This window comes from Cibotium barometz, chromosome 40, assembly GCF_041138505.1.
Source record: "Cibotium barometz isolate CiBa-2024 chromosome 40, ASM4113850v1, whole genome shotgun sequence".
NCBI lineage: Eukaryota > Viridiplantae > Streptophyta > Polypodiopsida > Cyatheales > Cibotiaceae > Cibotium > Cibotium barometz.
The window spans coordinates 34,650,908-34,722,996 of NC_141085.1; positions in this window are offsets into that span (position 1 = coordinate 34,650,908).

Consider the following 72,089-nt stretch of genomic DNA (forward strand, 5'->3'; position numbering starts at 1 on the left):
CCTACATCATGGACATGCTATGATTATTTATAGCCATCCTCTCTCAGACTTGCACTTCCAACAAACCTATGCTACCATCATGTGAATAGATTCCATGTGGATGTCAGGTGCATACAACCATGTATCATCATCATGAACATCACCAGCCATAGCTTATTTTCATCACTCTGTATATGTAACTCACTCATGAGTGCAGACTTTACCATGCCTTTTGTGAATACTTTTGAAATTTCCATATCGACTTTATCATATGGATTCATTTTTTCGATGTTCTTGCATGCTCTGATTTGACACTTCCATTGATCACCTCTAGCAATGACCAATTTATCCATTGATTTAGCTGTTTCACATGCTCATGTTGTGAGGAGAATTTGGGTGATGCATGCAAGAGGGATCAGAGCCCCAACAAAAATCCCATAGAAGGTGTAAATATGAGAAAGAGTAGCTATAGGTAGCCTTTAGATCCTTATGGTCTGGTGTTTCAGTAGAATGGCATCTTGTAGAAGATCTAAAAGTAGAAGAAGCTTTATCAAAGATTATTGATCTATTTATCTTCAAGTTTGGTTCACAACTTAATACATTTCTCCTCTAATTGCTCCTCTAATTGTTTGTCCTCAAACTTATTACATTGCTCCTCTAATTGTTTGTCCTCAAACTTGAGATTGTCACAAGCCTGCAACATCTTCGTAACGATCTCCGTGTGTTTATAGAACTGCTCCGTGAGGAGGATTTTTTGCTTTCGTAGTTCATTGCGGCGAATTCAAGTTGCTCTGTGCTCATTTCATCCAGGTTAATCATTTGGGCTGGTGGGGGTGGTTGTGTGGCAGGAGCCGCGGTTTAACCTTTGCATCCCTGTCCTTTTATTGGGTGGCCATCACATCAACCCCATATGTTTGCTTTGGAACAGCTTCCAAAATGTTCACATTGCCCAAGGGACCTTGAGCTTGATTCTGCACTGGCAATTGATTCCCATTTTCCCTATTTTTGTGGTCCTCAAGCCTATCCCCTTCTTATCTCTGAGTCACTAGGTAAATCCCACATGGTTCCCTCCTAGGCTAAAGGCATTCAGGTGCTATGTGACCTCTATCTCCAAAATTAAAGAATTTTACATGTTCCAATCTATTTCTTGGCTGACTCTCTACTTGCAGTCTTCTCACTTGATTTTGAATCCTCTGGACAACAAGGTTAAGATTGCCAACTTGCTCAGTAAGTCTTTGGATCTCCTGATGTTATCCATCCCGTGCTTTATTTGATTCCATCAACCTTGGAACTTCCACTAGAATTGCTCTTTTGAAATCTTGCACTCCTAACAAACCTATGCTACCATGTGAACATATTCCATGTGGATGTCAGGTGCATACAACCATGTATCATCATCATGAACATCACCAGCCATAGCTTATTTTCATCACTCTGTATATGTAACTCACTCATGACTGCAGACTTTACCATGCCTTTTGTGAATACTTTTGAAATTTCCATATCGACTTTATCATATGGATTCATTTTTTCGATGTTCTTGCATGCTCTGATTTGACACTTCCATTGATCACCTCTAGCAATGACCAACTTATCCATTGATTTAGCTGTTTCACACGCTCATGTTGTGAGGAGAATTTGGGTGATGCATGCAAGAGGGATCAGAGCCCCAACAAAAATCCCATAGAAGGTGTAAATATGAGAAAGAGTAGCTAGGTAGCCTTTACATCCTTATGGTCTGGTGTTTTAGTAGAATGGCATCTTGTAGAAGATCTAAAAACTTTAAAATGCATGTTTGGTGTGTCAAATGGTTCCAATGCAAAGTTTCGTTGTTTGTATTATATGCGATCAAGAAAAAAAAAACAAATAATAGAAATTAACATTGGAGTGAAGAGACATACATAGTGGCATCCCAAACCGTGATCAGCTTGTTTGTCATGGTACTATTAGATCCAAAGTGAGATCCTATTCCTAACATTCCCTTGACAAGAGTCCATTTTTGCACTTTGCATGTCATGGTGAGAATTATTGAGAAATTCGTGTTTCAGTATGTGTGTTTTGCTTACAAGATGTAACCTGCTTCACGTGCTCTAGCCACATGTAGTAAAGTAGAAGAAGCTTTATCAGAGATTATTGATCTATTTATCTTCAAGTTTGGTTCACAACTTATTACACTGCTCCTCTAATTGTTTGTCCTCAACTTGAGATTGTCACAGGCCTGCAACATCTTCGTAACGATCTCCGTGTGTTTGTAGAACTGCTCCGTGAGGAGGATTAATTTTTGCTTTCATTGCGGTACACATCGAATTCAAGTTGCTCTGTGCTCATTTCATCCAGGTTAATCATTTGGGCTGGTGGGGGTGGTTGTGTAGCAGGAGCCGCGGGTTGCTGCTCCACGGTGGGCACAGGCTGGCTTTGGGTTTGAGTGAGGGATTCTACGGAGCTTTGCATTTGTTTTGTCACTTGTCCTTCTTTTGTGAGCCAAGGGAGTTGGCCTTTTTCACCTGACTCTGTTGAGCTTCGGAGCCCGTTTTATCCGATGTTGAGGTGCGGGGCTTTGTGGGAGCACCGATTGAAGTACCCACACTCCGGACACGATGTGCGCGCCGAGTTGCTGCAGTTGGGTGTTGATGATCGTGTCAGGGGTGACTTTTGGTGTGGCTGTGGATGTGGATGTGGATGGGTTTTGCACAACAGATCCGAGTTGCGCGCAGCCTAACAAGGCCATGGCATGGAGCCGGAGGAGACCTTCGCGGCCATTTCGATCACGTTGCGTACCATAGTGTCATCAATTGTGACGAGCTTCTCCCACGGCATTTGAAACAGGAGGTGTAAGCCTACCCTTTTGACTTTGGCCTACATGTTAGCACTCTGAATGGAGGTGTGCTTGCAGAGCAGGGGCAATCGGTTTTATGGCCATGTTCTTGAGCTGGGAAGCAGAAGATGCAGGTGGAGAGCTCTTGGTAAGTTTGTTCTGTGTTACAGCTTTGGTATGCACTGCGGCGGGGTTTGTTCTTAGGGTGGATTTTGCATGCGAGGTTGGTGTGGGGTGTGTTTGAATTGTCATGATTGAGGGTAGAGGCCAGAAATGGTAATCGGGAGCTGATGTGGCTAGTTGGGCTTACATGATGGTGTTGTGAAGGATGACGTGTCTTCTTCCGCAGTGTTGAGAACTTGAAGGTAGTGTACCGATGCAGCCCCAGAATTTGAAGGTCATTTGATACATGACCATCAAATAAAACATCAAAACTAAAATAACCCCTTCAAGAAGGAAGGACAAGGTGTTTTTTAAAATTACGAAAAGAAGGGTGATATATAAATTTACCTTTCTATAGAAAATCATAGTATATAATATATATTTATGTTTATATTATATATATGAAATTTGAATAAACCAAATTCTAATTTAGCCAGCTGTTCGTTTTTGGCTTCTAGCTGGCACTAGGCATTGGCCCTTGGACACAAATTGGAACTTGGCGGTATATTTTGAAATTCCCCAAAGCGTTGGCGCCTTTCTTTTCAACTACAAAACGGTTATTTTGAGTTGGTTCGTGGCATTTTGCGCGTGCTGCCCATTCTCTCGAGTCTCCAAGTTTCAAACTTCTAAGGCTTGCAAGTTGCTCAACGACTCTCGAGTCTCCACCGTCTAGACTCCTCACTAGACTTCTAAGTCCCGACTCCGTCCACTTCTCAGCATCGAGTGGCAACTGGATCAATTGGCACTGGTAGCTAATAGTAGTACCGCTGTCTTGGAGTTCCAGTCGGGGTCCCAATTTCCACAACACCCTGAGTGCTCACTACTCACACCCATCCAGGGATTTCATTCACGTGATCACGTTAACCGCGAAGTGGTAATAACACTAGTTAATAACACTCTCACACACTTGTTAATATCATAGATATTCACACAACCGGGAGAAACTTGCTATCCCGGTTTTCCCGGCGGGCTACTAGCTTGGCCCGGCGGGCCACTGTTTAGCCCGGCGGGTTACTTATCTAGCCCGGCGGGCCCCGGGGCCTTTTTTTTTTGCGCCAAAAACTTGGCTGTTTTGGAGGGACCTATATAAAGGGTTTCCCCTCACTTCCAAATGTGCTTTACCAAAGCACTTGGGTGGCTCACCTCAGGCTAAAAGACACAAGAGGTGAGTATAAATATTCTGGATTTTTGTTTGAAGCTTGTTAATAATATTTTGTATTTTATAAGATTTTGATTGTAAATGGTTTATCGTATTTGTTACGTGGACTAGCAATGTCTCCTCTTGGGTGGTCTACTCGAGTGCCAATTGGTCTGGGTAGGAGCTTCCCTAGAGGAGGGTATAGGTGGTGAGATGTTCGGGACATCATCTCTATCTAGGGATGGATTGCCTCAAATGCATCTCACCAAACGTTTGGTTTCTTTAGGTCGACTAGCAATACCTCCTCTTGGGTGGTCTACTCGAGTGCCATTTGGTCTGGGTAGAAGCTTCTCTAGAGGAGGATATAGGTGGTGAGATGTTCGGGACATCATCTCTATTTAGGGATGGATTGTCTCAAATGCATCTCACCAAACGTTTGGTTTCTTTAGGTCGACTAGCAATACCTCCTCTTGGGTGGTCTACTCGAGTGCCATTTGGTCTGGGTAGGAGCTTCTCTAGAGGAGGATATAGGTGGTGAGATGTTCGGGACATCATCTCTATTTAGGGATGGATTGCCTCAAATGCATCTCACCAAACGTTCGGTTGCATTGGCAAGAAGTGGGTTTTAGACTTTATAATTGCATATTTTAGTTTTACTCAGGCTGTTTTGGATCTCAAATCTTGCATGATTGTTGTTTAGGTGTTACAATGGTTGCTTCTAATTGCGGCACATCAACCCAACGAAGCAACAGACCATTAGAAACTAGTGGAGTTTCCTTGCAACGAGATATGACAGCACAAACTTTGAATGTTGCGTCTCAAAGTGGCAAGAGGAGGAGCGGAGGAAAATCACCGGGACCTGAATGGCAATTTGCTTCCAATCTTTCTAGATTTGTCGAATGGAAGTGTAATTTTTGTGGCTTGGTAAAATCTGGGGGTGCTCCCAGAATAAGGGAGCATTTGCTTGGCACTAGCACAAAAAATCCCGGAGGTAAATGCAAGGGTGCAGGAGCTGATGATGCTGCAAAGCGCCTTAGAGCTTTGATAAGTAAACAAGCATCACAAAACAAGAGGCCCAATCTCTGTGCAAGAAATCACCAATCGCTGAATTTGGCAGCATCAAGTGGAGGGATCTCCAACCAAGGAGTGACTCCAACACATACTACTTGCCAAAATGACACCCAAGGTCCAGATGTCTCAATACCGATGGATGCATCTCCTGAGTTTCAGGTGGGTATGTCTCGTACCAGACAAACTAATCTAGTTGACAGCTTTTGTGCCACTGCTTTAGAGGATGCTCAACTTGCTTTAGCGAAAGCGATCTTCTTTACTGGTTCTTCATTGTCTATGGTCACGAAAGATTCATGGAAGATGGCTTGGAAGAAGATTGGAGAATATGGACCTGGGTTTTGTCCACCAACTTATCACCACATGCGAAATCAATTACTTGACAAGTGCTATGACAACACACGGGAAAGCGTTCAAAGACTCATAATTGACACCACAAATCAGTCTGGATGCACAATTGTCAGTGATGGTTGGTCGAATGCCCAAAGACGTCCATTGATAAATGTAATGTTGGTATGTCCTCGTGGGGAATGCTTTATCAAAGCTGTTGATAGCTCCGGGGAAATTAAAGCTGGTCAATTTATCGCCGATATCATTGGTGATGCTATCGACCAAGTTGGGTCTGAAAATGTGCTTCAAGTGATTATGGATAATGCAGCTAATTGTCGAGCAGCAGGTCGTATGTTGGAATTTCGATTTTCCAATATCTATACATTTGGTTGTAACACTCATAGCCTTAACTTGGTGTTACAAGATTGGTACAAAAATGCTGATACAGAGTGGTTCAAGGAGATTATCGATAGTGCAAGTAAGATTGTCAAATTTTTGCTCAAACGGCAACGTGTTTTAGATATGTATCGTCAACGCATGGAAACTATGCTAAAGTTGCCTTGTGAAACCAGATTTTGCACTAATTTTTATATGCTTCAATCTCTCCTAAGAAATAGGAATGCAGTCATGGAAACCTTTGTGTGTGCTGGCTTCTCTGAGTGGGAGGCTGACCAGTCCGAAAAGGTTAAAGAAAAGGTGAGGTACATGCGATCTTTGATATCGGATCGTAGTTTATGGGAGGAAGCAGCAGATTGTTATCATGTTATGATGCCAGTTATGCTTGCTTTGCGCCAGTTGGATTCTAGATTGCCAAATATCGGGAAGGTTTGGATGGCGTGGTGGTCCATTCAAGAAAGCCTCGCAAACCCAGAGGAGCCCACTAAAACTGTTGTCAAGCATTGGAGTCCTCCATTCACCAGAGCAAGGAGAAATATCTTGGCCAAGTATGTAAGCGCTCGGTGGGTAGGAGCACATAGTCCATTGCATAGTGTTGCATATTGTCTTGACCCAGAATACTGGCATATGGACGTGAATGCCCTAGATGAGGAGGTAATCGATGATTTCTATGATGTTGTGGAGCGATTTTATGAAGATCCAGATGAGCAAGCAACAGCGGTAATTGAGCTAACCAAGTATAAATTGAAAGAAGGTAGATTTGCCTTGGAGTTTGTGCAAAAGCTTGCTAAGGAACAGCCTGCTTGGAAATGGTGGATGTTGAATGGGGGAAGTGTTCCAACTTTGCGACGCTTAGCTGTGAGAGTGCTTGCGCAATGTGCTTCAAATTCTAGTTCTGAACGTAATTGGAGCAGTTACAAGTATGTGCATTCTATTAGCAGAAATCGTTTATTGAGTGATAGAGCTGAGAAGTTGGTGTATATGTATTGTAATGATAAATTGGTGAAGTCAATTGAGTCAGATGATTACAACGAAGAGATGCCTAAGTGGACATATGACATTACTCAGGATGAGTATGATGCAGAAGAGAATGGAGATGTAGAGCCTAATGTCCCACATACGAGCGCTAACTTGTGCTTTATTGAAGAGATAGAAGAAAACTTGCAACCCGATTTTGGTGTTAGTAAAGCCACCCGCAGACGCTCCTCACGTTTGATGTAATCATGTTAGTTTTGACACACTCCAATGTAATCCGTCTTGCAACAACTGGATATCAAACATGTTGGTGAACATTTTAGAGAGAATGGTTTTTAGTCATGTCATGTTAAACTTAGAATACGAAATCATGTTAGTTTTGACACACTCCAATGTAATCCGTCTTGCAACAACTGGATATCAAACATGTTGGTGAACATTTTAGAGAGAATGGTTTTTAGTCATGTCATGTTAAACTTAGAATACAAAATCATGTTAGTTTTGACACACTCCAATGTAATCCGTCTTGCAACAACTGGATATCAAACATGGTGGTGATCAATTTAGAGAGTATGGTTTTTAGTCATGTCATGTTAAACTTAGAATACGAAATCATGTTAGTTTTGAGACACTCCAAAGTAATCCGTCTTGCAACAACTGGATATCAAACATGTTAGTGTCAATTTAGAGAGAATGGTTTTTAGTCATGTCATGTTAAACTTAGAATATGAAATCATGTTAGTTTTGACACACTCCAATGTAATCCGTCTTGCAACAACTGGATATCAAACATGTTGGTGATCAATTTAGAGAGTATGGGATTTAGTCATGTCATGTTAAACTTAGAATACGAAATCATGTTAGTTTTGAGACACTCCAAAGTAATCCGTCTTGCAACAACTGGATATCAAACATGTTAGTGTCAATTTAGAGAGTATGGTTTTTAGTCATGTCATGTTAAACTTAGAATACGAAATCATGTTAGTTTTGACACACTCCAAAGTAATCTGTGTGCATGTGTTTGTGTGTGTGCGAGAGAGAGAGAGAGAGAGAGAGAGAGAGATAGAGAGAGAGCATTGGAAATCTTTTGAACAAAGTTGCCGAATCTTGTTAAATTCCAGGGTTGCATTTAAGAGAGAGATAAGTTTAAATGCGGCTCTAACTCGTCCATGTGTCGTGCATTGGTCAACCGATCATAGTCGGCACCCAATTTAAAACATATATACAAATTTTTGTGAAATTCTTTGCCGCACAAAGCACACGTAGTACTGTTGACCATGTGTTGCAAAAGACAGGTCAAGTGGTACATGTGCCCACATGGGACAGTGTAGTGGCCAGACCATGAGTGAAAGAAACTATAACAAATAGGGCATGGTCCGCCACTTTCGTGCCCATGTAGAGGTGGTTGCTCCAAACTATTCGGGTGTTCAAATGCCGTCATAGGAGAGTTTGCATGGCCTTGCTCCTCCATTTGCGTTATGCGTCTCTTCAAGAGCTTGTTCTCTCTTAGTATATCTCTAGCGCTTGAACTTTCAGGTGCTTGCCCACGCTCTGGTGCTGCTTCCGTCTGTTGAGGGCCTTGGGTGCCTCTAATTTGGTTGATTTGAGTTTGAAGCTCATCAACCGTGTGATGAACTTCCATTGAGGCTCCAAGAATGGCCAGTTGCAACTCATCTCGAGGCATAGTGATTGACTCACTCCGAATGTCTTCCACATGTAGATGAGGAGGTCGAGAGCTAAAGTCTACAACTGAATTCTGCACAAATTGTGCATATAGCATTTTAGCAAACCAGAGGGGACAGTCACCGTGATGCATGGGTTGGGCCATGACATCCACAAAAATGCGCTCCGCATGCTCGATAATTAAAGGAACACTACATTGTGTTAGCTTCAAGCGCCCTTTTTTTATGGCATCATTGGAGACGTCAGGCCAGATGCTCTTGACCATCTCTTTGGACACATTCTTATTTACTTGGGCATACTGTAATCCATGGGCCAGTGCCCATTTGGAGGTGCGTCCGGCAATACATGCCGCATCATTCACAGTGCCAGTGCCCGAGATTTGCTTTAAGCGTTCAAATGCCTTCTTTGCGGCTTCATTATTATCAGCCATCTGAGAAAAAGTATGTATACACTTTAAGTTTATAGAATCAATGTTAATTTAGGAATAGCTTTAAAGTTATTTTCAGATGTTAGGTATAAGTTTATAAAATCAAAGTTTATTTACTGCAAACTTGTTATTTTCAAATACTCAGAGAGAGAGAGAGAGAGAGAGAGAGAGAGAGAGAGAGAGAGAGAGAGAGAATTGGGATCAAAATAATATTTAACAATTGGGACCAAAATAGTGTCAGTCGATTAAAGGCAGGTCATGGAATAGATAGCCAACCAAAACATATCATTTACAAGAGGCTTTAAAATAAGTGTGGTGTCATCTCAGATAGTGGACGTAAGCATGCAGCACGTGACACTTCCAAATTCTTCAATTGCTCCTCAAAATCTGCCATGGTCTTCCTATCTTCCTTTGATGGCGTCATATAGGCAGCCGTCCATTCCTTAATCAAATTTGTGTGGATGGCAGTTTTACCCACCCACGGCACTTTGGTCATTTCTGCAAACTCAGCACAAAATAATGTAAACTTTTCAATCACCCAAGCCAAGCAGAAGACATCTGATGCATTGCTCCATGGACAAGGGGACCTTACATCTGCGAGCTCAGGGGCTCTCTAGGGGCGTTGATCGTGCTCTGCTTTGTTGGCGATATTTGTGGGTTTGAACTCAATCCCATCCCTCAATGCAAGACCCCAGTCAATGATGCCTACCCGTGGCACCCCTTCTTTGGTGAAATCTATCATTATATTCCAGGGGTGGCAATCATTGTGGATGATCCCTTCAGCATGTGCAAAGGCCATGGTATTCACAAGGGCACAGATAAGCTCGGAAGCATGAAAAATCAAAGACTTGTATCGCTCCATTTCATGAGGAGCCACTTGTTTTTTCTTGTATCTGTTGCCTTTGCCTGCAGCAAGCATGGAACTGAGGGTTCCCTTAGGAGGCGGAACACACTCCATTATATCTCCAAGACTTCCCCCATTAAAGAGGGGGAAGAACAGTATCCATGGCTCCTTCCACTACAAGACAATGCTGCCATACACGCGTTTCATACACGCGATAAATTACGAACGCGTGTATGGTCGCGCTTGTATTTGAATAGAATCGGGCGCGTGTATTTTAGCATTTAAGTTCGCGTGTATATTTGCATTTATCAACGCGTGTATAAACGCGTTTATATACACGCATAAATACACGATAATATTTACGGGATAATACTCGCTATTATACACGGATAAATACACGCCACTGTACACGGATTAATACACGCATGGCAGAGAAAAACTGAAAAAAAACTGAATTCCTTAACAAAATTAAAAACTATTTTCCTTAAACCATCTCATAGTACATTACAGTATACATCATTACACAATCCCACTACATGCATTTACAACAATGAAATATATTCAAAAATAAATCATGCATATGAGATGATAGAAATGTCATCAATTTAGAACATACAGTGACGGATTGGTTAGGGTTCGATCTCATCTTCAATAAGATCCATCCTTGTCAAACGATCAACATCAATATCCATTTGATCAATTGGTAAGGCTACGATTAAATTTATTCCACTATCGATATTCTGTACTCCATTGATAATGGTATCGATGTCCTGATCATCCTCATCAACATCACCATCATCCTCAATGGTAGGGTCATTCTCATGATCATGAGAAATGGCATGCTCATCCTCATTATCACGATCATCTCTTATTTCTTGATCATCGATCACAACATCTTCAATGGCATGTTCGACGTCATCTTCATTGCGGCTTGTTACATCCTCCATATGCTCCATATCAGTGAATGTATTATACATCACTTTGGAACGTGGTGCAATAGGGATGACGTACCACCATTTGATGTCATGCACCATTGGTAGATAGATAACCTACTCAAATACACACAGTACAGTAATTAATTAGCATATCAAAAGTCAAGGGGTACGCGAGCTTAGATATATATGTACATGAAACACATTAGTAAAAAAATGCATACCTGCTCACATTGTTGTGGCAATACGAGCCTATCTTTCTTTGTTTGCCAGAACTTTGTAGAGTCAATAGTTACATATCCACTTGCATGGCGTTTTATCGTTGCATCAGGCCCTTTTTCCACCACGTTCATTTGCCATTTGACATCCAAAACATACACAAAGAAGCGACGAAAGTCAAGCCTAAATATGTCTTGGATTATGCCACAATAATCATCCATTTTTCCATTAGCTCCCTCAAAGCTACTAATGACACCGCAATCTTGTGTATTTCTCTTTTCATCAATTCTTTGTGTTCGAAAATGCTTGCCTTCACACCATATAACATTGAACATAGTGCACTGGACCAAAATAGAAGCAATATTAATATTGTGTAAGCAATGTGAATAAATATTAAAAGCAAATCACTTACAACTAATGCAAAACATTAGTTCTATGTACCTTTGACACGCATCCTCGTGCATACTCCCATTCTTCCGCCGTGATATGCAGCCCCTCGTCGCTCTCTGCTCTCTCCATTTCCTCATGCAACCAATCAACATGGATATCATTTGGAAGTGTTGCTAGATGCTTAGGGTACGCCTTCCGAGAGCCATGTTGCCTCCGAAAGAGAGCTCTTTCTGCTTGCCTTTTTGTCTTTGCATCCTCATATCTTGTAACCCATCTGCTCATCACATCACTATTAAGGATACAAGTGAAATTGAGATCATCAATCAATGTTCTGTCAATTACTTTACTCTGTCCTTTTCCTTGAGGCACAATAGAGGTCATCCTCAAGTCCTCTTCATTGCTCCATAGTCGTGGCAAAGAGCTGTCCACCTGACCAAGAAATTCTGAAATATATACAAGAGACTCTTGTATCAACCAACCCTCGGCCATGCTTCCTTCAGGCCTTGCACTTTGCCTCACAAAGTCTTTTAAGGTCTTCATGAAGCGCTCTAGGAAGAACATCCAGCGTGCATGCACAGTACCACATAAAGCAATTTCGTCCACTAAATGCACAATGAGATGTAGTTGACTTGTGAGAATGGTTCGCGGAAAAGTCTGCGGGAATTCTCCACATGCCATCATCTGATCGATGTGAGGAATGCCATGACATGAGCTCTGCTATGGATTTGCACTTGAACATGTGTTTGATGCGAGGAATTATAGGAAAGTGTCGCAAGACTTTACGAGGTACATCAAAACTCTTCATATCTGTTCTGTACCTTGCTTCACCACAAGTGGGACATGTCAGAGCCTCCTTATGCGTCCCACGAAAGAGAATGCAATCATTGACGCATGCATGTATTTTATCATAATCCAGTCCTCCAAGAGATGTCACATAGCGCCTCGCTATGTCTCTTGAGGTGGGTAGTCTATTTTCCTTTGGAAGCATGTTTGACAATAGCCTGCATCCAATATCATCAATTATAATTAGTCTTAAATCCTAAACCTTAAACCACTAATTCAAATTTATAAGTTAGAATGCTTACTTCAACAATGCGTCAAGACTTGCATTGCTCCATCCATAAACTGTTTGTATATTAAGTAGTTCAAGGGAAGCACGTAAAACTGAGAATGTGCACCCTTCAAACACCGGTGTCGATGAAGCTTTATAAAGATGCTCTTGTTCCATATCATCGTCGTCCATACCTTTGGGATCATCCTTAAAAAGATTCCGCACCATATCATCAAGCACCTCCTCTTCCACAACTTCGTGGGGTGCAAGGCTATTGTCGTCCCTTTCCCACTCATCTCTGACAATAGATCCCGAAGCTCCAGCATCATCTCGTCGACGCTTTACGTGCTCTCGTCGCGCGTAGGGTACCATGTTAGGGTGTGGTACTGCATCCTGCTTCAATTTATCAAATTATATGTTACAACTCTATTAATTTAATTTGGATACCATGAGTCATTTGAATACCATCAATTTACATCTACTCACCTCTAAACCTGTTTGATTCCATTCTCCATACATGGAGATGTGATTCAAGGTAATTCGACGTGCTTGTACAATGCATCCTTGACATCGATTGCACATACATTTGATCCGTTGTCCCAACCACACATCGCGATTACGATGACGCATTGTCTCATCTTCCCCAGAACTGCTTGAAGAGGTTGATGACATCCTGTGTACAAACCAGAAAACACAAACTCATTATATATTTTTAATGAAAGCACAATATCGCGTGTATTCACGCGGCTATCGCCTAAAACTTGCGTGTATAAACGCGGCTACTTCCTAAAAAACGCGTGTATTCACGCGGCTAATTTCTGCAAAACGCGTGTATAAACGCAGCTAAAATCCTATACACGCGAATATACCTGCGTTCGTAAACGCGAACATAAACGCGGCGGCATATTTAAACTAAAAATAGCCCGCCTTCCCCAAATATAGATTTTGAACTTAGAAATCAACAGTGCATGCGTTTTCGCCTGTTTTTGCCTCTTCCAATAGCAAGGAGGGAGCAGAGAAAGGAGCACACACACGGGAGAAGGAGGGAGCAGAGAAGGAGCAGAGAGGACTCACTTTTTCAGAGGTGAGTCACTTTGTCCTGTGCCTTGTCTCTTTTGTCAGATTTGTTTACTTTGCTCTTTGCTCTTTGGGTTTGTCTTTTTGCACACGATTGGGTTGCTGCATCCTGACAGGGGCGACAATGGCTGGTCCTTTTATAAGGACATTCTGTCTTTGTCGGGGGGTCGGTCTTTTCGAGAAATTTTTTTCGCAGGTCGCTTGTACAAACGCGTGTAGAAGCGCGTGTAACCTGTCTGCAGAGTTTTTTCACGCGCATATACACGCGTTTTTGGCCGGGTGTATACACGCGTTTTTTGACGGGTGTATACACGCGTTTCTGCAGACAGAAAACTGCGACGTTTCAGATTTCATGGTTTGCAGGCAATTGACTTGTGTAATGACAATGTGTGAGTCAAGAGACAGCCCATGATGTACATGATGATGTTTGTTGCAGGTTCTTTATGGATATTCCAGGTTCTTCATCCGATCCATTTGCGTACAGCAATTGGTTGATGGAGATGATGAATCACTTTGGGCGCCAACCTGGTCCGGTTGAGCTTATAGAGTATATGTATGCCCATCCCCCTCCTTCCCTGCCTGGTGTCTATACCCCTACCGCGAGTATCCAGGGCACTCCAGTGCCGTCTATTCCTCCGAGTCCGACGAGACGGCATGCAGCTTCTCCTCTTCCACGTCCACCGAGGAGACATACCTCGTCCCAGACACACTCACGTACACCCTCACAGCCACCATCACGTGCTCCCTCAGAGCCACCGTCACGTCAGGGCTCACAGCCACCGTCACGTAGACAATCCCCCAGTCGTGACTCCACCCGCAGCAGTAGGAAGAGTGGGAGTGGAGGATGCGGCGGGTGCTTTGGTGGGGGAGGTGGGGGAGGTGGGGGAGGTAGTAGGGCACGGGGTGAGAGAAGAGATAGAGGGAGAAGAGTTAGAGGAGACAGTTCGGAAGAGGAGGAGATGAGAGAGATGGAGAGAGTGGTTTGCTATGATGTGACGGATAGGGGCGGGATAGTGATGGATGCGAGGGGGAGGGAGGTAATGGAGTACATGCGTGGGGTAGTATCAAACTCATATAGAAATTGTTTTATTAAATTTAAAGATCAAAATAGCCGATTAGTTGGGGAGGTGATAGAGGCTGTACACAGTCGGTACCCCAATCCCCCACATGCTACATTCTCGGATGTATGGGGAAGGACGCGAATAAGGGAGATCTTAAGTAATAAAAGATCTCACCTTAAAAAACTCGCGTACGATGATCGGCTAAATGTAGCTGCGGGTGGCTATCCTGCCGAGAAACCTGCCACTGCGCACAAACGCGAGTGGAAGGAGGCAAAGAAACGAGCAGAGGGTGGCGTGAAGAGCAGGCAGCATGTGGAGGCACGACGGATCCAGATGGAGACCGTTGGATCTTCGCATTTCGGATCTGGCGGCGTCGAGTCATGGGAGGCAGAGTTCGTAAGTATCCTGTCACTTTATTTGATTGTTTACTTAATTCATTGATTCTATGAATTGTTTTAATCTTACAAATTGTGTTGATTATGATACAGCGACGGGTTACGGGGAGGAAGCCCACAACCCACGATACTGCGTATGCTCGCCGGCATAGCAGACGTGACACGTGGGCCATCTTCAGAGCCGAGGGACGTATTACGGACGCGCAGTTTGAGTTGGCCATGAGACCATACGGTCGATAGGTACTTGAAAATTCGTAACGAATGGTTTTGGTTTATTGAATTGCATATATATATACTTATATACTATATATTACTTGAACAGGCACAAGCTGCTGATGATCCACCGGCCGCCGCTGCAGAGGGTGGACGTGAGCACTACTCCTCGGACATTCCGACCGATGCGAGCTCATCTGAGCATGGGGGGAGCACCGAGTCATCATCTGGGTCTGAGTAGTACTCAGACTTGTAGTATCACATTCCATATTTAGGATGTGATTGTATATATTTTTTTGTAAACTCAAGCCATGGGCTACTTCGAGATATGGACTCCCTTGTATACATGTATGAAATTTTGATAGTAATATTGAATTGATTGATCGATAGTATTACATTCATGTCTGTCTTGAATCGTGTAATGACAATGTATGCATTCATGTCGTTCTTGTCTTAATCTCCCTCGTGCATATGTTCTTCGTGGATGGTCTAATGGGATGGTCTAATGCACCAAAAACCCTAAACCAGAGAGTGCTATTGGGTGCTGGAATGCTGGAACAGTATTCAGGCACCAAATAGCACTCTCTGGATTTTTTTTTTGCTCTCTGTTCGCGTGTATAAACGCGTCAAAACTGCTAAAACTTGCGTGTATCGACGCGGATACCCTGGAAATTACGCGTGTATTAACGCGTATAAACTGGCAATAACGCGTGTATGAGCGCATCTAAATTAAAGAAAGGCGTGTATACACGCAAGTACAAACGCGTCTGGGACATGGTAACTGAACAGGATGCGGCTATACACCCGTGTATAAGCGCGTCTAATACAATAAGAAGCGTGTATAGGGGCGTGTATTAACGCGTCTGTGTAAAAAAACGCAGCTATACACCCGTGTATATGCGCGTCTGAGAGGTACTTTAGACGCGATTTTACACGCATGTCTCTGGCCGCGATTATACACGCGCTGATACACGGGCCCGCTACTTTTCTTCACAAGTCATTTTTAGCGGCTAAGAGCGCGGGTGTGAGCCCAATCCCTTGTAGTGTTCCTTGTGTGCCCAATGGCGCGCACTATGCCCCTGTGGGTTAGGTCGATTGAAGCCTCCTGAGCAAAAGACTTCAATTGAGCCCTTCGACTACCAAGGAATTGCTTTGCACAATAAGAAATGCCTTCTGGAAACCAGGAGACACCTTGAATATGGCATTTATGTACAACGCCGTACGATCCAGAGCCCATCTTCTTTTCTGTGATGATGGCCTCTGCAGGCAACCCAATTGTCATGCTGCAGTTAGTATTATGCTTTGTGCGCTGCAAGTGGGTGCCTTTAGAGACCTCACGTGCACCAGATGATAAATCTTCTTGTTCATCAGCAGGCCGGTCCAGCTCTTTGCGAGCTCTCTTGCTCAGGATAGCTTGGGTGTCTATGGCCTTTGCACGCTTGGACCTCTCTTTCTCTACCTTCCATTTTGTGTGGAAGTGCTCCAGCTTGGATTCATTTGTTTCCGCTGGTATGTCGTCACCTAGGTCAACAGCGCATCTAGGCATGTTGCCCACAATGCTAGTAACAAAATGCTTGATGGCTGCTCCATCAGCACCCACATGGATATTTTTCACTGCGCGGACAACCTCACCTAATATTTGCTCAAATCGATTCCTATCAGACACAATACCCTCGATGTGATTAGGTGACAAGCAACTAATGAAGGTAACGAGTTTGATACGAATTGATTTCTTGATTTCAGGAGTAAGTGCAAGCGTCGCCATCAATCTGCACAATATAATTGACAAATAGTTGCAACATTTATAACCACAAAAAATGCTATTTGTAAGCTAACTAAGAGATTTCTACATCCAACACACTTATGACTCATGTCATGCAAACTAAATAATCACATTCATCGTCAAAAACAAACACAAAACACAAGTTTACGACTTAACTTGACGTCAGCAGACCTAATCGGTATACCGACCATCTGCAGATATCGCATTAAGATGAAAACTATGGCACAAGTTAAATGCTTTGACACATCGTCAGCAGACCTAGTCAGTATACCGACCATCTGCAGATGACTATCAAACCAAATAACAAAAACAAACTTCACCACATAGCTTGGTGTCAGCAGACCTAGTCAGTAAACCGACCATCTGCAGATACCGTACTAAGTAGCAAAGCATCACACATGTCAAATGCTACGAGCGCACATCAGCAGACCTAGCCAGTAAACCGGCCATCTGCAGCGGGCTCTCAAAGCATTTAACAAAAACAAAGCCGCATTGTAACTTGGTAACTGCAAACCTAGTCAGTAAACCGACCATTTGCAGATACCGTGCCACAACGAAAACTTCTACATAAGTTAAATATTAAGAGTGCACATCAGCAGACCTAGCCAATCGCTCGGCCATCTGCAGCGGGCCTCTTAACATTTAACGACACATGCACATGCATCACAAACAACGTTAAACTTAAGCGTATGCAAAAAATTAAATGACACCAACACTTTCAACTTAAAAATTACCTCAAATTGATCACACTAGCACCACTGACACCAAGTACAAGGAAGATTCTGTGAACAGTGACCCCCTGGACCACCCTTTTATACTACAATATAGCCCGCCGGGTCGGGAGGCGGGCCCGGCGGGCTTCTGCGCGCCCGGCGGGCCCGGCGGTCCAGACTTGTAGCCCGACGGGCCAATTGTGGGTTACCAGGTCATCCCACCCTCTAGGATTTGAGAACTGTGAATTTTGTGAACATTGAGATTTGTGAACAATAGCTGTGATCACAAGAAAAAAGGCTGTGATCACGTGAATATGAAATCCCTGCACCCATCCGTTCTAACTTGTATGTAGTATGCCAATGTAGTCCTTTGCTAGCGTCTTTTCACGAACCATCCAATGTACTCCACAATTTAAGTTCCAGGTCTCGTTTTACGTAACATCCCTCGAGCGACAAAGTTGCCCGATGCCCACTCGCTTGCCCTTGCTCTTAGCTTGCGCACATGTCTCCGACCGATGACCTCCGTCCGGCAAAGTTGCCCGGCGTTCACTCGCTTGCCCTTGCTCTTAGCTTGCGCACATGTCTCTGACCAGTCGGACTTTGCCGAACGGAGTGGTATCTCGCACATGATCTCCAAAAAGTCCGACCGGTGGCAAAGAACCCACCGGACATCGCCGGTCGGACATGCCACATTGACCTCGCACATGAAAGTCCGACCGACCAATGGACGGCCAACCGATCGCCCGATGCACCTATTCACATGCATAAAAAAAATTCTCGCGCCTAAGGGGAATCGAACCCCTAAGCAACCATGGTAGGCCGCTTTATGGCCAAGAGGCTCCCCTGCCCACCCTCCCATAGTTAGTAGAAGTCGAAAAGGAAAAAAAAGAACAAAAAAACAAAAACTTGCCGCATTTGTCTTCGCATCTCCCTCCTCAACCGCAAACGAATTGAACCCCTAGGCAGCCATGGTAGGCCTCTCTATGGCCAAGAGGCTCCCCTGCCAATTTTCCCATAGTTAATAGAAGTCGAAAAGGAAAAAAAACAACAAAAAAAACCAAAACCTATCGCATTTGTCTTCGCATCTCCCTCCTCAACCGATCGCCCAATACATGCATAAACAAAATTATCGAGCCTAAGGGGAATCGAACCCCTAAGCAGCCATGGTAGGCCACTCTATGGCCAAGCGGCTCCCCTGCCCACCCTCCCATAGTTAGTAGAAGTTGAAAAAGAAAAAAAAAACAAAAACCTACCGCATTTGTCTTCGTATCTCCCTCCTCAACCGCAAACGAAAGTGATGAAACAAGGCAGCACGTTGCTTTCTTCCAAGTAATCGTTGTCTCCCCATGCCAACCCTATTTCCACCACCACCATTTGGATGAGGATCGTCTTGTTCCTGCGGTTCTACCTCGCCACGCATCTGCACAAAATTATGTAACACACAACAAGCACCAACCACTTTTGGGGCAAAATCTAAAGCAACATTTAACTCTCTCAATATTCACCACCTGTTCTTTAAAATTCCACTTTTTCTTTAGTCTCCAATACAACCCATGATGTGCTCATGCGTTTCCAAATCCATTTTGAACACAGTCTTGCCCTTCTTTCGTCCAGGCACTTCCTACAAATCCAACTTAATAGCTCTTATATGATGAGAGTACACAAATGTAGGCTTACTCTTATGTAATAGAATGTAATTGTGGCCTCTCTTTGATGTTTTTTGGTACTAGATACTTCCAACTACTACATCACACTTGCCAAATGTTTGGCCCCAATCATCTTTTAATGCTTCCTCAACCTTGTGCTTGGGTTTGGTACAGTGCAACACAAAGTATGGGTCGTCTTCCTCGTTATCCTCAGAGCAACGCGATGACTACAAAGTTATCCCCCTCTTCCAGAGCATCAGTGAGGGTATCGAGTCCTCTCCAATCAATGGTGCATCATCGTTTGTGACTCTATCTTCACGCAGAGGAGAAACTTGAACTCGCACCCATGTCTTCACAGTTGCAATGTCCTCACAGTTTTCATGATCCCCTGTGATGCACGCACTATAGAAACAAGAAAGTTTTCTTGTTTAGAGCAGTAGGTGGTTGTTTGAGAAGCCCCATACGTTGTACACACTACGAGTTCCTTTAATGGCCTCACAATCCAGTCTATTTTTCCTTTGCACTTCGTTCACTTCCACTTCATGGAAGACTCTACACACTGCACTATTTCTATGTATTTGTTTGTTGTATGTTGATTGCGCCCCTGTGGAGAGGTTGAGTGCAAGCCATGTTACATCATCATGGCCATTTTCTAGCTTTTCTTGGGGACATGCTAATTGGTGATTATACAGAGCTCTCTTAATAACAGCACCACATCCATCATGTTCCCCCTTGCCATGGCTAGACCCAAAGAAATTCCACATCATGTGTTTACACCAGTCAAGGATTTAAACCTTGAAACAAAGTAGAATGCACAGGATGATTTGAATTGAGAGGAAGCCCCATCTGACCACACCAATGTTCTTTTATATTTGCTTGTAAATGGGGATCATCATTTTTTAGCCATTCCCAATGTAAAAGAAACACATGCTGCACAAATAAGGTGTCATGTTCCCTATCATCTGAAATGTAGAAACGGTACATGCGTTGCACTAACCTGGATTCCTGTGAGTCGGCAAGCAGATCGGCATCAATCATAAAAGAATCAAGCACGTGACTATACGTTATATGCACTAGAATTATTATTTGCTTGTTGTGCCAGAGCACTTTGGATCTCATCTTGTTCCTGAAATGAGTAACTTTTTGCAAAATCTATGACAGAGACAATAGTGTCATGTGGAAAATTGGCAAGGCACGTCTTGAACTGCTTATCTTGCCAGTTGGCCCGTGAAATTGTGAAGCACATACTTTGGGATGGATGCAACCACGTGATCTATAAGCTCCCTTGGTTGAGTGCTCTTATAAGATAGTAGCATCTCTTCTTCTCGGATCCTTCAACATTGCCCATTTCAAATCTGCTCCATTTTAGAGCAAGGCTTTCTTGGACCCTCATTTCATTCGGACAGACATCATACTGCTTCTTCACACCACAATGTGTGCATGTACCTCTAATGCATTCAATGGAGTGCCATTGAGAGTCTGTAGGCTTTGGACAGAGCGTTGGCTCCCACAAAGACCTCAGGCTGCCAAACTTGCTCTCTCACTTGCTACACATGACGAGGATCCAGGTGGCCTGCAAACTGAGCATTCATCTGGGAGACATGAGCATCTATCGCCATGGAGCAATTTTCGAGCATGACCAGATCTCAAGTCATTCAAACCTTGCTAGGCCAGGTCAAAGTCTACGTGTGTTTTGCAACAACACACATCCTTGTCTTTGAGTTTCTTCACATACCATGGTTTACAATGCTCAAAGCTCCTTTGCCCAATTGAAACGTCTCAGCCATAAACTTGAGATACAACTCTGTCTATTCACCCAACTCGAAACCAGCCTGTTGGAAATTCAGTACTTAAACTAAATAGCTACTAGATTATTCACTACAAGAAAACAAAACAATTTCAACCACAGGGTTGGTTTAGGACAGTCAGAATTTCAACTGCCTTTAATCATTAGAAAACAAATTGATTTCACAACCACCCATCAATACTAATAACAAAAAGGTACATGTGAACTATAAATTGTTGCTACAGTTGGAAATTCAGTAATTAAACTAAATAACTACTAGAAAACAAAATAGTTATTCACTACAAGAAAACTAAACAATTTTAACCACCGGGTTGGTCTATAACATGATCAACTATATTGTTGTTGATGTTCCAGTTCCAACCATTAGGCTGGTTGGACTGGTTTAGGATAATCACTTTAGAATTCAAACAATTTATACTAAAGCTTTAGAGAATCATAGAAAACCACCTAGTTAGGACCACCACCCACGGACCTCCGTTAAGCAAGTGTAAGATGCGCTCCTCAAACTGTTTGCATCCCGTTCGCTTTTTGCAAATGTCCTTCTTGTTTGGAGAAACTCTCTGTTCTCGTGCCAGAACAATGTCACTCTAGTAGTGAGTTTCGAAGTTAGGATGTCTTTCTTTTTCTTGCGTTCTGTTGAAGCCCATAGACTTTTCAATTCTGGATCATCCTACATTACTTTTACTCTGCGTCCAACTGCCGCTGGAGCAACGTTGGACCTTCTGATTGACAACATCTTCGACGTTGTGCATCCAAGACGTTTCTTCTTTGTTTTAGGGGATACCAGCATAGCTAATGTCGCCCTCTTTGCAGCTAGTTGATCTAAGCTGTGCACCCCTTTCACTTTCTGTAGGCCATCTCTCAGGTTAGAAAGCAGTGTCTCTTGTGCGTGCATCTCCTAAGGTGTTGGCAAGGTTGTCACTCTATGAATTTTAGGGTGTAAGGCAAAGCTTCTAATGACATGAGACTTGTACTCATCTGAATGGCCTGATGTTGCTGCTGTGAATTCTCCCACCAACAAACGATTGGCCGCAGCTCGTGTTCTCGCTCTGATGGCAATGTTCGAATGTGCCCATCTACAACCGCTTCTTGCTGTTGCTATGCAACAAGGATCTCGTTGTTTCTCCCTTCGCATACGTTGCAAAAGTGTCATGTGTTGCTGCTTTGAGCTTGTTTCCTCATCCATGCCATTTCTTTCCTCGTCCTGCAATCTGCTCCTTGTGCCTTGACCAAGCTTTTCAGAGTTCCTATCTCGTTGCCTTTGTCCGGTTCTCTTGCAAGCCATGAAGAGCTGCATATTGCCATTGCCATGGAGACAATCAGACAGAGATCATCTAGCTTAAGAGGCGAGCAAAGCAAAGACGATAGAGACCACCGAGCTGGTGAGGCTAGTAGAGCAAAAGGAGGGGTATTTCAATAGCTTCCTTATGTTCCTCTCATGATTCATGAATTTGTAAAGCTTGTTTTTGGATGGTCGAACTACCTTCATGGTTGAACTACCTTCATGGATAAAATAAGTCTTCATTTGATATTCAGTGCATATACTACATTTCACTCTTTCTTTCCCATCTTCTCTTATTCGTGGATAAGCCTACTTAAATTGCAATTTCTACATGGATAAAAATGTACGTTTGTAAGTTTTCTTACTCTCAACTTTATCATTGCAGCTTGAGGGGTATTAGGTAAAACGGGACCTGGAAGTTGGACTGGGAGTACAATGGATGAATCATGTAAAGACGCTGGCGAGGGACTACGTTGGCGTACTATGCAGAAGTTAGAATAGTTCAGTCACCCTTGGCACGCAGGTGGGTGTGAGCACTAAGGGTGTTTTGGAAATTGGGATCTTGACTGGAACTCCAAGACAACGTTACTACGTAACTACAGCTATTAGCTACCAGTGCCAACTGGTCCATCAGTGCTGAGAAGTGGGCGGAGTTTGACGAGGAGTCTGGATGGTGAAGACGAGGGCATTGGGCACAGTTGCCAGTCTTGGAAGTTTGAAAACTTGGAGACTCGGGAAGACTGGGCACGCGCAAAATGCCACGAACCAACTTAAAATGAACGTTTTATAGCTGAAAAAAAGGTGCCGACCCTTTGGGGAATTTCAAAATGTAGCGCCAAGTTCTAGTCTGCCCAGAGGCCATGCCCAGAGGCCAGTGCCAACTAGCGACGGTGGTCGCCTGGCCAGCACAGTAAAAAACATAAAGGCCTTGGCGGCTCGCTAAATTAGAATTTGGCTTATTCAAATTTTATATACATAATATATATATATAAATATCTATTATATACTATGATTTTCTATAGAAGGGTAAATTTATGTATCACCTTTCTTTTGATAATTTAAAAAAAAACACCTTGTCCCTTCTTTCTTGAAGGGTACTTTTAGTTTTGATGTTTTATTTGAAGATCATGTATCAAATGATCCCTCTTGTGAAGGATTAGATCCCCTTGGAACGGCACTTCAATCTTCAAATTCTAGGGCTACCGGGTATACTTTAAACTGCCAAGGATGCCACCCTAGCCCACCATAGCCGTTGTGGGACTAACTCATATCCAGCCACCACTCCCGCTATCAGCCCTGAGCACATTGGGCTCTTCCACAAGGGCCGTGTCCTCCATGATATGCTCTTATTCCTTCTTCGTGTCAACAAAAGTCACTTGCTAGATCACGATGCCGAGAGAGAGGGAGAGAGAGTGACACCATGCCGGGTTGAATGTCTTCCACACATGAGGTGAGTGCGGTTTCCTCGTGTGTGTATTTCCGTGTATTCAAGCCTTGTGGCTTTACAGGTGCTCATTTGTTTTTATGGCTTGCACCTAAAAATGGTTCTTTATAAATTACAATTTATTGTGAAAACCCTAAACTAAATTAAGAAGGCTACGCCACCCAAAACCACAAACTATGGGTGTAGCTTGGCAACCACCATCAATCTTTCATGAAATGCTATGCTCATGCATAAAATTATGCACTTGCCAAAATTCTTGTGAGAAAATATAAATATCCTTTATCATAACATGCCACGAAGCTGGAAAGAAACTAACCTCAATTGTAAAAATATTAAACAAAATAAACAAAAGATCTAAAAGACTTTCTTTTCTGTCCAATCATGCATATAAATATATAATTTCTCTAGTCTCCATTCTCACATATGTTATAATCTAGCATCCCAGACCACTAGAATACCTCATATATGGCATATTCTAGCATCCCATGCCACTAGAATATCATTGGTCAATTAAAAGAAAGGTTATCACAATAAGAAATCATTCATTGTAGCATACCTCCCTAGTTAATATAAAATGACCTCAGTTGTCCTCAAATTGTGCTGCCTCATGCAGCGCACTACACAAGGAAAAACTGAGGTGTGTTGCCTAATACAGCGTATCTGCACTAATGGTTGTGCTACTTCATGCGGCAAATCTACACTAGTAATAAAAAGCATGCAACCTCAAGCAGCAAATCTACACTAGTAATAAAAAGCATGCAGCCTCAAGCAGCAAATTTGCACTAGTAACTAAAGTCGTATTGCCTCATGCGGCAAATCTGCACTAGTAATGAAAATCATGTTGTCTCGTGCTTTGAATCTGCACTAATAATAAGTCAAAGGGATGTTGCCTCATGCATTAAATCACCACTGAATAAATGTAAGAGTGTGTTGTCTCATGCAACGAATTTGCACATCAAATTGTTCATGTAGCGAATCTGCACTTAATAAATATAAAATTGTGTTACCTCATGTGGTGCATCTACACATTGGTGTTGCCTCATGCAGTGAATTCGAGCCTAAGGATATCCGTACACTACCTTGTTCATCAAATCTATGCACAATTGACCAATGGAGGGAGTGGAGAACAAGAGATTTTCTAAAGTATCTTTGATTATATTTGGTTATATTTGGTTTCCAGTTAGGATTTTGATTATATTTGGTTTCCACATAAGTGAGGTGGTGCATGCCTAATATAGTTTATGATTAGATTATGCTATATGTATTTTAACAAGTATGCAAAATAATAGTATATATAGAATGTCTTGAGTCTTAGCACAAAATATGTAATTTTCTTGTGGCCATAAAGAAGAATGCATTTAAAGTTAACTAGTCATCATGACATATGAGAATATTCAATTTGTATAGGTGCAATGTCACATGCACAAAAATCACAAAAATACTTAGCTTGTCCAAGTGTTGGTTGGTAGCAGAAGCTTAACAAAGTTATGGAGGTAAAAAGGAGATGGGAAGCTCTTAAAGAAATTTGGGGAGGAAATAGAGAAATAATAGTTGTTTTTGCTAGAGAGAGGACATGTCCTAAAAGAAAACATCTACACAAAAAGTTGAGGAGTGTAGACTAAAGAGTCTTATAAAAATGTAAGAAGAGAAAATCTTCGATCAAATGTGGTGATTGAATGGAGATATAAACAATGTGATATTAAACTTATAAGATACTCATACAAATAAATTGAGGACAAAGCCATTCAATCCTACCTTTGCATAAGAATCTTAACAAAGAAGATTTGGGTGCTATCGTTAGCGAGAAAAATCAATAAAGAATAAAATAAGTGTTAATATAAGGGTGGTTGCAAGATCAGGGTGCCAGTTTTGTCCACTCAGGCACCCTATAAACAGTAAAAAAACAGGCATTTGTTTATCTTTAGTGGCTAATCTCTCCTAGTAAATGAAGGAATTTCGTTTCAAGTTCTTTTGTTGGAACATCATATTCAAAGTTGGAAATATAGTTGCATAGTTTGATTAAGCATTAGATAGTTAAAAGTCCTCGTTTTCTTAGGTACAATGTCACCCTGTCCCAAATTTGAACTGATTCCATAAAATGCTAATATCTTTTACATATAAACTCATATGAGATTCCCACTTTGTACCTTAGATCTTCACATAATATGGAGCTTAACTTGATTTTTTGAGAAACTTTTAAGATATTTGTCTATTTTCTTTAAATATTTCAAGGTCTTTAAAGTGTTATAATATACGCCACTTTTTGTACCCATAATAGCTACCACTTAAAATCCTCAATCTTGTAGATCAAAAGAGTGGGTAGATACTGAGACATTAGTAGAATGTGGTGGTTAGTAAAAATTGCAAATCCAATGGTTGGATTTTTAATGATCTCTTTTTCAAAATTCTTTCAGACTATCAGAAGGCCTACAAATATTAATAATCTAATTAGTAAAATTATATTTTTTATGTGAATCATCTAAAACCTGTAGGAACTAGTGTACTTGTAATGGTGCATCTATGGAAAAATATATTGGATCACTCTAAGTATGGAAAGATCATTTGTTTATCATTTCATCATATTTTTGATTAATTTTGACTAATTAGACTAATTTATATTAATTTAAGTTATATTGGGTTAATTTAAGGACAAGCGTATTTTCTATTATTCGCTTGATCTCATTTTAAGTACCTTGACCCCCCAAAATTTGCTCTCCAAGCATTGTCCCAGTCCAGCATAAACTGGATAAAACTGGACACCCTGATCTTGCAACAACCCATAACAAAATAAATACTTAGCTATTTAAACCGGCAAGTAAGGGGATGTCGCTAGTAGTATGTTGGTTGAAGTCGTGTGATATAGTAAGGACTATATTGGGGGAAGATTTGGGTGGGATAGAGAAAATTTCGAAGGTGTGAGAGTCGTTGATGAGGTTATACTCTAAGATTACCACAATAACTAGTTTGAAGGTGATGCAAAGAGTCCCCAAAGACTAAATTTATTCACCCATGTATTGGCAAGAAAACACATGAGAATCACATAGTACATTATCAAAAGTAATTGATAATGCTAACATAGACTATCTCGATTGGTAAATGGGAAAAAGTGACCATTAAATTATGGAATAAAAGAAAAGATACCATATGCAAGGGCATGCAATTAAATCATTTGAATTGTGACATACACGTAATCATACATATTTGTTTGCAAGGTTTACATAAAAGAGATATTTATTTGCTATGATGTCTAAGTGAGATAAATATTTTCATGATGCAAGAAACCATGAGGTACAAATAATTTCTTTTTGGAAGTATAATATATATGTATTGAGAAGAGGGAATTAAGAAAATCTTATCTTGGGGTGGTTGCAAGATAAGGGGTACCACTTTTGACAGTTTGGTGCCCTAAAGGTAGCCTGAAAACAGGCAACTTCACAACTTTAAGGTCCAATCTCTTGTAGCTATGTTTAGAACTTAGTGGCATGGTATTTGGGGCACATTATACATATAGTGAGTGTTCAAATGGCACCCCCTAATCGGAAATGCAATTTACTATAGTGATTGTTTCATTGCACGAAAGTTTTGGCATTTGCATTTTTCACCTTTCTTTAGTACAGTATATGTCACACATACAATGCTTATTACTTCTGCATCCCAAGTCCAATGATCGTCCCAATTCGTACATGAATGTAACACATTGAATAGAGCTTAACTTAATTTATTGGGATTTTTTTTTGGTTTTTTAACTATTTTTTATAAACATGTTTTCACTGCTTTTTATTGTAAAGCAAAATGTGATTTTGTATTCAAGATCTTGGAAAATGCGAACCTCATCATTGAAGATCCAACGGTGAGAAGTTAGAAAAATATGTATAGAATGTGGCCATATTGTTAAATTGTAATTTTAACGGTTGGATTTCTTCCGATCTTCGGTAGAAAATTCTCTCAGCCTCTTAGAGGGACTGCAAAATTTTAATAATTTAATTATATAGATTTTATACAACGCTCATTACACTTGAATTTCTTGTGGATCAAAGTACTTGTCATGATGAATTTAACAAAAAAACTTTTGAGTGAATTTGAGTAAGGGAAGCCCATTTTTCAACCATCTTAATTAATTTTTCGCTATTTGTCTGCCCAAAGTCTAAAACAAAGGAACCATATTAGGCTTGGAGTTTCACCAAGCCTAGAGATTATGCCATTTTTCAAGCAATTGAGCTATGGTCTTAGTCCTACATGTACATGCCACATCATATGGGGGAGACTCCACATAAGCATCTTGCCATCTTAGCATGTCTCGTCATCATGCCACCTCAACTTAGTCAACAAGGTTGACTTCCTAAAGCCTACATGGCATGCCACATCAAATGCATACATGGCATTTCTACGTAATCAAGAATGTACATGTCATCTTGCCACCTCAGCAGCGCGCAGTAAACTTGGTTGACTTTCTGCGGGTACATAGCATGATACATCATATACACGCATGGAATTGCCACCTCACACTTGAGCATGAGGAATGCCCACGTGAAGGTTCCATGTTAACATATTTTTTCCATGTGGCAAAATGCCTGCTACCTCACCATTATATTTCATGATTTTTAAATATGAAAAAATAAAAAAAAATATTTTAAAATAATTATTAAATATAAGATTACAAAATAAAATTATATATTATAATTGTAAATCTCTCCTCCAAAAAAAGAAAAAATAAATATAATTTTTTTCATCAAATAAATTTTTATTTATTTAAATTAAATTATTAAAAATAAAATATTTATTTTAATTTTCAAGCAATCGATTATTATGATATAATTAAATAAATATACATTCATATTTTTAAAAATATTTTTTTTGGAAAAAAACTTGAAATATATCTAAAAAAAATTTAATGTTATTTATTATTAAATAAATTTTATGTACTATAAAAATAAATTTTATTTATTAAAAAAATAAAAAATAGTATTCGTTACTTAAAATAACTAATTCATTCATCATTTCTAAAAATTGAAATTATCTTTAATATTTTACGATAAATCATCATTATCTGTAAAAATCTTGATTTTATCCATAATCTAATTGAATCAATAAAATGCTGACTAGCTTGGTATATATGGCCCAATTTTTGGAGTCTCCCTCATTCTCAGAGCTTCACCAACTTTGGAGATAGCTCCACTCCAAGCATATGTTAGTATTACTTTAATCTTACTTATCTTCAATTTTTTGCTTAATCTCTTTTTTCCTACTTCTTAGCATGGGTTCACAAAGTCATAGAAGTAGAAAAAGCAATAGGCAACGTGATCCCCTGCTCTACCTTGTTCATGAGGAGAAAGCAAGGGTTTGCATGGAAGATAGGAGAAGAAGAGATCATGAGCGCAAAGCAAGGGCTTGAGTATTGCAACGCACGGTGGGTTCGATTGGTGAGAAATCATCTCCCCCCCCACCCATTCTCCATCTATTCCCCATGACCCCACTCCACCTCCTTCTCCCATAATTCTTTCTCCACCCTATTTTAAGCCCTTTGCCACTCCTCCCTTATACCTTGCCCATGCAGTTGTCACTCCACCCTCAAGCACCGCCCATGAGGTGGACACTCCTATCTTTGGTGGCTCTCCACCTTTTGGCACGCCCTCCGAGTTTGGCACTTCTCACTTGGGTGTTGCCCACCATGAGTTAGCCACTCCTCCATTGGGCGCCTCTCCATCTTTGGGTGCACCATCCGAGCTTGGCACTCCTTTGTCGGACGCCTCCTATGAGTTTACCACTCCTCTTACCAGCCTCGAGTGTAACCCACGTGTTTGCCTCACCTCTCTTGGGTGACACCTATGAGCTTGGCGCTCCTCCATCTAGTGCAACCCATGACCTTGATGCTGCTCCTCGATGTGGTGCACATGCCCTTCCTACCGCCGCCGCTGCCGCGGCAGTCCTCACTTTGGTGATGCCCATGACACTGTCGACCATGTGCTTGCCACTCCACCCTCCGGTGTTGCTCATGAGGCATCTTCTCATGGGAAATCCCTTTCTAAGTTTGGTGCACGAAACCGTGCCAATGCTATCTTCGATAAGTACTTTGTTGACCTCGATGTGGCATCACAGTCTAGTGTGCTAGATGCATTGCTACAGAACTCACGCATGGCGTAGTGTACTGTCACTTCTGCGATTTGCAGCCCACATTCGAGGAGGGCCGGTGCTGGTGTGCTATGGAGCTTGAGGCAATCCTACAGGCACAGTGAAGCGTATGATGCATCCAGATGGATTGGCTATAAGACGTGCCCTTACAACGTTTGTTTCCAGCAGTGTCTTGCCAGGTACGCATCGTGCCACTTCTCGCATACTTCAGATTTGTCACTAAGCACTTCATGCATGGTTTGTGAGAGGAGACAGAGCTTGGATAGTGGGATTGAGGGTGCTCTATGGGCTAGTAGTGGCCGTGTACCTAGATGCAGTTGTTTATTAGACCCTAAGATGAGGGAGATGATAGAGAGGTTTTGGTAGGAGCATTGTCATGCATCACCAGAGTACAAGAAGGCATTGCAACATAGGGTTCGTCGTTGGGAGTACATAGAACATGGGGCTTACTTTCTTGAGATGAAACAGACAGACTTGTACTTTGAGTTTAGGTCTGCACACCTTGAGATCACCATCAGCCATCATTCCTTTGAGGCTTGCAAGCCTTGGTTTGTGCACTACTCAAGGTACCTCAAGTAGCGCTAGAAGCATGGCCAAGCTGCCGCCCGCATGAGGTACAAGTCCACATGACACAAGCCATACAATGGTAGACGACATCCTCTGCCCATGGGTATAATCGCTCTCACAGTGCCCAGTTTGTGTAGCATTGCTTCCATCGTCATGATGACTTTATGAGAGAGCATGGAGTCACATGGATAGGGTGGTGGATATGGTCTGATGGATGTGGGGCCTAGTTCAAGAGTGCTCATCAATTTTATCGGCTATATTCTTGGCATCGCATGACGGGCTTCCAGGTGATTTGGAGCTTCCTCGCTCGAGACAGGGCATGGAAAGGGGGAGCACGATGGTGCAGGTGCATGTGTCAAACGCGCCCCTCAAACGTCACCAGCTCCATCGTTGACACTGAGCGCTTTCGAGATGCACAACATGTAGTGGATTGGTGCATTGCGCATTTGAGCGCGCCTCTTCCTTTCCTCAATGAGATGCTTGGATTGTCAGGAGGTTCTTTTGGTGTGTTGATAGTACTGTCCTTGATTTTGCTTCACCAGATTGTGTGGCAGTTGCATGCACACATAGGCTACACCATTAGGAGCACATCCTATGATGATCCCACAATCTTCACACACGGCACCATTCATGCTTTTGCGGGCCATGCATCGATGGAGACTACTCACTGTGTGAGATGCGAGAGTGGGCTGATCTAGTAGGTGTTGAGGAGGCTAGAGCAAGGAGTTGGTCCCCCCACAACTTTTGATCCTCTCACACTACCTGTGAGGACACATCATGATTCTTTGATAGATATTTTGATAGTGGGTGATGTTTTGGCAATTATTTCCTAGGAGAGAAACGAGGAGGAGGTGGACTACTACATTCTGAGGCGCACTAGGCCCAAGTGCACCCTTGAGTGTGATGTGACTGATGATTATGGATACTCATTTGATGCCCACAACATGATAGTGGTAGGTCACTACTATGCGCTGGGTCAGATGTGCAAGGGTGGCATTGAGTTTATGCAGTATGAGCAAGGAGGCGATCATGTACTCTCATCTATTTCTTGCTATGAAACTCATGCTTTCGCAAGTTAATAGTAGGAAGGTAGGCCCCTCGATGGACCTTACCCTAGCACGAGCATGTGAGCATCTTGGAGACCCTTAGAGCTAGAGAGTCTATGGATTGATATTGTAGCCTCCTCCTTGTTATTTTTTGTACCTACTGCACTTGATTTGTAACTTTCTCTCGGTTTGTATCTTCTACCCATATATATTATGAGTTGGCTTTTCAGTTGTGCCCATATATTTTGTATCCTTTTGTTCCTAGTTTGGTGCGGGTGAAACTTTGCAAGCAAGTGGTGTCCAATGGTGGTGAAACTTTGCAAGCGGGTCCGTGGGGCTGCTACCCGCGGGTCCGTGAGGCTGCTACCCCACCACTTGCAAATTTTCACCACCATCCAACGTCGGATGGGCAGGATGGTGTGTTCCCACCCGCTATTTTCGGACATAGTGCCCAAAGGGTCCCCTATGCAAAAAATAGCGGATTTAGGTGAGGCATCATTATCATACGATGTCCGATGGTGATGAAAATTTTCAACTGGGTCCACGGGGCTCCTATCCCACGAGTTGCAAAATTTTACCACCAGGATGGTTGGGATGGTTTGTTGCCATCCGCTATTTTGCACATAGTGCCCAAAGGGTCCCCTATGTGGAAAATAGCGGGTTTGGGTGAGACATCATTACCATCCGATGTCCAATGGTGATGAAACTTTGCAAGCACATCCAGAGGGCTGCTGCTCCACTACTTGCAAAGTTTCACCTCCATTGGATGCCAGATGTATGGGATGGTGTGTTGCCATCCTCTATTTTTTACATAGTGCCCAAAGGGTGCCCTATGTGAAAATGGCGGGTTTAGGTGGGGCATCATTATCATACAACGTCCGATGGTGGTAAAACTTTGCAAGCAGGTCTGTGGGGCTTCTACCCCACAACTTGCAAAGTTTCACCATCATCAAATGCCGGATGGGTTGGACGGTGTGTTGCCATCTGCTATTTTTGGACATAGTACCCAAAGGGTCCCCTATATGAAAAATAGCGAATTTTGGTAGGGCATCATTATCATCCGATGGTGGTTAAACTTTGCAATCAGGTCCACGAGGCTACTACCCCACCACTTAAAAAGTTCCACCACCATTAGATGCCGGATGGGCGGGATGGTGTGTTGCCATCCGTTATTTTTCACATAGTACCCAAAGGGCCCCCTATGTGCCCCTTATGCATAAAGGCTTCATACATGAAGCCATAGTTCATATTGCATAGGGCTTCATGCATTAAGACCTTATATATAGAGGCTTCATGCATCTGAGATGGTCAATTAAGAAACGAAAATGCATGTGCTCTATCATAGGACAAATGTAAACGCGTCAAAAATACATGTGGTCTATTAGAGGACAACTATAAAGGCATCAGATGTATACATCATAATGCATGGGACATGTGTATATCTCAAACAACCACCAAAACCTCTAAAAACTAATGTAGCTTCATGATGCAATAACCTGCTACATGGGTTTGGATGGGTTTTGAGACATGGTTTTACATCCATAACTGCCAAAATTTGAGGAGCTTCTATGTTTTCATCATTTAATCAAACTGCTTAATGGTTTTGTTAATAACTGGTGCTTGCAGACCTTATTAGGATCATTTAATTAAACTACTTAATGGTAAGGTTAATTATTGGTTTTTGTTAATCACTAGTGGAGAACCTAGTTTTGAATGTAGATCTTTCATTAATTACAATTTTCTTGTGCATAAACAAATGCAGAACCGCCCATAGATGAATGCACGCTAGTTTTCTTAATTATGCTTTGCAATAATAAGTTTACATTTATTAAGGTGTTAATGAAAATGAATTGCTCAAAGCTTTGAAACATAAAAACTCAATAAACTAGGGTGCCTGCCTTGACAAAACTTTGGATTCGACGGCAAAGATGTGGGGTAGCTCGGGCGAGATCTAGCGACAGTGATAGACGGCGACAAGTGCTCCAACGATGGTGAAAGGTTGGAAAAGCTCCAAAAAATAGAGAAAAGGACGACAGATAATGAAAAGCAGGGAAAATTTGGGGATTTTTAAGGTACACATATCTTGCCCCGAGATGTGTGACACCGACCATTCGCTTTTTATATCTCACCTGAGATATCATAAATATACAAATTAATAACTCGCTTTACTTATCTCGCCCGAGATAAGATAAATATATAATTAATTCAATTTACGTATCTCGCCCAAGATACGATAAATATATAATTTATTCGATTTATGTCTCGCTCGAGATACGATAAATATATAATTTATTCGATTTACATAGCTAGCCCGAGAAATGATAAATATATAATTTATTCGATTTACGTATCCCACCCGAGAAATAATTGTAGCACCAACCATTTGCTTTTTATATCTCGCCCCCCCGAGATATCATAAATTAATATCTCGCTTTACTTATCGTGCTTGAGATAAGATAAATATATAATTTATTCAATTTACGTATCTCGCTCGAGATACGATAAATATATAATTTATTCAATTTACGTCTTGCCCAAGATACGATAAATATATAATTCATTCGATTTACGTATCTCGCCCGAGAAATGATAAATATATAATTTATTTGATTTACAACTCTAGCTCGAGATACGATAAATATATAATTTATTCGCTTTATGTATCTCACCTGAGAAATGATACATATATAATTTATTTTGATTTACGGCTCTAGCCCGAGATACGATAAATATATAATTTATTCGATTTACGTATCTCACCCGAGAAACGATAAATATATAATTATTTGGCCCCGAGAAACCTTTTATTAATTTTCATATCTCACGCGAGATATAAATATACATATTCATATCTCGCTTGAGATATAAATATACATGCTGCGTTGGCACGCCACCGTGACTGTGCAATCTAGTCAACATCTCTAGCTATCTCGACCGTGATACATTGGGATGATGACTAGGTTGCCCGGTAATATTGCCATGTATCTCGCTCGAGATAATGCCTGGCTACCTTTACCGAACCTATGTGGGCGATACATATCTTGCTCGAGATAATGCGTGGCTACCTTTACTGAACCTACGTGGGCGACACATATCTCAATCGAGATACATGGCCGAGGCAATTGATTGGTCAATCCAAACTCGCCCTCCAAACTCGCCCAAGATACCCTGGACACAGATTGGGGAGACTAAAAAAATGTCCCACTTCTTGCCAAACTACCACGTGCAAAACAACCATCTTATCATGCTACTGCCCCTTGTGGAGATAAATTGATAGTGTGTTGAATCCCTTAAGACACTTGTTGTTGAAGAGGAAATTCTGTAACTTTATGTGCAAACAATTCCTTAAAACACAAAAAAACAAGACATATGCATCATGTACTTGTTTCGGTTATAACTCTAGCTCCCAAACTTCAAATAGAGATTAAGTAGTCTAAACATATTTAGAAAAAACAAGCTTTCTGGCTGTCTGAAACCGGTGTTATTCTAGTTTCTTTGTAACAGAAGTTATTGCACTTTAGGTAAAGTCTAGTGTTCTCAGGACTTTCTTGGCATCAGAGCAAATAAGATGACCAACCTGTAAAATCTCTCAGCACACTTTCTTATAACATTAAGTGTGTAAATTATTAAGATAAAACTCATGATAATTAAAAATATTATTTAAAAAATAAAGATTAATTCTAGAAATTAAAATTTATCCATAATTCAACATGCCTTTTCTCTCTCAGATGTCAAAAATTAGCAAAAAAAGAGTCTTTATTAATGTTTTTAAGTATGAGCAATCTAATTTCAACATTAGATCACACTAATCATGATTAAAATCTTTTTTATTAACAAATCAAAATTTACATAAGAGAAAAATTGCTAAAAATCAATACCTTCTTTCTCTCACCGCTGAATCGAGTGACGAAAGTCAGATTGGTCAAAATAGGCTTGGAAAATATAAAAATTCAATGGTCCAAAAAACAAAACTATTGAGAAACGAGAGAAATAAAACTTGTTTTTTGAAGCCTTGTTTCCGATGGAGTGTAGGTGAGCTTTAATAGCACTGTTGTGTGGAAAGAAGATTTCCCACAAGTAAATAATACAAATCTCTCTCTTTCTCTCAAACACACATCAATCACTTGCACTACGCAGTAATTGAATCAACTTGTATAAACATAATTACAAAGGCACAAATTACTTTACATAAAAAAGAGTAGGAAAAGAGGTTACTCGCTTGCAATGTTGAGAGAGAGAGTAGGGAAAAACATCACTCACTCACAATCTCGAGAGAGAGGGAGAGAAAGTGGCTATGTTAGGTTGAATGTCCCTACACACAAGGTGAGCACAATTCTCTCATGTGTGTATTTCCTTGTAATCATGAGTGTGGCTTTACAAGTGCTTTCTTTGTTTTTTGAGCCGAGGTCAGAGATGAGCTGAATCATTTTGAGACTCAAACAGAGAAATGCTTTTGTCAATAGCTTTGTCATCCCCAGTCTCAGGAGACGGTTTCGCTACTTCCTTAAGGCATTTCCTAGGAAGACCCATGAAATTATGGGCACAACGACCAAGTACTCCCGAAGGAGCCCATGTATTGTGGGACTTGCCACATAGCGCACCCACTTACAACTGTGTATACTCGACGGATTTTTGGATAGCAATTGCCCTACCCAAATTGGGCATTGACTTGAATTTTACAAGTGCTCAGTTTCTTTTATAGCATGTAACTAAAGATAGTTTTCTTTAAATTACAACTTATTGTGTAAACCCTAAACTAAATTAAGAAGGCTATGCTGCCCAAAACCACAAATTGTGATTGTAGCTCGGTAATCATCAATCTTTGATGAGATGTCATGCTTTTGCATAAATTCATGCACTTGTCAAAATTCCTATGAGAAAATATAAATATAATTTATCATAACATGTGCATTGAAGGAAGCCATCATGATCATAGAGTCTTCTTAGGATACTCATAAAATAAATCTTGGTCCAATTAGAAAGGCTGATTCGCTTTCTGAGGAGATGCAAAGAGGGACTTTTTAGCTCAGATTTGACCTCGCGAAAGAGGAGATGGTTGAATACAATCAAATCAAAGTTTTCTTTAGGGAATGCTAGGTAGATAGGATAGACAGAGCATCCAAAGAGATGTTTAAAGTTGTAAGTAAAAAGTAGGAAAAGGAAATTATTCCCCTATAAGTTGATTCCCAAGGTATTTAATTAAAATTTGACAAGGCTAATAGAGATTACATTTTTTAGCATTTTATTAGCGTCTCCAAATATCCCATCAATAGCTCCCCCCACAAGGAACAATGCAAGGAGAAGGTATCCAAATGCAAGCACCCTATTGTGATACCCTCACTTGTTGCTCATGATATCTCTGCGGAGCTGAAATTGAGAAAGCAATACTCTCTAGAAAAAAATAAGAGCCTTGGCCTAGATGGGCTCCCTTTATAATTTTTCAAAGTGTTCAAGTCTATCGTAGTTTCTCTTTTGCTTCACGTTTGGAAAGAAGTTGTTTCCTTTAGAGCTCTACCCATCCACATTACTAAAGGGGGAGATTTCCAAGAGGTTATCCAAAACAGTTCTACAAGCCTTTTCTTTCAATTCCATAAGAAAACAACATCAAAGGGCTCTGTGGCCACATCTGCATACTTCCACCCTCAAACTCAACAGAGAACTGTTGAGAAGCTTTTTATATCTCACCTGAGATATCATAAATATACAAATTAATAACTCGCTTTACTTATCTCGCCCGAGATAAGATAAATATATAATTAATTCGATTTACGTATCTCGCCCAAGATATGATAAATATATAATTTATTCGATTTACGTCTCGCTCGAGATACGATAAATATATAATTTATTCGATTTACGTAGCTAGCCCGAGAAATGATAAATATATAATTTATTCGATTTACGTATCTCACTCGAGAAATAATTTGTAGTCTAGTTGTAGAATCTCTGACGAAGATATGTTGGTGCCAACTACCAAACCCGCCAGTGATGTAAATGTCGAATGGTCATGCAGGCGCCTCGTGAGTGTCAGCTCACGTTGAGCTTGACATCTCAAGAATGCATGGGCATACGCCCTTTGTTGTAGCGCGGGTGACAATGATGATGGTGAGGGGATGGTAGTGTTAGTGGAGTAGTGGCTACGACGGTAATGGATTGTGGGGCAAAGGTGGCGAAGCAATGGTGTTGATGGCAATGGTTTTGAAAAATGAAGAAATGGTGGTGAGGTGAGATGGGGCTTATGCGAGATACTTGTTTGAGAGTGTGATTACCTTTTTGGTGGAGCAAGAGAGGTCTCAAGGCATGCTATTATTAAAATTCAAAAATGGTTTACCAGAATAACATATCCCTAAGAGGAAATAACCTAGCACTGATACCAATTGAAGGAAGAGATTTTCGAGATTTCCTTAGCACCATAATGAGAGAGAGAGAGAGAGAGAGAGAGAGAGAGAGAGAGAGTAAGTGCAAGCTCACTTGAAGAAAGCCTATTGCATTACTAGAAGGTAATTATACAATGGTTGGAGAGTGTGCCTATTTATAGGCCTTTAGGATGTAAAAGATCTTATTTGAGAAGCTTGTGGAAGCTTCTTCTAATTTCTAGATTTTTCTAGACTAGTGTAGATTATTCTAGAAATGCCTCGAATGATCTAGATGCTTCTAGAATGCTCTACATAATTCTAAATTTGTCTAGAAGTTAAGTCTATGATAAATTAGTAAATGTTAGATAGGTTTACTTTTACTAATTTACCATTAATTATTTACTTTTACTAGATTAAAAGTAGAGTGTGTTCACATGGGACACTAAAGCCAAAAATTAACACTAGAGTGGTCAAGCTCATTCATAAGAGAGGAGATAAAAAAGACTTAAACAATTGGAAGCCAATCACTATTCTTAACACAACCTACAAATTTTTTGCTAAAGAGTTGTCATAGCAGTATGGGAAGGTTTTGAGTATGCATCTGAATCTCATAAGGATTTTGTCTTCTTCAAGATTGATTTTGATAAGGCAAGTATCCATCCTCACTTGGAATCATGCCAGCACCCATGACCAATCTAGTCGTTTTTGGTCAAGCTTGGGGAAGGGAAGTAGCGGATAGCATGAAGGACTCCAAGCAAACCAAGACTAATAAAGCATCCCAAATAACCAAAATGTCCCATAATTCAATGGGTGATGGCGATGCTAAAGGCACTTGGAGGTGTTTGACCAAGTGTGTGAGTCCTTAGGAGAAAGGAATGAGTTAAGCAAGTGCAATGCATTTAGCCTTACACTAGACGGTAAGTCTAGGGATTGGTTTAGAGCTCTTAGGGGGCTAAGGAGCGCATTGATTTGACAAACCTCAGGAGATTATTTGTAAAGAAATTTGTAAAAGAAGGGTTGCTTTGGGGTATTAGTTACACAACTTCAAAAGGCTACTTCATAAGTCATCTCAAGCACCTAAATTCTTGTTGTGCTCCACATGAATGATTTTTAAGCAATAAATTAATGGATTTATTTATTAATTGTTTAAAATATGAGGAGATATATAATGTCTTGGTGATTGGAGGGATCACAAATTGGGATGATGTCATGGGAAAATGCCATACAACTTGAGGATAATCTTATGATAAGAGGGTCAAAAGTCTCCACAGACACCAAATCCATTGCCTTTCAAGCCTTTGGACATAGCCCAATGACTATTGAACCCTTTGCCAAAGATCAAAATGTGGGGGAGATGTCTATGTAAGACCCTCTTATGATAAGAGGGTCAAAAGTCTCCACAGACACCAAATCCATTGCCTCTCAAGCCTTTGGACATAGCCCAATGACCATTGAACCCTTTGCCAAAGATCAAAATGTGGGGGAGATGTCTATGTAAGACCTAAGGTTGTCTTACACGCCCTGAAAACTAATCGATCCCCTCAGAATGTACATATGTACCCTTAGAGGGAGCATCAATGGTGTTCAATTTGTTATGGAGGTCATAGTAGTAGTGAACGGCCGACCTTTAGGATAAAGTTTAATGAAATTTGCAGTTTTTGTGGAAAATATGGTCATGAAGATAAATATTGTCTTGCATGACAAATGGCTTTGGTGAACAAAGCCCAACTTGCTTTACCAGTTGAACAACCGCAGCCAATCCAGAGGGGACATTACATTGCACCCAATCAATTGTTATCTCCCCCAGTCTTAGGACCACAACCACCACCACCTCCTAGGATCACACCATGGAATCAGGATCACACCATGGAATCAGTTGGGTTGTGACGAAACCGTTGAGAATTCCGATTATGACACAGAAGCTGAATTGGCTGTTCCATAAATGGGAAGGCCTCAGAGGTATTCCTAGAGTATTTCATTGAAGATCCTAGAGGAGGAATAAAGCCAGTGTATCAACTAGGGGCTATAGGTAGGAGCTCATCTGATAACTAGTGAGAACTTAATCAAGTGGCTAATCATACCACACTATCACTTTATCTTGGAATAGGGGTTATCGTAGCGATGATTCCACTGACAGCGAATCACACATTCTGAGAGTGAAAGTCTTTTCAAAATGATTAAGAAAGCACGGAGGCAACGATATAGGGCTAATCGGCATTGTAGAAGAGATGAGAATATATCCACTACCCATTGGCTCCAACATGTTGGTGCTTTTGATGCTCGTTACAAATTTGTCGATAATTGGGGTGAACAGCTAAACAAAATCATGCGGTGTATGCCACCTCCCACTGATTTTACTAAGATAGATACACCAAAAGAACCCAAATTCAAGGAACTCAAATTAAGCCGCACAGTAGAAATAAAGAGTTGGATGAGGAGAAAAGAAGGTCCAAGAATGAAACACAATCTCTAGAAGAGAATGTTGCTACCGACTTGCACTCCGTACCACCACATTTTAAAATGTTTACCATTAGGGATTGCAAGATAGTTTATGCAAGTGCACAATAACAATCTTCTAGTGAGGGAGATGGAGTCTATGATGGACTTGTAGAAGTAAAAAAGAGGTAGACCTCAGTGAGCCTGGAGACGATGCGAAGCCAATCAACATATCTTAAAACCTCATGGAAGAAGACAAAGTTGAGCTTGTAGCTCTCCTAAAGGAGTTTAGGGATTGTTTTGCCTAGACATATCATGATATGAATGGAGTTCCCTCTTTGGTTGTCCAACATGGGGATGGTCATCGAGGAAGCTTGGTGGAGGAGATTTTTTTGGCTACCCTCTCTCTCTACTTTGAACACGCTCTCTCTAACTATTCCCACCACCATCTCTACCCACCACGTCCCAACCTAGCTCTCACCCCATCACTAACCTTTCTTCTCCCTTTCTCTCTGTATCTATTACCATCTTCTATTCCTCTCCTCTCTCTTTCCAACCATCTCACATCTCTCTGTTGCTTCTCTATCTCTCCCTTGTCTCTCCAACCATCTCACATCTCTCTCTCTCTCTCTCCCCCTTGTCTCACTCTCCCCTCTCTCTCTTTCTCTCTCTCTCTCTCTCTCTATATATATATATCTTTCTCTTTGCTCACTCTCTCTATCTACCATCTCTCTCTCTCTCTCTCTCTCTCTCTCTCTCTCTCTCTCTCTCTCTCTATCCTTCTCTTTTCTCACTCTCTCTATCCTCCCTCTCTCTCTATCCTTCTCTTTTCTCTATCTGTATCTTCCTCTCTCTTTCTCTCTCTCTCTCTCTCTCTCTATCTTTCTCTTTGCTCTCTATCCTTCTCTTTGCTCTCACTCTCTCTATCCTCCCTCTCTCTCTCTCTCTCTCTCTCTCTCTCTCTCTCTCTCTCTCTCTCTCTCTCTCTCTCTCTATCCTTCTCTTTGCTCTCTATGCCTCTATGTATATCCTTATCTTTGCTCACTCTCTCTCTCTCTCTATCCCTCTCTTTTCTCTCTCTCTCTCTCTCTCTCTCTCTCTCTCTTTGCTCACTCTCTATATCCTTCTCCTCCTCCTCCTCTCTCTCTCTCTCTCTCTCTCTCTCTCTCTTTGCTCACTCTCTATATCCTTCTCCTCCTCCTCTCTCTGTCTCTGTCTCTGTCTCTCTCTATCCTCCCTTCCTCCCTCCCTCTCTCTCTATCCTTCTCTTTGCTTTATCTCTCTCTCTCTCTCTCTCTCTCTCTCTCTCTCTCTCTCTCCATCCATCTCTTTTCTCACTCTATATATCCTCCCTCTCTCTCTCTCTCTCTCTCTCTCTCTCTCTCTCTCTCTCGCTTTATCTTTTCTCACTCTCTCTATCCTTCTCTCTTCTCACTTTCGCTATCCTTCCTCTCTCTCTCTCTCTCTCTCTCTCTCTCATTGCTCTCTCTTTCCTCCCTCCTCCTTATTTCTGTGACCCTTAACCCTCTTTCCTTGTCTATTTTATTAATAGTCTATCACTGTCTCTCCCTTCCCAACTCATTTTTTCTAATCCTTATTATCATTCATTTCTCAGTACAATACACTTAACTCATGTTTTGCATACAGATCCTTTGAGTCTACAAACCTAACACTACCTTATTTATCCATGCAATACAAAAAATGTCAATTCTTTATGACATGTTAAGCATAGAAATTGTCAATCATATCTTATTGCAAAACCCCAACATGCATTGCTCTCATCCTCTCTCTATTTTTTCATATGTAAAATAAGATCACGACATACTCATTAACAATTGTTAAATCCAATCACTTGAGTATTCGTAAACAAATATGTTCATTGCACACTACAATGACATCTTCATCAAGACACCTTCCACAACGTCCTATTCGGGATCAATACAAACAATGTTCATGCCTTATTTGTGTGCTACCATAGCACCTACATAAAGGTCTACTATCACTTTCCCTTCTTTTGCATGATGCTTCCATAGGCTATCCCAAAAGTCATATCCACATTGACGTCCACCTGCAAAGAAAACAATTATCTAAATTCCACATAATATGCAACATCCATAATTTGGAGAACTTATATGTTTATACCATGCCTCACCATGTTGTCCCATCTAGGCATCTTCTCACCAGTGCATTGTGATGTAAGAATCAATGATATAATCAGGTGAGAAAGGTTGTGCATGGTTTATTCCAACTATGATCATGAAGGTAGCAGTGATGATGATGGTATATGTCTGCACAAGAGTATGAGATGGTTTATTCCAACTATGCTCATGACGATGAGGGTATATATCTGCACAAGAGTATGAGATGATTTATTGTAACAGAAAGTGATGTTCAATTGCAACCTTTTATGAGAATCATAAGCACCTCTATGGTTAGAGTTGCTTACCTCTTGTCCAAACGCCTTTCCAATCTGCATTATACACCGCACCTTCACCAAGGTGTCTAATATGAAGCCATGTTGCTCGGCCTTCGCTATCACGGTTGTCATTTGATATATAGTACCAATGACAATAAAGAGAGTAATTTTTATCTAGGATGGCCTCACAAATAATATGCAACAAAGGCTCATCTCCCTCTACGTGGCATAGACATAAAATGTGAGAATTTGTACCCAACGTGTATACAATAACACTTAAGGTATTACTAATGAAAAATTCCTCTTGATCACTCACAATGATCACTCACAATGTACAGAGATGCCATGGTGGGACAATGTCATCGCGGTATCTATAAACAGAACCTCTTGTAGGGGCAACCTCACTATAACACAATCACACCCTGTGTTTGTATTGACATCTTTAATATTACAGGTCTGGTTTTTCTCTTTCACGATTTGTAACATATCAAAAAGATGTACTAGCTCCTCTGGACACTCATGGTTTTGAATTGCACGGCCTATCTTCTTGAAAGGATCCCCAACAAGTTCCCTCACCTTTGGAAACTCATGCCCTGCTACACCATGTTGAGAAGAGTTACACATTAATTGTCATTACATGATATAAAAGACATACATTTACAATCCTTACACATGCGTTTATAATTGGTTAGTACACATGTGAGTGCCGAGGCTTCTAGAACAGTGGTGGAGGAACTAGCACTTTGATGTTGCAACACACTTAGAATATCGAGGACTATTATAGAGCGTATAAGGCAAGACATTCTACAAAGCATACATTTTATAAGTGCATACACTATACATATACATTACATTGTCATTACTATTTAGTAAAATCATACCTAGCAAATTCATTTGGATTAGTGTCAAAATACCTAGACTAGGTGGATTATTATGTCGCAATGGTGCATTTTGCGCTTCACTTCTTGCCAAGCTTATCTAGATCCATAACATATTCATCTACGTTAGTATTCCAACTATGTTATTTAATCAAACCCCTCACCTCTTGCCAAGCATCTCTGGACCCATAACTAAATCATGTATGTTAGTATCCGAGCTATTTAATAATACAACTAATCAATCATGAGTAAAAGAGTTCCCTACCTGTGTTGTTGCATGACCCACTTCGTCAACTTTTGGGGTTACCTCGATCCTGGGAAATTTTCCATTCAAAAAGTCAAGTAATAATGGGAATCTCTTGTACATCCATGCATCCCAAAGTTCTCAAAGTTTTTGATGTGTATACATTGTGCTCTCATGTCATGGTGCCACTCATTTATGATGGCAAGCATAACTACAATATATTGCTTGGCATGGCACCTACAAATTCATCTACATATAATTGCTTCCATTGAGATTATGAATATAAGAGCACAATAAAGTAGTAAGTAGTCTTTCTAAAATATTATGCACCTAAACATAGCACGCTTAGTAGCTTTGAGGACAATAGGGTTTGAAGCTACCATGCCTCATTTTTTCACTATTGCCACCATTTCCTCAAATAGCTTCCCAAAATACAGTCTCTTGAGATCGGTGAGGTCCTCTTGAAATGTATTTTGTACTTATCTATTATTTCTACGAGCGCTACCACACCTTGTACTCTAATCTCATATCATATGACTTCTCTTCTTAGCTAATATTTGAATAAACTTGCATTTGATATGTTGCCATTGAAATTGTTATTAATACAAAATATAGTACCAAAATCAAATTGCAACATTAAAACCATAATATATAGTTGCCTACCAAAAAGACAAAGAGAGAAGAGTGTAGGGTTTATTACTCAAAGAAACCTTCTCCTTATGTAGGATTTTCAATCGTGACTAGTTGTCTCATAGCATGCATCCACTTTCTCTGATCTTTATAAAATGTAGTTCTCCATTTGTCTTTGAACTCATTTGTAGGCAAGGTATCTACTAAGGCATCAATCTCTCACGTGGTTGTGAGGTACTCATTATATTACTCATAGGCTACTACATTATTTTAAAAATATATAAATATTAATCATATATTATAAATGTTTGAAGATATAAGATTGTACCTAGAATACTATTTGGGATAGTTCTAAAAGCTCACAGTTGTACCAGGATGAGTGACCCATTTTTTTCTACATCGAGGCATGATTCTCCATCCATTCCTTGTTTATCACTCTTATTTGCTTCATGATTTTTTTCTTTATTTGCTAATCCGAGTGTCCTAATGAGGCACACTTTGTATAAGAGATGACAAAACATAGCCCAATTCATTCATCCTATGGGGAGCCCATGCGTAAACAAATTATGAGTTATGAAGAAAGATAAGACATACTGCACTTGGAACATCCTAAGTCAAAGAGATTTAAGACATATAATCTCATAATGTGTACGTTCCCTTACCTATTAAGGACCTCCCCCTTGCTATCCTCATTGAATTCAATAGGATAGCATCAACATATGGATGTCTTGATACTACATTCTTGAATGCTATAGTTAGTAGTACTTAGTTGTAGGAGCCCTTATGTAGCTATGTGAGACTGTCATGTTGTCTTTAGTAAACAATATGCAAGGATGATGTAACAACCTTTATGGAATAAATTCTTCTTTTTAATATAATTTGCCTTGTCATTTTTATTAATCACTTTGTCAAATTTAAGTTGTTTGTTGTTTTTAAGAAACAGTATGTGATCTCAATGTAATTTCTTTTGGAGAATAAAATTATCTTTTTCCCACAATTGGCTACAATATTATCCTTTTCAATGTTGTATCGTTCATTGTTTTCATTATGACATGAAGCAATGCCATGAAGTCACATGCCAACGACATGTGCATGCATATAGAGACATGCAATACTCTTGAAGTGCATGCAATAAACGGTATTTGTGTTAGGAGCACCTATGTATATGAAGCACATGAATCCTTATCTAAAATGGGATGTACAAAAAGAAATACATACTCGCTCTTTTCCACCAAAAAAAGTATGAAAAGATGCCTTCATTATTGGGGTGTAGGATTTTGAGGGAAGATACCTTTATTATTGACATTAAAAAAGAAGAAAGGTGATTTTTTTTTTGGTGCAAAAGTAGAGTCCACTACTATAATTATAGAGATAACCTCCATAGAACTTTGTTAACTACCATTTAGCTAAGCCTTCTTAGTAGAGTCCACTACTATAATTATAGAGATAACCTCCATAGAACTTTGTTAACTACCATTTAGCTAAGCCTTCTTAGTAGAGTCCACCACCCACAACTCTCCTTCATATTATTTGTGATGGCCTCATCAAATATTAGCATTGAAGTTATTGCTACGCGTATTGTTAGGGAGGCCACCAATGCGGAGGTCAAGTAAAAGACCCTAGATGGTGCACAAGCATGGAAAGGTCTCATATCCTTACCACTTCCTGGTAGTGATGATGATATTTCTCAAGTGAAGACAAAAGTGGTGGGCTTAACTGCTATATGGCGAGCCCATGGTTTTATTGATGATACGTATGAGCGTCTCTTGCTTGAGGAAGAGTAAAAGGGAACAAATGCTATTCGCTTACTTTGTGCCTTCACCCGGGGAGGATAAGCGACACATAAAAGTAAAGATGATGGTGTATAACGGTTATGGCAAAATATTTATATTTGGAAGTTGTATGTAAATGAACTTGGTTTTATTTCCCATAGAAGTAAAGATGATGGTATATAACAGTTATGATAGAAGTGTTATACTTGAAAGTTGTATGTGAATGAACTTGGTTTTATTTTAACTTGGAAGTAGTAACCTCAATTTTGAGGATGTAATGTTATGTTTCTCTCTCTCTCGCTCTCTCTCACCCTCTCCCTCTCAAATAATTATGCTATGATGTCTCTCTCTCTCTCTTTCTCCCACTTTCTTTGCCCCTCTCTCTCTTGATGGAGGGGGAAGGAATATATTAATTCTAAAAAAGTAGGTGGAAGAGAGAGAGAGAGAGAGAGAGAGAGAGAGAGAGAGAGCTTGGGAAAGATAAAGGGACGAGGGTGGGAGAGGGGAGAGGGAGAGGGAAGGGAGGGTGGAAAAGGGAGAAAGACTGAGAGAGAGAGAAGGAGAGATGATGCATAGGAAGGGTGAGGAAGAGGGAAGGAGAGATAATGCATAGGATGGGTGAGGGACAGGGAAGGAGAGATTATGCATAGGAAGAGTGAGGTGGAGGGCAAGGAAGGGGAGAGGAAAGAGGGTGGGAGAAGGGGAGAGAGAGGGAGAGGGAGAGGGAGAGGTTGGAAGAAGGAGAAGGAGAGAGAGAGAGAGAGAGAGAGAGAGAGAGGGTGTGCAATATTTTGTGTACATGTGAGAAAAGAAAGGAGAAGGTTGGGAGACAGAGAGAGAGGGTGGGAGAGGAGGAGAGAGGAAGGGAGGGTGGGAAAAGGAGAGTGAGAGAGAGGGAAGGAGAGATGGTGTATAGGAAGGGTGAGGGAGAGGGAAGGAGAGATAATGAATAGGATGGGTGAGGGAGAGGGAGAGGGAAGGAGAGATTATGCATAGGAAGCGTGAGGGAGAGGGAAAGGAAGGAGAGAGGGAAGAGGGTGGGAAAAGGGGAGAGAGAGGGAGATGGAGAAAGAAAGGACGAGGTTGGGAGAAGGCGAAAGAGAGGGTGTGTATTTTTTGTGCACATGTGAGTACCTAAAAGAAAGAACGAGGTTGGGAGAAGGAGAGAGGGAAGAGGGTGGGAGAGGGAGAAGGAGAGGGAGAGGGAGAGAGAAAGAGATGAGGTTGGGAGAGAGTGAGATAGAGGGAAGGAGAGAGATTGAGAGGAAGGGTGGATAAGGGATAAAGAGTGAGGGGGGGAAGATGCTAGGAGAGGGAGAGACATACGGAAGAGGAGAGGAACAAGGAAAAAATACGAGCAAATCTTCACCAATTGGCCATTTTTGTGGTTTTTCCACAAAAACATTTGCCAGGTATCTTAAAACATTCACCCAAATTTTGGCTGCTGTTTTGATTTTAGAAAATAGTCACCCAATTTTAGACATTTAGGGAATTTTTTAAAAATATTCACCCCATTTTCTATAATTTTAGATTTATATAAGAGGAATAATTGGCAACCCACCTACACTTATATATTCATGGAGTCATCTTATTTTTTACCCTAGAGAGGAGAGATTATGCATAGGGAGGGTGGGAGAGGGAGGGAGAGGGCAAGGAAGGAGAGAAGCTGAGAGAGAGAGAGAGAGAGAGAGAGAGAGAGAGAGAGAGAGAGAGGAAAAGAGAAAGGGAAGAGGTTGGGAGAGACAGAGAGACAGAGGGAAGGAGAGAGATTGAGAGGGAGGGTGGATAAGGGAGAAAGAGTGAGAGGGGGAAGAGGGTGGGAGAGAGAGAGAGGAAAGTGGGTGGGAGATTAAGAGAGAGAGAGAGAGAGAGAGAGAGAGAAGGGAGGAGCTAAGCTAGGCTAGAGGGGAGAAAGTGGGCTAGGTTGAGAGGTGGTGGTGGAGGTTGTAGGAGATAGTGGTGGGCTTGGTTGGAGGTAGTGGTGGAGGGTCTGGGGAGAGAATGTCCACATTTTTAAGAGAGAAGAGTTGCAAGTAAAAGCTCCCTCCAAAGCGTTCTGCACCAAGCTCCCTAAAAAAACACACTCGTTCAATATACCATTTTGATGAATGAGAATGCCAAACCAATTTAACAACATCCTTATCCATTTAACCCAAAATATGCCAAAATTACTAAAGGAGAAACTCATACACATTCGGGCCAAAAACGCCTAAAAAAGGGCCCTTTACTAATCTCGTGATTAAGAAAAGAGCCAAAGAGATTGTGCAATGTGCACAAGAATATGGTATTCTTATCTCCTCTACTTTGGAGGTAGTAGAGTCCATTTAAAGTTTTTTTCCTCTAATTTAGCCAAAATCTCTATATTTAGACCAATTGTGCTGGTCCCTAGGATCCGTTATATTGACAAAACCTGTCAAAAGATTTGAAAAAAGATGGCATGTAATTAATGCTGAAATTTTTGAAGTTTGGACAAACTACCTCCAATATTCCTTTTGGCGCCCAGACCATTTTCATTCTTCTTCTCAATGTCTAGAAGCTCTCATCTTCTAGCTCTCTCTCATCTTTTTTTTCAACCTCACTGAGCTTCATTGCATCTTTTAGCTCTCTCTCATCTCTTTTTCGACCTCATTGAGCTTCATTACATCTTTTAGCTCTCTCTCATCTCTTTTTCGACCTCATTGAGTTTCATTGTTTCATTCTCTTGCTTCTATTCTATATGGAATCCAAAAGACATCCTTCTCGTTTAATAAACTCTTGTGTCATACACAACAAAAGGGATGATGGAACTTGGGAACCTAAGAGTTTCACTGTAAACGACTGGATTACTATCTTGCCCTCATGCAAGGGATCTCACAAGGTGAAGAAAACAAAAAGAGAGGATACAAAATACCATTGGAAGAAAGGGACACATTGTTGCTTTCAAGGTTACATCTCAGGTTCAACATGTTTACATGGCAAAGGATATACACGTACCTCCAACTCAACATATTCCTATGCAAGCACATTGTAAGTTGTAGTTCAATTTTGCAAATATATTTTTAACTTCTGATTTTTTTCAGATATCTTTCCCTCAACAAGTTTTGAGTGGCAGCTTGTGGAGAGCTTCAGTGGTACTTTCCAAGCCATTCACAAAGAATTTGCAGAGCTCATGTGTATGGTGACCAGAATGCGGATTTTGTTAATAAGGGTAATCTTTTTGTATACTACACACAGTACATTGTTCCTCCAAAAACAGGTGTGTAGTATGAGCAAATTGAGGATTTAGCAGTGCCAAGCCTTTCTTCTCTTAATTGGGACATTCCAGATGAAGCGATGGTGTAGAGCTTCAAACATAAAATATCCCATGATATTCAAAAGGCCATGACTCCGGGAAGGATCTCGAGGAGGATACGGTTATCATGGTTCGTGCCTCTACATGTCTTTGTAGCTTGCTTCAAAGATGCGAGGACAAAGGCATCATGGCTAAGTAGACACTTCCCAGTCAATCCTTGGCTTTGTCTTACAATATCTCTCGATAATCTCTTACTATGGGTTACGATTATAGGAGATACAAACTTAAGTTGGGTATCTGGTAACCTTTTGATTCTGATATAGATTGCATGTCATTTAGGTTTGAGTTGCAGGTTATTCCACATGTTGAAAGAAAGGAGGTTAATGTTACCTCTCAGTGGATGTTAAGTAGGGAAACCTTGGAGTTTCTTGACAACACCACCCCTAGTTATAAATTCAAGGCCAATGGTACTACAATTGGAAGAAGAGCTGAATGCTCTATATATTATATGAGTTGTTTACCTCCAACTGTTGTAATTTTTGAACCATGAATGAATTGACAATTGACATTTTTCTTGACCATTGCCATTTATGAACAAACATTTAGTAGATAACTACATCTTTCATAAACAAACTGTGATTTATATACAATAAATGGTACAAATACATCTTGTGAGTTACAAAATGTCACTGTGTATGTGTGAAAGTTACAAAATCTTCTAATGCTCTTGATCTTCACTTTGCTTATTTGGGCTCTCAGACTTTGCTTGCTCTTGATCTTCACTTTGCTTATATGGGCTTCCATACTTTGCTTGCTCTTGGGCTTCACTTGGTATTTTTGGACTTCCAGACTTTGCTTCCTCTTGTCCTTAAGCAGGAAAAGCACAAAAGTTGAGGGGCTTCTGAGCAGAGGGCTTCTTTGCATGAGATTTCTTTTGTGAGGTCCTCTTTGGCTGAGATGTCTTCTTTGCAGAGGACTTCTTTGCAATGGTTTCCTTTGAGGCTTTTTCATCTTCTCAAATTTTAAAGGAGAATGCACTAGAAACCCTTGCCTTTGCCTTTATGTCTTTTCAGCTTCTTCTCCTTCCCTTTTCTCTGAGCCTGATCTCCTGGAGGATCTCCTAGAGGAGGAGAGTCGGGATCTACATGTGTAATTGCTTTGTCCAACATTATCTCAATACATCTCTCTCTTATCCACCAAATATAAGATTTAGGGTATTTATTGCACTGCCAAAAAAGTGTTCTAAGACAAATATTGTACAAATACATTAAGAATAATGCAAAGGATTCTCTAGTTTTCTTACATTGACTTGTTGTTTTAACAACTTAAAATCTATTGTCATGCAGGCATTTGCAATCACCCTCCATCCACAACTAGTAATGTCAGACTGAATTGAAACCTGAAATAATAGTGTAATTAGAAGAAATCCATCTTCAAACAAAGAAACATCAAAACTAAATTATCAATACTTCTTGCTGAAGATACTTAAATGGCTTCTCTAGAACTACAAGATCTTCATAATTTTTCTCTAAATATGCTAATATAATTTTGCAAGCACTGCAATAAAGAGCATATCAAATAGGTGCAATGTCTGTAATAACAAAATTGTGATAGTTGATGAAAAGAGATAATATGGTAGTTGATGAAAAGAGATACTTACATTTTGCATTGACCATGGATACCAGCTAAGGAGTTCATGAAAATAACCTCTCTATCAAAAACATCAATAAATATAAGACTCCAATGGTGATTGCAAATAAAACAATAGTCAGAAAATATCTACTCACATGAGTTATGAATTTAAAACTATTAAAAAACACTACCTTAAAACTAATAAAAAATAATATCTTTCATTATATGGGATGAATATATAATAGTTTCTCAGGCTGTCATATGCCCTTAAAAAATCATTCAATATTTGATCTTGTCTTTGAAAAGATATCACTTGATATTAGAGGATCAACCACAAATATGCTGCTGGAAATCTGTGTGGGCATTTTAGAAATGTATGCCCTATAATCAAAGATAGTATTAAGTATGGCAAAGGAGAGAAAAGGATAAAACCTTGGCTAAAGAATGATGCTTACCTCATGTAACAGAATATTATAGCGTCAGATATTTCAATATCTGTCTTCTCTAACATCACTTTGTCCTCAAGTGAAATGCTCAAGTAATATTCAATCTCAGGGTTGGAGGAGACATTGATAAAAATTTGACAATACACCTTGCCCATTCTATCATAATTCATACCACCAAGTCTCTTAACTTCCTCTTTATAAAAATTATCCTCCATCTCAAAAAGCATCTCTCTTTGGTCAAGTGCTTTTCTTGTTTCATACTCATGTGTAACATCTTCAATAGTAGGTCCTTCAGCTTTCCGATACCTCTTGGGAGGAATTGTAAGGATATCAAAGGCCCTAGTATCTGTGGTGGGAAGTGGCTTGAAAACTTTATCAAATCTATACCTAAGCTTGCTCACCATTGTGAAATCCTTGTTCATTAAAGTGACTCTATGTGCATGTGCAACAGCAAATAGGCATCATTTATGAAATCTATAAGAAAGTCTTCAGATGCTTCTTGTAAGCACCACATTGCAGAAGCAGCTTGTCACTTCTATTCCATAGTGCTATTAATGACACTACTTATACACTATGAGTCCTTTCCAAACGAGTATCGACTAACAAGATTATGCTTCAAGAACTAGATGTGCCACCCATAGAAGGATGTCCGCAATGGCACGCAACGAGTAAAATGGCATAGTGCTTTGGATACGGTCACGCCATTGCGGAATGTTAAAATTGAAGATCGGATTCAATAGTGACGATGAACTATAGGGTAATGCTATCAATGTCCTCAAACGGCACACAAGGGAGTAAAATTACATAGAGCATTGGATACGGTCGCGCGTTGCGGGCTGTTAGAAGCCGAATGTGTCACCCATTGAAGGACGTTCACCAACAGCACACAAACCCAAGGAAACCCAAGGAAGGTCACACATGACACAAACCTATACCTTGTTAACCGCAACAACAGCACGGTAGAGGCAAAACGACATGCTGAAAGCGATCTGTTCGTGCCATTAAAGAATCAAGAAGGCAGCACAGGATGACACGAAGGCAAGTAAAAAGTACCCTCGAGAATGTCGTGGTCACATGGCGCAAAGACGGAGGTCAATGGAAGTCAAAAATGGATAATGTAGTCATATATCTCTATATATACCCGACGGACCACTAGACACATGTCAAAATTTTATTCATTGTCTCCAATGGCTAGTGACACATGGCGTGTTCTCATTGGATCGTTCATCAACAGTACCTTCCATGTGGCATTTTGTGATTTGATGTCGTATAAGGTTTGGATGTATATTAATGTTTTCGTTCATTTTTTTTTCCTATGTATCTGAAACAGCGCGACCTCTTGAATTTTAGCAGTCTAATCTCTCTGCTATCTCACCATTCCGGATAGCTTCTTTTCCATCAGCAACACGTGCCTCATCAAGGTCACCATCCCCGGTTGTTTTTTCAAAGCCTTCACCAAAAACACCTATTTACAGTCTTCAAGGGTATCTCCATCCATATCCAATGTTTTGAAAAAGAGAGAGCTTTCTATATCTCCTACAGAAGTTACAAAATCGTCCCAAGAAAGTGAAGAAAATAAGCAAACTCTCTCCAACAAAGCCTACTAGGCCCTCTAGTCCTTCTCTTAGTGCACTAGATACGCAATCATCAATGTTAAGTGTATCTAAAGCATGTTGAATGCTTACAAAGTCACCAAAGGCAAGTCCTATGGCATCAAAGAAGTTTAAGTCATCATGCAAGGCTCGTGGTCTTTCTGAGATAGTAATGGTGTCTCCTACAGAGAGAGAATGTTGGATTTTCTTATTGAAAGTGGAATTGAAGCCTCTTTCTTCTCAGTTGCCAAGAATATTTTCAATCCAAAAGTTGTCTCAATGATTATTAATCATGCCATGCCATTTATCAAGGAGGACTTTGATGAATTCGAGGAAAGTATAGGGCCTTCTATCTTGATTAAAGGCAAGGAGTATGTCCATGTCCCTGTTGGGACCTCCTCTGTCCAGAGCCAAACATTTATTAAAAAATGCAAAATGCTCCTCTCATCCAAAAGGTTGCAAGAGAATGGTCAAAGCTGCTACCTTTATAGTTTTCTCCATTGTCAAATATCCTCTTAGAGGTGAAGAGGAGAAACTTGAGGAGATTGAAGGCTCTTCAAACTTTTGGTTTCTCTCAAAAATTTAGAGGCAAATGATATAGAGGAGGAACTTGGACCTGAGGAGGAGGAGAGGCTTGCCAAGAATATTGAAATCATAGAATTAAAGGCACATACAATTGTTTAGTCACCCAAGGAAATTGGAGATCCATTACATAAATACTGTGTTCCTTCATTGCCAAGTTTTCTTATCAAGGATAAGGAGTATTTACTCCTTTCTGATATTCAAAAGCTATTTAACTTGAGGGAGGACTATTGTCTTGCCGTCATTACAGAGGGTTGCTTTGCTGAAGGACTTATTGATATTGAGAATGAGCATGATGATGAATTTGCTGCTTTAGATGTGTATACTTCAGATAACAAGTTCATCAACACAACTCATGCTTTATCACTATGTATTAAGAAAGCACAAGAGTCAGAACCATTGATCTCCGATGATGAATTTAATCAGCTTCAAGCTTCACTTGGTATTGCTGGTGTTGGAAGGGAACAACGTGATTATGTCCAACTTAAAGACATCAAAGAAACCTCAATCTCACTCTGGACATCAGATATACTTGAACAAGATGAAAATCAAAAGGTAAGTGAATATGAATTTGAATCCATACATTATATTATTTTAACTTATAAAATAATTTCACAGTGTTCATCTTGTTTACAGTTGGAGCTAGCAGATGAAGACAACTTCTTAGGGAGAGGTAAAGGCTCAAGGTAAGTAAGCTCTAGCAAGAAAGATTTTGCCCTTGGACACTATTTGTCCAAAATGGATGAGAATATTTTCCATGTGTTGCATGGCCAGTTCTCCGAGGGTGTAGATTGGCTTATACTTTGTATTAAAGCTCTCTGTAGACTGTATGGCTTCTCAACTATACAAGCCAATGCTAACAAAATCATGTTTCTTGAGAAGACAGCCGCTACTAGAATTTTTGGTTATGGCCCTGGGTTTTCTGCCTCTAGAGCAGGATATGTTTTGACATACTCTCCGTATGCTCTAGCTGCAAATAAAACCAATGTAAACACACTAGGTGGCTACAATAGAAGGAAACTTCTATGCTACAGGGGAGCACTGACAAAGGATGATGATGTGAATCTTTGGAATAGACTTTTTGTACATACTCTGAATTACAATAGATAACTTTTTGTACAAAGTTATGAATACAATAGTTCTCTTTTTTGACAGTGTTGTTTCTGAAATGTCATTTTTCTGCATTTTTTGTAGTTGTCTTCTGAAAATCCAGTTGAATAACTCTGCAAGAGCATTGGTTCTTATAGCCCCTCCACCACATCTTGTGCTTTGAAAGAATGATGTGCATGCCTAGTAATGTGACTTTTCCATCCCTTGGTTACTGTATGTTCCTTGGTTACTGTATGTTGTTAGGGGTACATGCTCCTCAACAAAATATGGCCCATGTACATGGAGGATGTGCTGCATAACAAAAATAAATAAAAATAGTATATGACATTTCCACTGAGTGTATCATGAATACAAAGGAGTATTACCAAATAGTATGTGATATCTTTTTCTTCCCATGCTTCGTTGATTATTTGAATGAGATTTGTAATAGAAATTTTGTTCTCTTGCGCATATGTAGCTGATGTCTTCTGCTGTCTAAGAAATTTAAAAAGATGTAAAGATGGTTCCAAACCTCCATTCTAAGATTTGCTGGCCACGCTGTACTGGCAACATTTGTCGTGATCTCACACAGTTCTTTCCAACAATCCCATGTAACATTCATTTGTTTTTTACTATAGTTTCCTAAAAATCTTCTGGCCTTTGCACCTCCAATGGAGACATCTGCCAAGACATCTCGTGTTTTTCCTAAAACTATTAGATCTTTCCTTAAATGAACCTGACCCCCATGAAATCCCATTTTTGATAACAATGCTTCACATTTATCAATACATTGATTTGCCAACGATGTTGGTTTAATAGAATATGCATAATCAAGATGCAATCTCAGAAGCTTGTCAATTATTCTTATCTCTGCATATGCAAAGTGCATATGTGAACATTCTTAAGAGAGATAGGAAGAATGGGATCCCAAATGTCTTCTTTATTCTTGAACTTACTCAGATCTATAGAGTCTCTCATTGGGACTCTCCTTGCTGGTCGCAAAGTGCTCCACTCTTTTGATCCCATATCTTCCATACAATAAATGCAAGGATACTTTGCATTAGCCCCCTTGCAAGCATACATTGATAGTCTTTAAGTCAGCACCCAAATGCCATTCCACTTTGAAATTGCCAACTCCATCAACTATCAACATATCTCTAGTACTTTGGGATTGAATGATAGCTAATTAGTGTTTTAAAATCAAAACCTTAAAGGGCCCTTTTTTCTTCGTTTTTGGCCCTAATGATGTGGGTTCATCTATGAAATTGAGAACTTTTATTGGGTCTCCCCAATTATCATTGTGTCCAAAAAGAATAGGAAACTCAGAGTGTGTGTTGATCTTGAGAAGGTGAATCTCAAATGTTAGTATTAGATAAAACATGGAGTAGTTCTTAGGCATATAGTGTCCAAAATTTTTATCTCCACCACTGATGAAAAATTTAAGCTATTTTGGAATTTCCACCTCCTACAAATTATAAAGGAGTCCAATGTTTTATGGGTCACATAGTCTATTATCGTCCATTTGTTTTATTTTTTGCAGAGATAGTTTGCCCTTTGTACAAGCTTCTTATTGTATTTGAATGGATGAAGAGTGTCAACAAGACTATGAACCATTGAAGAAAGCCTTGCCTAGTGCTCCAATTTTAAGGATTCCACATTGGGATATCATCTTCCATGTGCACATTGATGCATCAAACTTTGCCATGGATCTGTCTTGGCCCAGCCAAGTGAACATGGACTTGACTACCCCATTAATTTTGCAAGCCATCAACTTAATGAAGCTAAGATGAATTACACCACCACAGAGTGTGAAGGATTGGCAATGGTTTATGGTGTAAAGAAAGTTAGGCATTACCTTCTTGCTAATACGTTTGCTTTTTGGTGGATCATCAAGCCTTACTTTATCTCATCAATAAACCATGCATGACAAGAAGAATCACAACGTGGTTATTGATTATCCTAAAGTTTGATTTTACCATGGTTATGTGGCTTGGCAAAAAAACATGTCATGGCAGATCACTTGTCATGAATACCCAATAGTGAAGCTCCTATTGGAGGTGATGCTGATTTACCTGATACTTCACTATTTTTAGTGGAAACTATTCCTGAATGGAGTGAGAAAATTGTCAACTTTCTTGTAATTGGTTTTTTGAAAAATATCAACAAGGATGTAGCTAGAAAGCTAATTAAAGAGTGTGAGCCTTACCAAATTATTGCCAGAACTCTTTATAGATTAGGTAAGGATGATATTCTTCAATGTTATGCTTGTGAGAGGATGAATACCTGTACATCTTGAAAGAAGCACATATGGGAAGAGCGGGAGGACATTTCTTGGGTGAGAATACAACTCAAAAGGTCTTACAATCAGGTTATTGGTGGCCTAGTTTGTTCAAGGATGTGGAAATGTTGGATGAGTGGTGCCAACATTGTGCTTAGCCACAAAGATGGGAAAAATTTCCTTGGCATCCTATAAAACTTGATCAACCTTTTGAAAAATGGGGCTTCAATTTGTAGGTTTGATTAGTCTGTGGGCTGCACAATGCACTCAGTCATGCTATATTATAGTTGCCAGAGATTATGTCACCAAATGGTTTGAGGCTAAAGTTGTAAGGCAAGCAGACACCCTAACCACTACTATATTTCTCTTTGAGAATATCATCACATGTTTTGGCTGCCCATTGGAGATTTTGAGTGATAATGGTACATCTTTTATCAATGATGTTATCAAAGATTTAACCACAATCTTCCTCATTTCTCATAGAAAATCAACACATTACTATCCACAAAGCCAATGGCCAAATTGAGAGCACTAACAAGGTCTTCATATCCATTTTGACAAAAACTATCGAGGCTCATTGCATGGACTGGGATATGAAGCTCACTAGATTTACGGGCTTATGGAACCTTCTACAAGGTTGTATTGTACACCCTTCAAAATATTTTATGGATTGGAAGCAATCATGCCATGGGAGTTTGGTATCCCTTGTTTGAGAGTGGCTGCACTAGAAAAGCTAGATAGAAGTCCGTTGGCTAAGAACCTGGCTATTCTAGAAAGGTCAAGAGAAAGGAAATTGGTTGTGCACTATACCTTGTTTGAGAGTGGCTGCACTGGAAAAGCTAGATAGAAGTCCATTGGCTAAGAACCTGGCTATTCTAGAAAGGTCGAGAGAAAGGAAATTGGTTATGCACTATACCTCAATAGAAAAATATTATCAAAAAAATGGTTTGGCCAACATTTGAGAAACAAAGACATTAAGGTTGGGGGCAAGGTACTTATGTACGGAGTTTGCAATTATAAGAGAAAACTTAAATACAATAGAAGGGAACCTTATCAAGTTTGTGAAATTACACCATAGGATACCATTCGTGTTGAAACCTTGGATAGGCTTGAAACAATTGGTTACCTTAATGCTAGCAAATTTAAGCAGTACTACAATCCTTTAAGTCAAGATGAGCTTTGCACCATACATGAAAAGAAACTTGCTAAACAACATGTCCAATTAAGGAAGCAACAAGAAAGAGAAGAAGCACGTGAGCAATGAATTAAAATCCCCAACAATGAAGAGATGCAAACCTAGGTCTCATCGATACATTTATTGGAGAGGTATATGGGGAAGATGATACTCACATTGCCTCTTAGATATGGTGTGTCAAAATTGCTAGCCCATTCGATAAGACATTTTCTAATGCTTTTATTGACGCTCGTGCTAGGCAAAATCTTCTTTATTTTTCCACTTGGAACCAACTTGGTAAACCTTAATTGGATAGAAAATGTCTTGAAAATCAAAGGCATTGATAACAAGATAACCAAAGTGCTTGGTATTCTACGCAGTGCCCTACACTTTGATAATGGGTACTAGGTAGGGGATTTCCTAGTTATGCTCGCAAGTGCAATATGGAAAACATGATCCTGGGAAGACCCTAGTTGAAAGCGGCAAAGTGCACCATTGATTGGGCTACCGAGACTATCAAATTGTTTAGTCCCTTCTTCAATCATGGAACTCAAGACACAAACACCACCCCATCATCGTAGCCTACGTCATTGGAAAATTGCAAGGTGATGCATTGACATCTTTTATATCCAATCTCTTAGTTTTTATTTTGCCCAAAGCAACAAATTATTCTCATGCTTCAACTTCTACATCTCCCTCAATGAATTATGTTACCACACAGACCCAAAGCCATCCACAACCACCTACACTTAAATGGGTTCCCAAAAAACCTTCAACCCTTCTCTCACTGTCTAATTTATACCAGTCCAGACCAACACCATGTTATCCATCAACCAATCGTCGCTTCAAATCAAGAGTTACCACTAATGTATCCCTAAACATTTGCTCCATGAACAAGGCTATCATGATGGTAACACTTACGTGGGTTCCCAACGCTACCAAAAACTACAGGTTCCTCAACCTTGATTTCAAATGAAGATCCATTGGACAAGGGAAGAAAGCCTGAATAGACCCCCCACCACTCCTTCCTATAGGTGAATGAGCACTAGAAGATTCTTTCTACTTGCCAACAGCTACCTTAGGAAGGGGGGAGTCTAGTTATGCCTCAACATATTCATTTCATTTTGAAAAAGAAGATGAAGCTCCAATCATGAGCAAATCAACCTATCCCACTCAACAAAATGTGTCTAATGCTATTCAAGAACCATTGTTTGCAATTTGTTACTACATCATCCCACTACCTCCATTACAATTGCAATTAGATACACTAGTCTAAAAACCATTTGAGTATGCTCAACCTTCTCGAGTGGAAATTAGTAGTTGGCAAAAATGGTTCCACCATGCTTATATCGCTCTACAAAGGTGACAATGTGATGTGCCCCAGGATATATTGATTCTATGCACACTTACATAAGGATTATGTATGTACTGCATATACAAATAGAATACTTACAATGTATAAATACTTAAAAAAAGAGGGAGACACTAACCCATCATAATTCTTGCACAAGTGCCATATGAATCTTACTTGGCAAGACCATAGCATCCCCATCCATGACCCTCACTCTCTACTAGCACAGGTCAATCAAGGGGGTTGCAATATTCCACCTTTCCAAACCCACTCTTGATACTTTTATGTGTCCTTGGGTGAATACTATTGTGGAACAGACTTTGTGTATATTTTCCATCTTCAATTCCATCCACCAACTCTATGCCATTTGTGCACACAACATATGCTCGAAGCTACATCCTACCTTTGTTGGGTATGTTGTAGATACTTTTGATGATATGGAACACAAATGCTCCAAACTTTTATGGGGGTTACCTTCTTGCAATGGCATGATACTTTTAGTATTCTGATGCCTATAAATGGCCCTTTAAAACCTAGAACACAATGCTATGCTAGTAGGGGTTGCCAATAAATCACAAGCTTGAGTATAATTGTTTTTTACATGAGTTGTTGCTCATTGTTAATCAAAACGTTAATCAAAACATGCATAAACGTTTTTTGCAACAATAAGACATTCCATTTCCCTAAATTACATACAAGAATTTTAAAATATACTTGTACTATAACTGATCTCCGTTGGGGGGTTCACTACGTAAAAACCTACTATATTACGTGCCTTCAAGTTGCTTATGACCTCAACACCTTGAATTCTACTTGCCATGCCTTCTTCAAACCAGATTCTTGGTACCCACGTTGATTTTGTGTGCCTACTGTGCCCCAAGGTGCATGGAAATCCATTTTCCCATTCAGGCATGAGTGTCTGGTTTCATAAGACGGAAGTCCCACCACCCCTTACGCTTGTCACATAAGGATTTAGAAGACGCCGACTGAGAGGGTTGGCTCAGAGAAAAATAAGAGACAAGAGAAATCTGCTCGTAAAATCCTGTAGAGAGAGTTACTTTGCTTGCAAAGGTGTGTTCATCCTGTAGAGAGAAATCCGCGTGTAAAATCCTATAGAGAGATTTTACTTTGCTTTTGCCAAGGTGTGCTCATCACACACAAGTAAGAAACTTGTTTCCATGTATTGGTCAAATGCCATGCCAAAATTCCTAATGCTCTCCAAAGAAATGCATGACTCAATTTGTAGCGTAGAAATCTGTTATCTACGTGACTTGCTGCAAGTGTGTGTGCGCGCATGCATAAATGCCATGCCAAAATTCCTAATGCTCTCCAAAGAAATGCATGACTCAATTTGTAGTGTAGAAATCTGTTATCTACGTGACTTGCTGCAAGTGTGTGTGCGCGCATGCATAAATGTGTGTGTGTGTGTGTGTGAGATGCACACATAATGAAAGTATTGTTTGACTCGTACTTAGACCTTAGACCTACATTTCAAGGGCTATTTGCTGCATATGTGTGTGTGTGTGTGAGAGAGAGAGAGAGAGAGAGAGAGAGAGAGAGTGAGTGAGTGAGTGAGAGAGAGAAGGTTGAGAGAGAGTGCACACCTGCTAAACACCCAAGGTTCTATCGTAGGAAGGGTTGAGAATTAGCAAACACAAAATGGGAAAATGGGAGAGAGGCGTGTGCAAGGGAGAAAACCTTGACTGTTTTAAGTATACTTCTTGAAGAATACAAAAAAGAAGGTGTAAGAGAGTCAACCACTCATTTAATGTGTACCACCCAAATTCACTAAATCTACCTAAATGGGTGTGTAAAAAGTATAGTAAAAGAATTGCCAATATTATGTACACCGTAGCATGCATAAACCATGTACAAGGCTTTGATTTGTTAGTCAAGGAGAGCATTGAAAGTTTCCATACACTTATATCTTCTCAAGAACAACTCTTTGCCCATTCATTATCTCATCATTGTACACAGCTACTTGCTTGGTCTCAAGATGTTGTAGTATCCTAAGTGGGGGCATCTTAGACATTTAGGGTGAGGAGCTATGAATAGATAATGCAAATGCTACGAGTGTTGTTGTTTGAACTACTGGAGCAATCCCTTCTTGTAAGATTCCTCCCCTAACCCCTTTTTGATGTCTAGTATATTTCCCTGTAATCAATTCCTTTTCTAAAATTTAAGAGATCTTGTTTGTGGCTGTTTTAACCTAGAGAGAGAAAATATTCTAGAGAGAGAATATTCAGATTTTGAATATTTTTGGATAGAAAAATATCTCTTATAATTCAGATGAGTTCCCCTGAAACAGAAATTTAAAAAGAATTTTCCAATGTGCAATTGGAATTAATTGGAAATAGGTATAAAGAACCTTAGCCTAAGGGTCTAGATTTTCAGAAATCTTTAGACTATGGTCCAATTAAGGTTCCTATGGGCCAATAGCATCAATCCATGTGTAGGGAGGAGATAAATCCAATTTGTAAAAGAAGATACCCAAAAATGAGTAAATGCTCACATAAGATGAAGAGTTGAAAATGTACAAGGTTTATTAGTAAATAAACACATATGTAAGGAAGAGGAGTTCTTTAAAGGAGGTGCATATTTCACATAAGATGAAGAGTTGAAAATGTACAAGGTTTATTAGTAAATAAACACATATGTAAGGAAGGGGAGTTCTTTAAAGGAGGTGCATATTTCACATAAGATGAAGAGTTGAAAATGTACAAGGTTTATTAGTAAAAAAAACTATGACACATATGTAAGGAAGAGGAGTTCTTTAAAGGAGGTGCATATTTCACATAAGATGAAGAGTTGAAAATGTACAAGGTTTATTAGTAAAAAACTATGAGCAATAAAATTTTGACACATATGTAAGGAAGGGGAATTCTTTAAAGGAGGTGCATATTTCACATGCTTGAATGAGTTTTAAACTCATAAAAAATTAAGATATTTCATCTCTCCTCTCTCCTCATTCAAGTCTAGTTCCAAAAAATTAGCTTAATTGACCTAAAAATGGTCAAAAAGTGACCAAACTGATTTGGAAAATTCTAGAATCAGTTTGTTTGGTTAGGAGCTCAAATTTTCCTATAAATAGAAGCCTCCCCTTGTTGAAAAAAAACATAGTCTCTTATGCTTTGTTACTCTACTCCACCTAAGCCAAAATAGATAGTCTCTTATGCTTTGTTACTCTACTCCACCTAAGCCAAAATAGATAGTCTCTTATGCTTTGTTACTCTACTCCACCTAAGCCAAAATAGATAGTCTCTTATGCTTTGTTACTCTACTCCACCTAAGCCAAAATAGATAGTCTCTTATGCTTTGTTACTCTACTCCACCTAAGCCAAATTAGATAGAGTCTTATGCTTTGTTACTCTACTCCACCTAAGCCAAAATATAGTCTCTTATGCTTTGTTACTCTACTCCACCTAAGCCAAAATATATAGTGTCTATGCATTGTTACTCTACTCTACCTAAGCCAAGAGTTGTGAATTCTTTAATAATTCACTAGTTTTTGATACTTCTCTCTTTCTTCAATCCCCATTGGTGGCTCCATCAACATACTAAACCAATTGATTGGTTGGGGGCCTCTACCGTGACTAAAGAATCAAGCAAATTATAAGGTAAGTATATTGAATTTTGATCTTTCTATAATTTCTCAATGATTCTCTCTTCTCAACCCCTCTCAAGCTTGAGAAGTTTAATTAGTATGGTTTTTTAAATGCTATTGAAGTTAATTGGTGAATAGTAGTGAAGAGTTACATAATTTAATAAATGCTATAGAAGTTAATTTCCATTTATGTTTAAAATTCTAATGGTTTTTATGTAATTTCTCTCTCTCACTCAAGAAATGGTCATACTCATGAACCATTCTCAATCCAAAAGAAGCTTTTCATAAAGCTTTTTCTTAATCCAAGATTAAGCTATGCTTGAGGCCAAATTAATGGCTTTTTGCTATGCTTTTAGTTTATGCACATTGATGATTCAATCCATTATGGATTGATGACCCAATTAGAGACCATTCTAATTGTTTTCTTAATGATCCAATTAGAGACCATTATGGATTGATGATCCAATTAGAGACCATTCTAATTGTTTTCTTAATGATCCAATTAGAGACCATTATGGATTGATGATCCAATTAGAGACCATTCTAATTGTTTTCTTAATGATCTAATTAGAGACCATTATGGATTGATGATCCAATTAGAGACCATTCTAATTATTTCTTTAATAATGAGCTTTATCCCTTAGAAAAAAATTGAGATTTATCAGTCATAGTAGCGGAGCTATGGCAAAATTTTTATAAAAATTACGCATAAAATAAATTCATTCAAAGCATAAAAAGAGGAATTCCTACCATATTCTAGGAACTATAATCCTAGATTAATTAAAAGAATTTTATTATGCATGGAGATGTGAATGTTGCATGTAGATGTAGATGTATGGATGTGAGTGTGAATGTAGAGGTGGATGTATGCATGGGACGTGGATGTATGCATGTAGAAATAGATGTGTAGATGAGGATGTAAATGGAGATGTGGATGGATGCATGTAGATGTAGAGGTATAGATGTAGATGTGAATGGAGATGTGGATGGATGCATGTAGATGTAGATGTATAGATGTAGATGTGGATGTGGAGGTAGATGGATGCATGTAGATGTAGATGTATAGATGTAGATGGGAATGGAGATATGGATGTATGCATGTAGATGTAGATGTATAGATGTAGATGTGGATGTGGAGGTGGATGGATGCATGTAGATGTAGATGTATAGATGTAGATGTGAATAGAGATGTGGATGTATGCATGTAGATGTAGATGTATAGATGTGGATGTGGATGTATACATGTAGATGTAGATGTATAGATACGGATGTGGATGTGGAGGTGGATGTATACATGTAGATGTAGATGTATAGATGTAGATGTGGATGTGGAGGTAGATGGATGCATGTAGATGTAGATGTATAGATGTAGATGGGAATGGAAATATGGATGTATGCATGTAGATGTAGATGTATAGATGTAGATGTGGATGTGGAGGTGGATGGATGCATGTAGATGTAGATGTATAGATGTAGATGTGGATGTGGAGGTAGATGGATGCATGTAGATGCAGATGTATAGATGTAGATGGGAATGGAGATGTGGATGTATGCATGTAGATGTAGATGTATAGATGTAGATGTGGATGTGGAGGTGGATGGATGCATGTAGATGTAGATGTATAGATGTAGATGTGAATGGAGATGTGGATGTATGCATGTAGATGTAGATGTATGGAGGTGAATGTGAATGTGGATGTGGATGTATGTATAGAGATGTAGATGTATGCATGTAGATGTGAATGTACGCATATAGATGTGGATGTATGGATGTGAATATACGATATGCGATGTGAGGGAATCTGAAGTGATGAGATAGAAATGATGTGATGGGATGAGTATACATATAAATGGAATATGGAATAAGTAATGTAGATTGATGAGGGATAATGTGGAAAAATTAAAGTTAAAATAGAAATTGTGTTGTAAACTGTTTGTAAATACTGTTTGTAAATGCTGTTTGTAAATGATTGTTTTATGTCAAGAATGCTGGGGGGAGCATTTTGACCGTCTTGTGATTAAAGTCGTGATGGTAAAGTTGCAACTGCTGACGGGGAGTCAATGAAGGACGTCTCGCGTAGCAAGGTCGGCCGAGGTCTTGACCAGCCTCGGTGCGATTAAAATGGTGAGCTTCCGGTACGGTGGATGAGGGGCCAAGGAAGCGGCCTATGCGTGAAGCGCTAGGTTACCTGCGAAGGATCCTAGAGGGTGCTGACCATACGGTGCTCGGGCTCTGGGTTGCCTAGGATACCCACGCGTGCGTCGAGGAAGATATTGGAACAGAGTTGGAGTTGTTTTCTGAAATCGAGCATGGATCTGGTTGATTGACCTTGCTGGTCTTCAATGGATGAGTCCATGGCTCCTTATATGGATCTGTTGGTTGATCTTGCTGATCTTCAACGAGAGTCCATCTTGTTAAGTGATTATATTGCCAAGTATTATGGGCTAGGAACTATCGAAACGGCTCCTGAGCGTTCTAGTTGCCAATGATGCCATAGATACTCTGATGAAGGAATGATGGGAAATTAAGAATCAATTGGATAAATTGGAAGATGGTGATCAATGATACTATGGTTTTATTAAAGGATTGTTTTAAACTGGTTGAATCTGATTGAAAAAGGGCAATTTCATATTGGGTGTGTGAGTGGTGTGACTAGTTTTATTTTGCATGAACATCCGGCTAGGGGGCCTTGGAACTCTTTTCCTTGGTACCCGGGACAAAACCTAACCAAATTTTTAATTGGATCCCATCACTACAGTGGTTGGGCGGTTGGCTAACCCATGGGATCGGATGGGGTTAGGCTGGACTGATGGATCCGTAAATCGAGACTCAAACTTTTGTTTTTACGATAGAAAAAAAATAAATCCCGGATAGTACTGTTCTATGGATAGGAATCAACGGCTGTGCCTCTTGAATGGGGAAAAAAGCGTTGATCCCAATGATCCAAGTGCAAGTTTCTTCCTTGAACTGACTAAGTATCTTATAGATGTAATCGGATCATCTCGATCAGAAATGATCTTGACTACGTTAGAGTAAAAAGTTATCCTGGTGGAATCGCCCATGCTTTCCGGTAAAGGAAGTTTTTTCGGGTTCGGTTTTGGACAACCGACGGATTAGTCTCTTATCCGGATATCCGTGGGCGAGGCCCCGAGTGTGGGACCCCTGTCCCGCGCGAGAAGCGCTACTTCCGCTGCCAGTACCCCGAATCCGTTGCTCGGTGGGAACAGGGATCTTACAGTTGGTATCAGAGCCTTTGGTTAATAAAGATCAACTGAGAAGACAAATATATCAAAAATTTATCAAGAAACACAAAAAGGTTATAATTGTGTGAGATAATTCATACAAATTGATATTCAAACTGAAATTCGTAATTTGGTAATTGGGTCTTCAGATGGAAATGCCGCAATTATATAGAAACCCCGACTTGCTTGAGGCCTAGACATGATAGTATTTACCTTATAATTCCAAGGGCCGTGACTACCCGTATATACCAAGAGTATACTGCAGCTCTTTACTGACAGTATATACGAGTAAATCTAAGACTTGAAATTATAAGCGTTAATGCTATCCAGATGATGATTTTGCATGTGATTGATATGATTTTTAATTCTGTTTGAGAATGGATGAATTGATTTGGATTCTGATTGAAAATGCTGATTGAAAAATGTTGATTTTTAAAAAATTAGTTGAAATATAATGAAACCTCAATGAGGGGGAATGGGACGAATCCCTGTAATGATATTCATAACTAGAATGATGATAATGAATTCAGCAAATCACTATGAGGTTAATGGGTGTGCTGTTAGATTGCTACTGTTAATATTTGACCGGTAGATCAAGTTAAGGGATGTCAAATTGAGAACTTGCTTGACTGAAATTTCCGTGGAGGAATGTTTCGAAGGAAACTTTTCGGTCTAATGGACCATTATCATGTTAAAGATATGAATGATATGATCTGAATGAATTGTTATTTAATAATGAGTTCTATATAAGGGATATTTATCCCAGTGTTCTGTTGGGTTGACCAGAATATAAGGAACCCCAGAATAAATTGGATCTTAAGAAAAAGAGTTGTCCTCTACTTGGCGAGATGAGGACATCTCGCATTTTTTTAAGTGGGGTAGAATGTAAGATTCCTCCCCAGCCTTCGAGGTATACTGGAGTAAGAATCTTCCTTTCTGATCTTATAATTATTCCCTCTCTAAAATAAAAGAAAATTTCTGTTTAAAAAAGGAAGACCCTTTTCCTAGAATACTTCTCAGGAGTCACGCCTGTTTTAAGGATTTAGAACAATGAGTTTAGAAGTGAGAATCGGTGTTTTGGATACCAAGGTTTTGGTTTTCATTCGAGTACAGCCCAAAAGAAGTTCTTTATCTCTTGGGAAGTATAAGAAGTTATCCCCCAGATATTGTGAGCCTTATATCTGAATTCAATGAAAGTAGGTGACTTAGCCTACAAGCTTCTTTTATCTCCTCATCTCAAAATTCTTAATGCTTTCTATAGAAAAATGTGTCAAACCCCAAATCATGGAAAGACGGTAAAACTTCAGTGGCAAGTTACCGTTGGCTTCTAAGTTACGCTAGCTCCTTCCTTTATATAAGTCGTAACTTTTACTTGTCGCTCACAGTAATCTTACTCCCATCAATCTCCTTTATTTCTTAATCTCCTTCATGGCTTGGCAACAGGAATTAGTTTTATCCCTGATGATTTCTCACCTTCAAGACGCAAGAGAGTCTGTGAAGAAAGACTTTATAGAACAGTATGAGCGCTCACTTTTTCCTCACCTAGGAACTTCTGTAGCGCAGACCAAATGGCGGACCTATCAAAACATAACTAGGGTAACACCCTGGGGACAGCAGCACTTTCGTAACAATGTCCGCTTGGCCATGGTTATCGAAGCCTTGGGTTTGGGTCCCCGATACTACTGCGTCATGAGATCAAGGCATCTTGGGTTTTCTGAGCGGGTCTTCTTACTGGCGTGTTTTCTTCCTCATGAGAAGATATGCCTTTACCCCGTTTTTGGCTTGCCTCTCAGAGGTCCTTTTGTTAGATCACCTCATACCACTGAGATAGGTGCGGCAATAACCAGCAGAATCATTCCCATAGATGAGTTACCCTATACTTGTGCAGCTTGTGAGGACTGCTTTTGTGACCATATGATGGACGGGCTTATGGAAGTGTAAAGAGTTCTTCTATCTTCACTATATAAGTCCCGTGAATGAATAAAGTTTAAATCTTGTTCTTATTTTGAATCTTGCTCTCTTTAAGACTTTTCTTGGTGGTTAATCATGATTAAAATTTTTCTCTAAGTCTCATATTCGTGCATCTTGCGAAATTATTCCAAGTTGCGAGATGAGGACATCTCGCGTTTTTTAAGTGGGGTAGAATGTAAGATTCCTCCCCTAACCCCTTTTTGATGTCTAGTATATTTCCCTGTAATCAATTCCTTTTCTAAAATTTAAGAGATCTTGTTTGTGGCTGTTTTAACCTAGAGAGAGAAAATATTCTAGAGAGAGAATATTCAGATTTTGAATATTTTTGGATAGAAAAATATCTCTTATAATTCAGATGAGTTCCCCTGAAACAGAAATTTAAAAAGAATTTTCCAATGTGCAATTGGAATTAATTGGAAATAGGTATAAAGAACCTTAGCCTAAGGGTCTAGATTTTCAGAAATCTTTAGACTATGGTCCAATTAAGGTTCCTATGGGCCAATAGCATCAATCCATGTGTAGGGAGGAGATAAATCCAATTTGTAAAAGAAGATACCCAAAAATGAGTAAATGCTCACATAAGATGAAGAGTTGAAAATGTACAAGGTTTATTAGTAAATAAACACATATGTAAGGAAGAGGAGTTCTTTAAAGGAGGTGCATATTTCACATAAGATGAAGAGTTGAAAATGTACAAGGTTTATTAGTAAATAAACACATATGTAAGGAAGGGGAGTTCTTTAAAGGAGGTGCATATTTCACATAAGATGAAGAGTTGAAAATGTACAAGGTTTATTAGTAAAAAAAACTATGACACATATGTAAGGAAGAGGAGTTCTTTAAAGGAGGTGCATATTTCACATAAGATGAAGAGTTGAAAATGTACAAGGTTTATTAGTAAAAAACTATGAGCAATAAAATTTTGACACATATGTAAGGAAGGGGAATTCTTTAAAGGAGGTGCATATTTCACATGCTTGAATGAGTTTTAAACTCATAAAAAATTAAGATATTTCATCTCTCCTCTCTCCTCATTCAAGTCTAGTTCCAAAAAATTAGCTTAATTGACCTAAAAATGGTCAAAAAGTGACCAAACTGATTTGGAAAATTCTAGAATCAGTTTGTTTGGTTAGGAGCTCAAATTTTCCTATAAATAGAAGCCTCCCCTTGTTGAAAAAAAACATAGTCTCTTATGCTTTGTTACTCTACTCCACCTAAGCCAAAATAGATAGTCTCTTATGCTTTGTTACTCTACTCCACCTAAGCCAAAATAGATAGTCTCTTATGCTTTGTTACTCTACTCCACCTAAGCCAAAATAGATAGTCTCTTATGCTTTGTTACTCTACTCCACCTAAGCCAAATTAGATAGAGTCTTATGCTTTGTTACTCTACTCCACCTAAGCCAAAATATAGTCTCTTATGCTTTGTTACTCTACTCCACCTAAGCCAAAATATATAGTGTCTATGCATTGTTACTCTACTCTACCTAAGCCAAGAGTTGTGAATTCTTTAATAATTCACTAGTTTTTGATACTTCTCTCTTTCTTCAATCCCCATTGGTGGCTCCATCAACATACTAAACCAATTGATTGGTTGGGGGCCTCTACCGTGACTAAAGAATCAAGCAAATTATAAGGTAAGTATATTGAATTTTGATCTTTCTATAATTTCTCAATGATTCTCTCTTCTCAACCCCTCTCAAGCTTGAGAAGTTTAATTAGTATGGTTTTTTAAATGCTATTGAAGTTAATTGGTGAATAGTAGTGAAGAGTTACATAATTTAATAAATGCTATAGAAGTTAATTTCCATTTATGTTTAAAATTCTAATGGTTTTTATGTAATTTCTCTCTCTCACTCAAGAAATGGTCATACTCATGAACCATTCTCAATCCAAAAGAAGCTTTTCATAAAGCTTTTTCTTAATCCAAGATTAAGCTATGCTTGAGGCCAAATTAATGGCTTTTTGCTATGCTTTTAGTTTATGCACATTGATGATTCAATCCATTATGGATTGATGACCCAATTAGAGACCATTCTAATTGTTTTCTTAATGATCCAATTAGAGACCATTATGGATTGATGATCCAATTAGAGACCATTCTAATTGTTTTCTTAATGATCCAATTAGAGACCATTATGGATTGATGATCCAATTAGAGACCATTCTAATTGTTTTCTTAATGATCTAATTAGAGACCATTATGGATTGATGATCCAATTAGAGACCATTCTAATTATTTCTTTAATAATGAGCTTTATCCCTTAGAAAAAAATTGAGATTTATCAGTCATAGTAGCGGAGCTATGGCAAAATTTTTATAAAAATTACGCATAAAATAAATTCATTCAAAGCATAAAAAGAGGAATTCCTACCATATTCTAGGAACTATAATCCTAGATTAATTAAAAGAATTTTATTATGCATGGAGATGTGAATGTTGCATGTAGATGTAGATGTATGGATGTGAGTGTGAATGTAGAGGTGGATGTATGCATGGGACGTGGATGTATGCATGTAGAAATAGATGTGTAGATGAGGATGTAAATGGAGATGTGGATGGATGCATGTAGATGTAGAGGTATAGATGTAGATGTGAATGGAGATGTGGATGGATGCATGTAGATGTAGATGTATAGATGTAGATGTGGATGTGGAGGTAGATGGATGCATGTAGATGTAGATGTATAGATGTAGATGGGAATGGAGATATGGATGTATGCATGTAGATGTAGATGTATAGATGTAGATGTGGATGTGGAGGTGGATGGATGCATGTAGATGTAGATGTATAGATGTAGATGTGAATAGAGATGTGGATGTATGCATGTAGATGTAGATGTATAGATGTGGATGTGGATGTATACATGTAGATGTAGATGTATAGATACGGATGTGGATGTGGAGGTGGATGTATACATGTAGATGTAGATGTATAGATGTAGATGTGGATGTGGAGGTAGATGGATGCATGTAGATGTAGATGTATAGATGTAGATGGGAATGGAAATATGGATGTATGCATGTAGATGTAGATGTATAGATGTAGATGTGGATGTGGAGGTGGATGGATGCATGTAGATGTAGATGTATAGATGTAGATGTGGATGTGGAGGTAGATGGATGCATGTAGATGCAGATGTATAGATGTAGATGGGAATGGAGATGTGGATGTATGCATGTAGATGTAGATGTATAGATGTAGATGTGGATGTGGAGGTGGATGGATGCATGTAGATGTAGATGTATAGATGTAGATGTGAATGGAGATGTGGATGTATGCATGTAGATGTAGATGTATGGAGGTGAATGTGAATGTGGATGTGGATGTATGTATAGAGATGTAGATGTATGCATGTAGATGTGAATGTACGCATATAGATGTGGATGTATGGATGTGAATATACGATATGCGATGTGAGGGAATCTGAAGTGATGAGATAGAAATGATGTGATGGGATGAGTATACATATAAATGGAATATGGAATAAGTAATGTAGATTGATGAGGGATAATGTGGAAAAATTAAAGTTAAAATAGAAATTGTGTTGTA